Genomic DNA, 72,089 nt, shown 5'->3' on the forward strand with positions numbered 1-72,089 from the left:
ATTTGGCCAGGATTGTTTCGGATCATTGTCCTATTGTTTTGAGGATCTTCAACATGAAGGATAATAAAAATAGATTTATGTGTGTTTGAGGATGTTTGGATTTCGTATCATGCTTCAACTGTAGTGTTGATTAAATCGTGGAACAAAGTAGTGGGAGGTGATGATATGAACGTCTTTAATAGAAAATTTTATAGAGTTTTAAGGGCTTTACATTTCTGGATCAAAGCCAAGCTTAAGAACTTATTAGAATTGAAGGAAACTTTGAAGAGAGAAATTGCTAAGCTTCAATTGGAGGAAGCTAAATGGCATTAATCTGTCCGATAACAACCTTATGTTGCTTAGATCCAAGATCAATGAATTAAATGCCATTTTTGCCTGTTTGAATACTTGGTGGAGACAAAGGGCTAAGATGAAGTGGGTTGAAGAAGGTTATTTAAATTCCAAATTGTTTCATGCTTTTGCTAATGGTAGGAGAAATGGTAATTTTATCAACCAAGTGAAGAATGCTGATGGTATTTTGGAGGAGGATCAATTGGCTATTGAAGATATCTTCTTCAATTTCTTCAACAACAAATGGAGGTATAGGAATATTATTGGTAAAGATGTGTGGCATGCTATTCTTCAATTCTAATATTCGAGTAAGATGTGTGCCAAATGGAAGGAGACTTTTGTTGTTCTCACTCCTAAAGTCAATAATCCCCTAATTCCTTCTAATTTCTAGCCTATCAGTCTTTGTTATCAACTTATAAAATCGTTGCCAAGATTTTATTTAGGGCTGCAAATGAACCGAGCCGAGTCGAGTATGTGAGTGTTTATGTTTGAGTTCGTTTATCATTAGCTTGTTCAGGTTTGGTTCGTGTTTGATTCGAGCTTTATTGTTTGTGTTCATATTTGCTTCGTTTAATTCAATGGTGTTCATGTTTGGTTCATGTTTAATGCTTATCGAGCTTTAAACAAACAAGCCTTAACGAGCTATGTTCATAAACATATTTAACAAACAATCTATTGAACAAACAAACATTAAATTTGTTCATGAACATTTTAAACAAACAATCTAACAAACATGGACAAATGTGAAATGTCTTTTATTTAGAAATTTAAATTTATAATAAAAGCACTTGTCTATTTAAAACGAAAATATGATTAATCTATATGAATATATTCTTAAATGATGTTTACCTATTGCATTTCTCTCCATTCAAGCTTTTATCAAGCTTTTTATTGAGCTTAATGTCGAGCTTGTTCACGAACTTCAAATGATGTTGTTCTAAAATACTCAAAATATTCCAAAAAATCTCCTATAAATATTAAAAAAAAATTTTTTGAGGGTGGGCATTTGCCCACCCTAAGACTAGGGTGGATCCGCCCATGGTCACCAGAATGAAATATTAAAGATGACAAGCAAGCAAATCAAATAAAACTTAAAAAGTATTTTTAAATTATATTTTTCATATTTTATTATCAAGTATCAACATCATCTAATAAAACGATTATTTTTAAAATAGTTTTTTTTAAGGAAAAATAAATAGTAAAAATTAGTATTATTTTTAGGCCTTTGTTATGGTTTATAGTACTCTATAAATATTAATGAATTATTACAAGCCTTTGTGTGCTCTCCGTTACATAACAAGGAGTTTAACATGAATTTTATTATAAGGCATACTTAGAAATTCAAGGACCTACATAAAATTTATCGAGTAACTATTAAGGATGTTCATAACATCAATTCCCACTTCATGATGTGGGATTGGTTGGACCGAAGTATACATGGTGTAACAATAAAGTGGTAGTGCTCGCATTTTGGAGAGTCTTGATAGATGTCTATTGAATTCTAAAGCTTTGGAGATGGTTCATTAGGCTTCAGTCTATCATTTGGTCAAGATTGCTTCGGATCATTGTCCTATTGTTTTGAGGATCTTCAATATGAAGGATAGTAAAAATAGATTTCTGCATTTTGAGGATGTTTGGATTTCATATCCTGCTTCGACTGCAATGGTGATTAAATCGTGGAACAAAGCAGTGGGAGGTGATGCTATGAACGTCCTTAACAGAAAATTTTATAGAGTTTAAGGGCTTAACATTTCTGGAGCAAAGCCAAGCTTAAGAACTTATTAGAATTGAAGGAAACTTTGAAGAGAGAAATTGCTAAGCTTCGATTGGAGGAAGCCAATGGCATTAATCTATCTGATAACAGCCTTTTGTTGCTTAGATCCAAGATCAATGAATTAAATGCCACTCTTGCCTGTTTGAATACTTGGTGGAGACAAAGGGCTAAGGTGAAGTGGGTTGAAGAAGGTGATTTAAATTCCAAATTGTTTCATGCTTTTTCTAATGGTAGGAGAAATGGTAATTTTATTAACCAAGTGAAGAATGCTGATGGTATTTTGGAGGAGGATCAATTGGCTATTGAAGATATCTTCTTTAATTTCTTCAATAACAATGGAGATATAGGAACTGTAATTTGAAAGAATGGCCTTCTTCTTTGCCTTCTTTAAGTAATGAAGATGTTAATCTTTTAAAAATGCTTTTTTTTTTTTTTTTTGAAGAAGTGGAACATGTTGTTAAGAACCTTGGTATGAATATTTCTCCAGGAAGGGATGGTATTACATATTCTTTTATAAAAGCATATTGGAATATTATTGGTAAATATGTGTGGCATGCTATTCTTCAATTCTAATCTTCGGGTAAGATGTGTTCCAAATGAAAGGAGACTTTTGTTGTTCTCATTCCTAAAGTCAATAATCCCCTAATTCCTTCTAATTTCCAGCCTATAAGTCTTTGTTTATCGACTTATAAAATTGTTGCCAAGATTTTATTAAATAGATTGATGAAGGTTATTGATAATTTGATTTCTGATGAACAAGTGACTTTCATTAAAGGCGAGACTTTATCGGATCATATTCTTCTTGCTCAAGAGCTCTTCTATAAATTTAGATATTCAAAGTTTAAAAAGGAATTGGTGGCAATTAAAGTTGATATGGAACAAGTCTATGATAATATGGCTTGGGCTACTCTTAGGCTGGTTTTGGAGTATTTTGGATTTTCTCCTAAGTTCTCTCACCTTTTGATGGAGTGTGTGGAAGATCCAAAGTTTTCGGTTATAATTAATGGAAAGAGTTCAAAATGGATTGAGGCTAAAAGTGATTTTTGACAATGTTGTCTGCTTTCCCCATATTTATTCATATTGTGCTCTCAACTCTTGTCTAATGGTTTTTTTAGAAAGGGAGGAATATGGGAATCAACGTTGTATCTCCTGCTTCGAGAATTTCTCATCTTCTATTTGCTGGTGATATTCTTATGTTTTCGGAAGTCAATATTAAGTATTTAACGAAGATTAAAGTTATTATCTCTAATTATTGTAGTTGGATTGGTCAGAGTGTCAATATCCAGAAATCTTTTATAATTTTTGGTAAATCTGTTAATCATAGTAATAGAAGAGCTATTTCTAATTTGTTTGGCTTTAAGGAGGTGAAAAAGATGTGTTATTTGGGTATTAAATTTTCTTTGAGAAGACTTGCTTCTTCTGATTTCCGTAATTTGTTGGAAAAAGCTATCTGTAAAATGAATGCGTGGAGTAAAAAATTCATATGGTTAGCGGGGAGACTGTTCTTTATTAAATCAGTTGTTATGTCTATTCCTGTTTTTTATATAATGCATTATTTAGTTCCTTTAAGCATCTTAAAAGGTATTGATAAGATGTGTAGGAATTTTCTTTCGAATAAGCATGGTGGTAACCATGGCTTGCATTATGTTGTGTGGAGCGAGCTTTGCAAGACTTTGAGCGCTGGAGGTAGAGGAGTTCATTCGGATGTTTCAATGGCTAGACCATTGAGAGCAAAATTCGTTTGGAATTTGCTTAATAAACTTGATTCTATCCTCAATAAGTCTTTAATTGCAATATATTGATTTGATATTTGGCAAAATAAGTCCAAAAGAAACTGCTTTATCACATGGAAAATTTTAAATAGTGGAGCTAAATCTCTTCGATCTTTGGTTAGGTGGAATATTGCTTAAGGCAATTCTATTAATACCTTAATAGAAAAATGGGTGTTCGACATATCTTTTGACAAAGGGCCAACTTTCATTGTTGTGTTGGATGGAGAATTTCCAAAGCTTGACAAATTTATTGTGGATGGTAATTGGAATATTGTTGAGCTTCCAAATTCTTTGGGAAGCCTTTGGTTGATACTATTATGCAAATCCAACTATATCCAAAGATGTTGAATGATCGACTAGAGCTAAAAAGGATTTTTTTTTTTGGTAAATCTATTGCAGCAATGGCATTGGGTATTGTTGTTGAACAACTACCTGAGGCTAAGTATTGGAGATTAATGAAGAAGTTGAAATTGCCACCTCGTTTGGAAATCTTCTGGTGGAGGTTATGGAACAATGCAATACCCAGATCAGATTTCTTATATGTCAGAAGGCTTTTGGATTACAACTACTGTCTGAGAGGGTGTAATACAACATAGATTCCTGAACATGTTGCGGTTAATTGCTCTAAACTCATTCAAGCTATTGCATTGGTTAATAAATGGGCTTTTCATGTTCCTATGTTCTCTTCAATTCTGGATTGTAAAAATAAATTGAAGATGTTATCTAAAGGAAATCCTTTTATCACAAATCTTTATTATTCCTTGGTCTTCTTCTCTTGGAAAAGTAGGAACAGTGTTATTCACGGTGGAAGGGAAATTGGTTTGGCTTCCATTGTCTCAAATGCAATTAGTTTTGCATCTATTTCTTTGAAGTTTAATCTTTATTAGGATCAATGGGATGTTAACCAGCTTTCTCAACTACTTTTACATTCTTGGCACCCTCCTCCACCCAAATGGATTAAAGTCAATATTGATGCTACTGTATTGCGTTCAAACAAGGCTAGTGTGGGAGGAGTTTTTAGAGACCATAAAGGGAGATTTCTCCTTGCTTTTGGGTTTAAATGTATTCATTGGGACAGTGGATATTTGTAACTAGTTGCTTTCCAGTCTTTAGAGAGAGTAATCCAAAAGTGAATGTTTGAAGCAAGAGGCATCATTATTGAAGGGAATAATATCAATATTATCAAATATTTGCAAGGCTCAGTTGGCAAGGTGGCTCCGAATATTCATATTGGCGAGGTGGAAGACTTGTCCTCTCTTAAAGATTTTGATAATCTTTATTTCATTTTTCAAATAGAAGTTGTAAAATGTTAGCTGATTTTTGTGCTAACTTTGCTTTAGATGGTGATTTTTTTTTTTTTTGGATGAGCTAAGTTGTAATAATGTTCCTCCTTTTTTTTTTTTTTTGTTAAAGGAGGATTGTGATAGGCTTTCTATCACTTAGTAGGTTGTAATAGGTTTGTTTTTTCTTTAATGCTAATTGCAGTTTCTCAAAAAAAGAAAATCAGATCATCATTAAAAAAACAATCACACGGCACCCACTCATTCATGGAGGCCACATCAAAGCCTAATCACAAGCATGACACACCCACACATTCTTGGAATCACATCAACCCCAAATCACTTGGTCACCGACTTTTCTCTCCTTTCTTGCTGCTAATGGCATTTTTGTTATCAAAAGTTTCCACTTGAGACTTTCGACAAAAAAATACTTATGAACTATAGCCAAACAAGTCAGCAATAAAAGCTTATTTCCTTCTGGATGAAATGGAAAAAGCAAGTTGCAGCCTGCAAATTTATTTATGCATGGCTTACTGTTCTCTTGTATCCGCTAATTTTCTGTTCCATAGAGACTATAGACAAACTAAAACAATTTTGTTTAGATTAATTTCACCATTCGTGAAACAACAGCATAAACAAATGCTTCGAATACATAGTGTAATTTATCCAGGTTACAGAGGCATCCTGCTCTTATTGATGATATAATTCAGGCTTCAGCATAATCAATTCAACACTCCCAAAGGAGAATTGATGAACAAGAAGTTCAATTATATATTCATGGAAGAGATGGAAAGAAATAGTCATCAAATAACTAAAATCTAGTTCTGAAAACGGTGATCAATATTTCATACCGGACTTCCATTTTCCATAGGATTCAGGAAATTCTCCACTCGCAATGGCTTCTTGTAGGACTGCAGCAGGAGAGAGGAGCAGACAACGCTAATTGATGAGAAGGCCATGCAAGCCCCAGCAAGCCAAGGTGGCAGGCGAATTCCAGTGAAGGGGAATAAGGCGCCAGCAGCAACAGGCATGGCGAGTATATTGTATCCAAGGGCCCAAACATAGTTCATTCTAATCCTAGAGAGAGTCTTCAAGGAGAGATCAATAGCTGTGACCACATCCTCTAAATTGCTTTTCATAAGAACAACATCAGCAGCTTCAATTGCAACATCAGTTCCAGCTCCAATTGCCATACCAACATCAGCTGCTGCAAGAGCAAGAGAGTCATTGATTCCATCGCCCACCATCGCTACAGTCAATCCTTTCCCCTTGAAACAAAGTAAAACACTTTAAACATTCGTATTTGAAGGATTAATCAATAATAGTCGGGGGCAGAACCTGCCTTAATTTTTAGGGGTGGCAAACTTGTAACTATCAGGGTTGCAAGGGGGAAAGCCCCCTGGCGGAGTTCAACAGGTATGACTAATATGGGGGTTTCCGGGAGCAGCACCCCCCGAATTGTAAGGATATTTTTGAAATTGAAATTAATAAATAAAATGATGGATGCTCTTTATTATTTGTTGGTGGCAATTGCTTAAAGATCATAGTATTTTAAAAATTTTAGGGGGGGGGGGGGGAATTGCTTAAAAATCATTGTAATAAAGACTAAAATACTAAGGGAGTTCTTCCCCTGAATTAATAGTTAGCATTCACCTGCAAATCTTTAATTTTTTCAGCCTTGCCAACTGGGTCAGTCTCAGCAAACACTGTAGTGATGCCAACCTCCCGTGCAATGGCTGTAGCGGTAGCCTGATTGTCGCCAGTTATCATAATGCTTGTTATGCCCATTGAGGCAAGGAAGGAAACCACTTGGCCTGCCTCAGGTTTCAATGGGTCGGACACGGCAAGTGCTCCAGAAACTTCACCATCAACGGCAACCAACACACAGGTTCTTGCTAAATTCTCAGTCTCCGTCAGATATCTTTCTACCTCTCTAGAAATTAGAACGTTGGAAGCAAGCATGAGCCTTTTGTTCCCAACTAGTACTGCTTTTCCGGAAACAATGGCACTGACCCCAGCACCAGGATGCACCTTGAAATCTTTGGCATCCATTACACGGTCGTTGATGGAATTATATTTAGAATTGAGCTTCTTGGCAGAGTCCACCACGGCCTTCGATATAGGGTGCTCGCTATTAGCCTAGTGTTAAGAGAAGTGGTAAGTGTTAGGAATGAGATTGCTTCTACCCAAAAGTAAGTACGCTGAATCACAAAATCATGTAAAAAAGATAAATCAAGAACTACAAAGTAGAACACTAATGTTTACATTGTTCTGGTTAAGTATGAAAAAATATCACTTTATGCTTGAGATCTTAGCAAGGCAAGATGTTATTGTGCTGGGTAGAGCCAACGTCACCAACCTTTGCTAGAATAGGGAGTTCGACTTCAAAGACACTCGAGATGATGATGAAGGAGACAAGAAAGATAAGATGAGTAACTGTTAACTTATATTTTTGTTTTTCATTTTCATTTGTAGAAGTCCAGTGAGTTCATATTCACCGGTGAAATGTACTGGAATATTGCACGAATAAAATTTTGATTTTTCTAAGTTCCTTATATAACGCGTTAATGAATTGTTGACCACAAAATGAACTCCGGAAGCTTAGTCGAAGGTTCACAATGAAAGCATAAATCAAAAGTCGTAATGTTGCACAAAAGTGGCCCGAAACACATTGACCAAAAACCCAAATCATTGAAAAAGCATCTGTTCACAAAACAAACAGTGCTAGTGCATTCGGGGCAACTAAAACAGCTACGATATACACTAGGGGTGTCAAAATATGACCCAACAAACAAGCCCGACGCGAAAAGTATGGGTTCGAATTTTAATAAACAAATCTGGTTCCGCTTGAATTTTTTATGAGTTGACCAATGAACTTGCTTTTGACCCGAAAATGATGCATTTAATATCTTTTTTCATTAATGTTTTTTACTTGTAAGTACAATCTTCTTATTTTTTATGAAATATCTAAGTTATACAGTTAATAAGTTATTTAAAAAAATTTAATTCAAAACAGGTTAATGGGTCGGATTTCGATTATTCGGGTTGCTAACTGGTCGAGTTCGGGTTGTTCATTTTGAACCATTTATTAAACAGGCCGGGTTCTAGTTGATTAGATTTAGGTCGGGTCAATTTCAGGTTGGATCTGAATCTGAACCATCAACCCGTTTTTACATCCCTAATCTACACCTATATTATTCAGGGTCATCGATTAGTGAAAATAAAAATTATGTGCACTCAGATCAAGGTAGAATCAACGTGTGCAAATGATGATGAATTAGAGATCGAATCGATATATGATTAATATAAGTAATTTTTTTAATTAAAAAAAAATAGACTTGCATAATATAAATTTTATATTTAAAATTTAAAAAAAAAAATCTTAAAACTAGATAATCTAACCTTAATTTTTCCTCAATACCTCTAGGTTCAGCAATTGATTTAACCTATTTTGACCCAAATCGAAAAAAGGTAAATGCTTTAACTTTTGTATTTCGAACTCTTTTGTATGTATTTCGAAATGATATGTGTCTATAAAAAAGGTCTACATGTGTTTTGGAGTGAGTTACAGGGATTTGAATGCATATTGGTGAAATCTGAAATTTTTCTTTTGGAGCGCCTAGGTGTTGGGTGTTTTGGCACCTAGGCGATTAACAGTGGCACCTAAATGTTGAACAATTGCACCTTGGTGCTATGCTCTCAGATTTTTGGAATTTGAACTCGCGTCTCGGCAGTCAAACAGTGGCGTCTAGGCGTTGTGTTATTTTTGAACTTATATATAATATTTTTCCATTATTCCATAAACCCAATCATTTTCCAGGCGAAGGACAGAGATAAGGAGAGGGTTATTGAGAGTGAAAGAAGGATTTTTTGGGCCGACTCGGGTATAGCCGTCGGCCCAGTTCTAAAAGTTATTCAGATAAAGGTAAGTCACATTATATCTATCCTAGTTTTCAAAAATACAAGGATTCTCGAATTTTCTAATTAAATTTATATTTTTATTACCAAAAAATAATGATAACTTTTTATGAGTAAAATTTTCATTGCATAACTTTTTATATATTATAAAGAACATTTTGAATATTTTCTAAAAATTTTACACCAACATTTTTGGAATTGTAGTTTTTATTGAATAAAAAATAATTCGGATTCCGAAAAATAGTATCATAATACAATTAAAGTCTTAAAATGATATTTTACATAATCTCTAATAATTTGATTATATTTTGAAACTGTGAATTTTTATTCAGTAGGAATTTCTATTGCCTATTGTTATAGAAAACTATGCATTTCTAACATGAGCTTCATTATGTTTTAAGTGTTACACTGTGCTGAAATATGTATTTATGTGATTGAATTATGTGCTTTATTGGTTGAATTGATAAGTTCTGAAAAATGTTATTGTAAAACAAGCAAGATATTTTAGTGGTTAAAAAGTCATAATCTGGTGCCTACGGATATGTTCTGATGGAAAAATATTATGTTATGATGCCTACGAGCATATTTTATTTCTATAAGCACATTGGGGGTCATAAAAGGCCAGAATCTTTTGAGATTTTGTCTGGGATTGGAAAACTCAGTTTGTGATCTGAATTTTAGTTTATTTGCCTTCTTAGTATTATTACTTCTGTCTTTAGAAAATTGTTATACACTTATTGCCTTGCTCAACATAATGATTTATAATACTGCATTTAAATATTCTAAAAAATATTTAATAAAAGAAATATTTGAAAATTTAGATCTGTGTTTGTTTACTAAGCTATTTTAGTTCATTGTGCTTTTGTATTTTATTTTCAGGGTCTGAGAAAGAGTCTGTTGATTAGCATTTTAGGATCTGATCTGAGTCGGTATAGATACTTCTTCTATTAATTTTTACCTAATCATGGCTAGTTTTATTATTCAGTTCTTTAGCTTTTGTTTATAGCCATATAGTGTGATTGAACATGTCATTTTGATGATGGAATGAAAGAGATATTATGAATAAATTTATTTCAGTACTCTGGATGCTTTAGTAACTCTATAGTATGTTATTTATTTAAAAATTTAAAATAGAAGATGAAATCTAAAAAAATTAAAACTACATTTTAGGATTCGCCTGCCACAATTCAACATAATAGAATCTATCTCATTAGTGGGTCGTGTCGAGTTAGGTTGTGACAAGCTTTTGTGGTATCAAAGCTGTAGTTTTGGAAATGGATTGTAAGACAGATATATAAGAAATTGATCTGTACATCAATTATGGTAGTTTTGTGTCGGTTTAGGTGTTCATTACTGTTTGTTTTCATGAGCATGTATATTCAGTTGTATGATTATAGATCCTCCAGACCCAGATATAATAGATGGATAGAGTGTCAGTCAGGCAGCTCATAATATTACTTCTTCGACTATTAGTTTTTTATAGAGTTTCATAGTTTGTTAATATGATGGCCTAATTGATGGGTGAAGCACATAGCAAAGTTTTTATTATTAGATCTGATGATGTAGATCGATATTTATAGATGTTTCTAAGATTGAAGCCTCCGAGGTTTGAGGGCACTGTTTTGCCTAGGATAGAAGAGGACTGATTAAGGAGGCTGGAGAAGACATTTGATGATATGTAGTGTCCTCCTGAGAGGAAGCTACCATTATATATTTTTCTGTTAGATGGGGAGGCAGAGTGCTGGTGGATGGGATAGTAAGAGGAGAAGCTTCAGACAAGATTAAACACTTTGATTAGTTGGGATGAATTTTGTGATGTGTTTCGAGCTTGGTTTGTACAACCTTTTGTATTTCAGCAGATGCAGAAGATTTTTTTTAGGCTGACTCAAGGGAGCTGGACTATAATGTAGTATGAGGCAGAATTTATCGCTTTGGATAGATATGCTCTGTAGCTGATTGGCACTCTCACGAAGAAATAATATAGATTTATGAGAGGACTGTTGCAGATCTATGGTTTATGATTTTGATAATAGAAAACATTCTTATTTCTCTACGACTGCCTTACGTACTGACATTTTAGGTCCACACGATCAGACTGCAATTTGGAACCAGCTCAAGATTGGGTAGACTAGGTCTGAGTCAGTTTGTACCTTTTTTCCTTTCTTGAGTCTATTGTATTTATTATGGCTCCTTATGCTTTGTAACGTATAAGAGTTTCTGACTGTTCCCTAGAGTTTATTGTTTTTTGTAACATCGTCCTGGACGATATTTATATCGGCCGGGACGATCTGTTGAAAAGCAGAAACCCTAATTAGGGCATCTTTATTAAAGCAGCCGTCATTATGCAAAACACATCGTCCTTGACGATTTTGTATCGGCCAGGATGATAGGCTCAATTCAGAAAGAATCTGCCACCAGATCTACTTAGGAAATATTTATTTTTGGACATTGTCCTGGTGGATCGGCCTGAACTATAAAATATCGGCCAGGATGATCCAGGACAATTTTTCCAAAATTTCTCTGGCAATTTTGGAAAGCAATTAATGGAGATTTCGTCCGGGCCGATTAGACATCGGCCAGCTTTATTTCAGGGCGATATTTAGGATGATTTTCCTCATATTTAAACTAATCGGCCAGGACGATATGCCTATCATCCTGGACGATAATGTCGGCAACTTGCATTAATGATCTTATTGAGCCCTTCTATTTAAGAGATGACAAGGCACTTTGTAAGTGTCTTTGGCAATCATTATAGCTTCGTTCTTGTGGGAGAAACTTAAAGAGAAAGCTTGAAAGGGAGTGAGGAACGGATGAAGTCCGAGAGAGGGAGAAGATCCAATGAGGGGGGACTCAAGGGAGTGTGGAGGGAGATTCCACACGGTAGCTCCGACAGGCTTGCACCTTAATACCATCGGATTCAAGGCTTGTCTCGAGGGAAGTTCACCAAAGAAGAAGATCTCTTTGGTGTCAAAGAACTCGGCGACTCCGCCGCACCGGGGAAGGTGGAAGTGATTTTGTAAGGACTTCTCTGCCTAGCTGTGGGGGTTAAAGGAGAGACACTTGTTTTAGTGCAATACTTGGAGGGTGCCTCCACGGAGTGGACGTAGGTTAAGGTTTGACGGAACCACTATAAATTCGGTGTGTTCTTTCTTATTATTGCTTCCGCATTTAATTTCCGCACTTTATTTTCTTTGTAGTGATTTTGGTTTGTACTTTGCTTAAAGTTTCTTCTTTACCAATTCACCACTCTTTATTTAGCCTTGGGCCAGTTCTATAGGGCTTAACATCCCTAACGAACTTTCTAGTGTCATCTAACGAACTTTCAAGGACCTCGATACAGACTGATATAATCATTAGTTCCATTTCACATTTCTAATTTTCTTGAGAGTGAGCCTGATTGATTGAGAATGATTTGATGGATACTCAGCTGTGGTATACTATTAGTAGGAAGAGATTTGGTGGTGAGACTTTCGGTAGTTAATTTTTTTGGTAAAAAGAAGAGTAGGTCTTGATTGGGAGAGTCCATGGGAGGTGGACAGTCTGTGTCTGTGGTAGCTCCGAGGGCAATGTTGTTTGCTTTAAGAGTTTTGTTGGTGGGATAGTTGTATGCTAACATTATGGAAGACAATATTTTGGTCAATATTACGGGATGATTGAACAATGTTTCTAGTGTAGATAGGGGGGACATAGGATGGTTGAGTGTCCATATGTAGGATTTAACTAATGATTTAAACCTAGATCTTAGAGTTTTGTTAAACCGATAGGGAGACTAAGGACAGACCCACTTCGTACGTTTGTTGATAGTTCTTCTGGTAGAAGCAATGGTTATGGTTCTATGGTAGGGAGGTCATCTAGTAGTGGTCAGAGAGAGCCTAATAGTTCTATTTCTCCAACTCTAATTCAGGCACTTGTGTATAGTTTGACTCAACAAAAGGCTCGAGATGCTCCAAATGAATTATAGATACAACTTACATTTCTTATCATTCATGTCATATTTCATTTAATTTTGGAGCTAGTCATTCATTTATTTTAAAGCATTTCTTCGACTTACTGCACTTGCCTTCAATTTTACTATCTTTTTACTTTGTTTATTACTTTACCAAATGGAGATGGTATGATAGCCAGTAGAGTTTATTTTTGTGATATTAAAATTTCTAATAGAATGTGGAGATTTAGTTTGATTTTACTTTCTATTTCTGAGTATAATATTATTTTAGGCCTGAACTGGTTGAGTTAATTTTAGGCTCAAATTGATTATTTGAAAAAACGCGTCACTTTATTTCTGGGAAATGAGAGTTGTCTATTCGAGGGAGTTAGATGTGTTTTGTTCTATTTGATTTCTACAACGAAAGAATATAAATTGTTAAAAAAGGTTGCATGGTATTTTTGGTATCAGTTTGGGATAGCCGGGTGGATTCTAGTTCTATTACTAATGTTTCAATAGTGTGGGAATTCCCAAGAATCCCCTATCAACAAACTCTTAAAGCATAACCTTCAATTGGTTTCTTTCTCAATGAGTTAATCAGTTTTCCTTCAAACAAAGGCATAGAGTTCTTTATTGATGTATTACCGAGTACGACCCAAATTTCCAAACGTATATAATATCACCTAAGGAGCTTCATGAGTTGAAGGTTCTGCTTTAGGAGTTTGTTGATAGGGGATTCATCCATTCTACTTTGTCTTTGTGGGAAACACTTATCTATTTGTAAAAAAAGGATGGTACGATACACATATGTATTGATTACAAGGTGTTGAACAAAGTCATTCTCAATAATAAGCATCATCTACCATGGATTTATGATCTATTTGATCAGCTTGCTTGATCATTTATATTTTCCAAGATTGATTTGTGATCTATATATTATCAAGTAAAAGTGAGAGAGGTTAATGTGATGATGACAACTTTCATTATGAGATAAAAGTCATGCTTTTTGACAAATGCACTAGTGGTCTTTATGGATTTAATGAATAGAGTATTTAGGGATTATCTGGATTAGTTTATGATAGTGTTCATAGATGATATTTTGATTTATTCTACTTCTAAAAAAGATTATGCCAGACATCTGAGAATTATTTTGGAGACTGAGGCGCCATCAGCTATATACAAAATACTCCAAATGTGAGTTCTTGCCGAGGAGTATTTCTTTTCTGCGGCACGTGGTGAATAGTGCAAGTATTTATGTAGATCTCCAAAAAAATTTAAATAGGTACTGAGTGATCGAGGCCTACTACTATAATTGAGGTACATAGTTTCTTGGGTATAGTTGAATACTATAGAAAATTCGTGAAGAGATTTTCTCAGATTTCTGCACTTCTGACAAGACTAACTTAGAAGTCAATAACTTTAGTCTGGACACCTGAGTGTGAAGCCAATTTTTAGAGATTAAAGAATTATTTGACTTATGTTCCAATTTTGACTCTTCTAGCTGGTACAGAAGGATTTCAAGTGTTCAGTGATACCTCACTTAAAGGTCTATGATGTGTATTGATGCAACACAGTAGAGTTAAAGCTTAAGCTTCTAGACAGTTGAAACCACATGAGAGAAACTATCCGACATATGATCTGGAACTTGTTGTAGTATTTGCTCATAAGATTTGGAGATACTATTTAAACTATATAAGGTATGAGATTTTCACTAATCATTAGAGTTTAAAGTACATATTTACTCAAAAGGCTCTGAATCTAAGGTAAAGGAAATAGCTTGAATTAATTAAAAACTATAATATGACTATTTTGTATCAGTCTGATAAGGCTAATGTGGTAGCAGATGCTTTGAGTAGGAAGTTTTCTAGATTTGCATACATTCAACATGCTTTTGATGAATCCCTAATAGAGGATATAGAGAAATTACAGTTAGAGGTGATTTCTTGTATTAATTGAGATTCTAATATATTGGCTCAGATGATTATTCAGCCTTCTCTACAAGAAAAGAATCAAGAATATTAAAAGTTAGATACATAATATCTGAAGTTGATTGATTTGATCAAAGTTAATAAGAAATCTAAACTACGAGCATCTGATTTTGTTGTTATCTTTTGTAAGAGCAGACTTTGGGTTTCTAATTTTGGAGATTTGTGATCGATTATTCTGCATGAAGTTCACTGTTCAGGATATAATATTCATCTAGGAAGCAATAAAATATAATGATCTAAAAGGTATGTTTTGGCAACCTGGATTAAAAAAGGATATAACATATTTTGTATCAAAACGTGAAGCTTGTTAGTTAGTGAAAGTAGAACATCAGTGATCTAGAAGTTTTATGTAGCCATTACCCATTTCAGAGTGGAGATGGGAAGACATCACTATGTGTAATGGGATTTCCAGGTTAAGACCGGGATATAATGTAGTGCTTGTAGTTGATCATCTAAACAAAGTCTGCTCATTTCAGACTGATTCAACATTCTGATTTTATAGACAAACTTACACAAGTATATGTGCATGAGATTATCTTATTACATGGGATACAAAAAGTTATAGTCTCTAACAGAGATGGCAAGTTCACCTCCAGGCTGTTAAGGGTTATTTAATAAGGTTTTGGTACAAAATTATATTTCAGTATAATATTTTCATCCTCAGACTGATGGACAATCTGATAGGACTATACAAGTACTAGAGGATCTTTTGAAGCTCTGTGTTTTGGATTTTGGTTGCAACTGGGAGAATTACATTCCTCTTATCGAGTTTGCTTACAATAATAGTTTTCAATCAAGCATAAAAATGGCTTCATATGAAGATCTATATGGTAGGAAGTGTCGTACACCATTATCTTAGATAGTGGGTGAAAGATATTTGATCGAGCTAGCTTTGGTTGGTGATGCTACTGAATAGGACATGCAACGATTGCATTTTGATGCTAAGCATTGGGTTGTGGAGTTTCAAGTAAGAGATTTTGTATATATAAATATCAGACTGATGAAAGGCATTAATAGGTTTGGAAGGAAGAAAAATTAAGTCCAAGGTATGTGATAGGAAGTAAAAGAATTTTCAACCAAATCAGCAAATCACAAGAGAAATTGGTAAAACACACCACAAATCTTTTTTTATTGTAAGAAATATGAAAGAAAGAAACAGGATACAATGGATCTTCAACTAGAGAGAATGATATGGCTCTCTCAAATCCCTAGCCGCCGGATAGACCATCATAAACAAACTAAATTCAGTCGAACAAGAAATAACCCTAACCCTAGGGAGAAAAACTAACTTGAAGAAAACAATAATCATATAAATCCTTATACAGTCTCTCATTTGAATATTCCCTCCTAATGATCCCTCAAATCCTCCTCTAACTCCTGTTGGACCCCACCTGGAGAGAGGGTGAGAGCCCCTCGGGGCGAAACTCCCTATTCCGGGCAAAACTCCCTATTATGCATTGTATACAAACAGGCTGATCCCATGTGCTGGACCAACTAGACCGATCTATCAATACCCCCTCCTAAAGACCCACCTTGTCCTCAAGGGGAAAGGATGAAAAGTATTGATGCTTCAATCTCATATGACTCCCATTTAGTGTCATAGTTGGTAGGTTCTTTCACTTTATCAACACTTCCTTGAGCCCTCCTCTCTGTCGTCCCCCTTTCAGCTCCCGGGGTTCCAACATCACCTCAAAGTCCTCGATCAATTTCATAGGTAACTCTGAACTAGCTGCATGATCCTCAATAGCTCTCCTCAATTGTGAAACATGAAACACTAGTTGTATGATAGCGATCGGTGGTAACATCAATCGATAAGTCGCTACCCCAACCCTCTACAGTATCTCATAAGGGTCAAAGTACCTCAGGGCCAACTTCTTGTTCCTCCTTTTAGCCACCATCCTTTGTATATAGGGATGAAGCTTCAAATATACCCTATCCCCCATCTCAAACTGGATGTCCTTTCTATACCCATCTGCTTGCTTCTTCATAATCTGCTGAGCCCTTAACAAGTGCCTTTTTTAATCCCTCTAGCACACTATCCCTCTCCACCAACTAATATTCTACTTAAGAAACTGGTGTGCCACTTTGCCCAAAATGCATCATGTGGGGTGGATCACTTCTGTACAACACTTTAAAAGGAGTCATTTGGGAAGCGAAATGATATGAAGTATTGTACCAGTACTCTGCCCATAACAACTACTTGGCTCACAACTAAGGTGCCTCTAAAGCGAAACATTACAGGTAAGTCCCCAAGCTCCTATTAACCACATCCATCTGCCCATCTGTATGAGGGTGGTAAGCGGTGCTCATGTTCCATATTGTTCCCTGCTGCCTAAACAACTCCCTCCAAAAGTGATTGAGAAACACCTAATTTTGATCGGATACTATAGAATCTATTATTCCATGCAGTCTAACAACCTCTCTTATGAATGTCACTGCAACTATTATTGCCGTGTAGGGATGTCTTAGGGGAATGAAATAAGCATACTTGCTTAATGTATCAACTACCACCATAATCACAATAAAACCCTCAGATTAAGGTAACCCGTCTATAAAGTCCATGGTGGCTTCCTCCCACACCCTATCTGGTAGAGCTAGGGGTTGAAGTAATCCCGTGGAGCCATAGTCATACTTGTTCTGCTGGCATACCTCACTTCTAGCCACCATATCCCCTTCCAATACAACTCTACTGCCAATCTTTGATATATCTCCTGCACACCAGAATGACCCCCAACAACACTCCCATGGAACTCCTGTAACAGGTGTGAAATATGGACCAAGGTCCATGGCAACACAAACCTTTCCTAATACAGTAGTCTATCCTCTCTAGAGAATATCCATGGTCGCTTTTCTCATCCCTCAGTAGATTTGCTTTAATCCTTCCCTGCTCCTCATCTTGCACAGTCTCATCTTTAATAGTCCTCCAATCTAACATCAGTGGTATCGACATGACAAACTCCTGGAGCTACCCCATGTATCTAGATAAGGCATCAGCTAATTTATTCTATAACTCTAGCCTATATTGAATCTCAAAGTTATAACCCAACAACTTTGGCAGCCACCTCTAATGCTTCTCGATCGCTATCCTCTGCTCCAACAAGTAGTTCAAGCTCCTCTGGTCCGTCCTGACAATAAAATGTCGACCCAACAAATAAGGTTACCGCTTTTGAATAGCTAGCACGATGGACATCATCTCCCTCTCATAGATTTACTTCAACCTAGTTCTAGCTATCAACACCTGGCTGAAGTAGGCAATGAGCCTGTGATTCTACATGAGCACTGCCCCCAATCCAAAACTCAATGCATTAGTCTCTACCACAAAAATTTGCCTAAAATTTAGTAGGGCTAGGACTGGTACCTTAGTCATGGCCTTATTCAATCTCTCAAAGGCCAGGATAGTTTCCACTCCCCACAAGAAGCTATCCTTCTTCAGCTGCTTTATCATTGGCTAGACTATGGTGTTGTATCCTCTCATAAATCTCCTGTAGTACCTAGTCAACCCTGGGAAACCCCTTAGCTCCCTCATATTCCTAGATAGAGGCCATTTTAACATTGCCTCAATCTTATCTTGGTCAGAGGCCACCCCATCTTGAGATACCATATGCCCCAAGTACTACACACTAGCCTATGCAAAAAAATATTTCTCAAGGTTGGCCCTCAGTTAATGCTCCTATAATACCTCTAAGACCACCCTAAATTGCTCCAAATGCTCCTCATCCGACCTGTTGTACACCAGGATGTCATCAAAGAACAATAGGACAAATTTCCTAAGGTATGTCGGCACACTCTATTTATGAGGGACTAAAATGTAGTGGGGGCATTGGTGAGGCCAAACGACATCACCAAGAACTCATAGTATCCCTCATGTTTTCTAAACGCCATCTTTGGTACGTCCTCCTCTCTCATCATGATCTGATGGTACTCAGAATTTAAGTCCATCTTTGTGAACACCACTGCTCTACATAGCTTATCCACCAACTCATCTATCACTAGAATAGGAAACTTGTCTGGCACAATCTCTTTATTCAGGGCCCAATAGTCCACACAAAATCTTCAACTTCCATCCTTCTTCTTGACCAATATAACTGGGCTAAAAAAATGGCTCAAGCTCGGCCTGATGATTCGTGCCTCCAACATCTCCCGAATCAGCTTCTCAATCTCATCCTTCTAGATTTCGGGGTAGTGGTAAGGCATATTAAAAGCAACTAGTAATATATGATTTACTGGCATATTACCTTTTTCATACTGAATGCAATTGGCCTACAGTGATGCTATTAGTATTATGTTCTGCATAGTTCCTACATGTAGCAGTATTTTCACAAGTTACAAGATTATCTATTATACATATTTCTTGTTAAATTAATGATTACATGTAGATCTTACATTCACCTGTTGATGAACATATTAATTATTTATTTTCTATACTTGACAATTGTCTTAGAACTGTATATTTTTATGGGCATTGTAACTCACCAAATTGTTATTTTAGTTATTCTACAAGGGCGGGCAATGATAAAGATGAACCCGGGTAGTGATAGGTTTAGTTTTTATTTTTATTTACTTTTGACCGTGTAAGAAAACTTTTGACTGAGGTCAATTGTCTGTTGATAGTTAAATTTTTTTTTTTGTTGTTGCTCTGTAGATGAAAAATTAGAAATGAAATTTTGGACTCTTGCTCTTATGATTGAAGGATTTCATGTCTTTTATGAATATTTTACAACTTGATGAATTATGAGTAGTAATGTAAAGTGATTTACAATTTTTCACTATTGCATCCCACATCAAATGTTTAGAGTGGGGTTAGCCTGGAGTGTGACAAGGCGCCTCAAATAACATCAAGGTACGTTATATAACAAGAAGATCACTCCCTTTTTAAGAGATCATAAGTCACTATCTCTCTATGATACACCGATATATTGTAATAATGAAATATAACATATCAAATATGTATAATTGCTTAACAAAAGTTTGATTCACAATTTACATGTTCAATTAAAAAAATTAAAAAATAACGGATATGCATCTCCAACACACCTATCATTAACAATACAATTTTAATTTTCAAAGCATATTACATAAATAACTAAAATTAAGCCATTTATTCTCTTTTATTTTAAAGTATATTACTTCAACAACAAAATAGGTACTTAAAAATAATTTTATTTTCTTTATTCTACTCTATTTTCTTACTATTATAACATTATTTTTGGGCAAAATAATCAATTTACACAACTTCTATTAAATAATTTATAATATATCGGCAAAATAGCGAACGTAGGTTCAAGGCCTTATGCGCCCAACATTTCTTGCTAGAAATGAGTAATAAATATTTTAACGATTCCCCAAGATCATCAAATTTTTAAGAGAGTCTGAGAGTTCCTCAACAGCTTCTAGGCGCCAACAAATTGGTTGATAAATTATTGCTTGAAGTTTGCAAAGGAAGTGATGCCTATATGAGGAAGATAAGAAAATCATGACACTCGTGCCTCCTTAAAGGTAATAAATGGAGAATGCTTTTTATAGAATTGATCATAAGAACAAGAGAAATCATCAAATCGAGCAAGTGAAGTGGTAAATGGGATCCAAATTTTTTGTTTATAAATACAATATTCACATCTTGACAATGTATTTACATAATCAGGATAAAGAAAGTTTTTTGTCGGTTGAGCCTCACGCTTTGTTGAACAACAAAAGAGAGACACAGTAACAACCCTCAAATTCATGTGACATCGTGTGGGCTCCGAAAATTCGGCCCCGGCCTCCCCTCCGCGCACTGATTTGTGCTTTTTTTTAGCGAGGAGAGTTTTAACGGACTACATTACAGGGTAAATTTTGGAAGGCAGATGGGTTTGTAGATAAGACACTACCCAGAGATTTCGCCCTCATTTGGTAAGGACTTTATGATCTGAGTTCTGGTTTCCTATAGGCTCAACCCCCTATAGTTAATTACCCCTCCCGATCACGAGAGAGAACTTTCGATTAAGGCTACTCGTCAATCAGATACGTAGAGATATGTGTTATCTGTCATATAGTAGCAGCAATGGACATTTGAAATGATTGGAGAATTTGATATTTAAAATAGAAATTTCACCATCTCGCACTTAAAGCAGATGTTGAGGGAATGGATGATGGGCCCGAGCAGGATCCCATGGTTCCGTCGTCCCGGGCCATCGTGGTCCCTGGTCTATTTAGTCAGAGGAGGTAGTCGACCCAACCTGATAGAAGGATCCTTGTCGGTAGCCATGGGTTGCTTCGTCCAAGGGGACCTTGTAGACCTGGATTGAATGTTTGTCTAAGGGGACAAATTTGAATCCACCTTAGCTAACAGAGGGCTTTGTGCCCTATCAATCATATCCTATTGATTCATATCTCAAGGATTTGATGCTAATAAGGAGCGTACTGGCTCTGGCCATAACTGATATTTCGTGGTGCCATTTGGCGGCAAAACCACTCGGTTCAGAGGGCCCCGGGTCGTCATAACCGTTTATCCTGCTGTGCCATTTGGCGGCAAAATTATCGTTTAGAGGACACGTACCACGTCCTTATTGGCAGAAGATTGTTTAAGAATGGATCCTAGTGATATTTTCGACTAGGCATTTCGCTCTTTGTGAGCTGAAGTAAATTTTAATTTGTCCACCTCGACAAACTGTTGCGGAGGGTGAATGGATTTTGCTTTGAGTGATTGATGGATAATTTCAATTTTAAATATTTGAGATTTTGAGATTTGTGGAGTTTGGATTTTGAATAGACTTTTGGAAGACATTTGAAAGTATTCGTAAACCCCTCCGATTGAGATAAGCATTCAACACGGCCATCATTGGGGTGTTTGGGGTCATTTTCCTTTATTGATTGAACCCTGTCAACTCGACCAAACTGTTGCTCAAGGATCGGGTTTCTCATAAGCTTTATGCCTTTATTTATGACTTTTCTTGATTATACGCCTTGAAGGCCTAATATGAATGTATTTAAAATAAATACACCGGTCCCCACAACCGTGTATTTATTTGAAGATTCGAGCCATGTTGACTCCTATTGATCCGCATAGAAGGATCGGGTTTGAACTTAAATTCACTTATTGACCCGCACAACATCCCTAGGCGTCACGTGTGTACCAATAACACGTTCGTCGGGGCTCATGCGAGTGGAGATTGCATTTACTCATTTAGTGTATCTATGTGTATATAATTTATGGTGCACATGCAGGGGTATTTTGAAAGTATTTGTAGACGCCTTCTATCTGCTTGTATGAGTGTTGCAGATCCGGTGGCGTTAAGGCCTTGATATTGATTCCCCCTTTCTCATTCACGGGGGAGATTCTTCTGGACTTTGAAGTTCGTTGCTTTGAAGAGAAATCCTTTTGAGATCGTCAGTGTAGTGGATTTGTTGTCTCTAATGTTCGTAGATATCAGAACTCTTTTTTTCCTGAGTATAGGACCAAGAAGGAATTTTAGAACATCGAGAAGTTTAGTTCTAATTTGTTTAAATATTTCTTCCATTCTGTCAAGAGGTGTCCTCTTTCGTACATCAAAACGCCCTTGTAACCGACGTACTTGGATATCTTAACCACCGTTGTCGTAGGTGATGTCTGTACTTGTGCCCACAGTGGTTCATTGTACTTACAATACACTGTTGTTATCCATAAGTATTCATTTGCAAGGATTCATACTTGTGTCCACAGTGATTCATTGTACTTGCAACACATTGTTGTTATCCACAAGTGTTTGTTTGCAGGGAATTGTTGTATCCACTACGACCTCCTGAAAATATTCGTAGGAGAATCATTATCCTTTCATCACATCCACCTTTTACCAATCTCAGGTGGGTTTGATTGTACTTGTTTGTAGGGGACAAATCTTCCACTATCAAATGCCAGTTTTGCCATCTCAATCTGCAAGCATCTGTAGGAATTGTCATAGGAGTTCGTTACATTCATCTTTCGTGTGCATCAAGATTTCATCTCCTACTTGCAACTTGTTGTTAGCTTAGACGACAATGCACTTAGACCTTGATTTGTTCATTCATCCAAAGCCTAGTTCTATGTATTCCATCGAACCCAAGTTCAAGGTTCTACTCATGCTTTAGTCTTGTGTGTTGTTCTTGAAAGTTCAAGTTCTTTATTGCTCATGTCAAATTTGGATCCAACTTGAGTTCAATTTGAGTTCCTTGCTCTCCACACCTTGTTCCAGTTTTGAGTTCGGAGTTTTCTAAAGTCTTTGCAAGTTCAATTACATGTTCAAATTGATTTTGATTTCAGCCCAAATTTGATTTAATTTATTTGGGTTTGAGCCTTGATTAATCATTTAGATTTTGTTCGTATTCAAGTCCTCAAGTCATATGTTCTTCACACTAGTCCTCTGTATTGTTGCCCAAATGAGATCTTTTTATTGTTCAGGCTTTGTGTTCTTCAGTGAAAATTTTGGCAGCACCCCGACATATCCCCAATTTGGGGGAAATGTAGGGAAGTTGGGCCATCCCACCACACTACTGGAGCTTGTATGGTATGTGTCCTTAGACAACGCGGCCGTATAAATTTTCTTCCCACCAGCAGTACCCGAATGCGTCGCACCGGGCTCCCTCCTACCGTGCTACAAGAGCGCGTATAGGTGATTCTCTGATCTGCCACAAACGCCGAGAATGCGATTTGGAACATCATACCTTTGTGTAGCAGTGTCAGTGGCGATGTTGAGGTCAAGGACCGTCCCCACCACGCTACAAGAGTGTGTATAGGTATAGGGCTTACCCGCCTCGTCGTACCTATCAAACTGGATTCTCCCCCACCGTGCTACAAGAGCGCGTATAGGGGATCCATCGGCGCGTAACGCTCCGAGAGCGGGGTTTAAGTTAGAAATTTATACCTATGGCCCGACGGACTAGAGGTGGAGGGCACGGAAACCGAGGCAGGAGGAGCAAGCATGCTTCTTATAATTAATCATTAATTATAGTTACATTTAATTAATTATGTATATTTATAACTAACTATAATTAATTAAAATAATTAATTATATTTAACTATTATTAATCAGAACTAATTAATATTAATTAACTTTAATTAATTAATATTAATTCTTTGTAATTAACAATAAAAAAGATTATAATTAATTAAGATTAACTTTAATTAAATTAATTATAATAAATTGACATTAATTATAATTATTTTAATTAAAATAAATTATAATTAATTATAATACATATAATTAATTAAAACAACTATAATTAAAATTAATTTTAATTGAAAACTAAATAACTCCTCCGTCCCTCTACCTCTCTGTTCGGCGAAGTTACGGGATTTGGCCAGATTTAGGCTAAATCACGCCAACGGTATTGGTGCGCGCATTAAATCCCGGTGATGGTTAAATCCCGGAATAAGGATTTACGGCTTAATCTCGTATTTACTAAATCCCTTGGTTCGGTAGATTTCGGGGATTTGGCCGAAGAAGAACGTGCAAAGGGAGAAAGTTACCTTCACTGGCAGCGAGCTCCTGTTGTTGTTTTCGATCTAAAATGTCATAACTTTCGGACCTTCACAGCGTGCGGAGCTCCCGTCCGCTTTCGATAAGAGTGTCTTGGTTCCGATCCAACAAGGAGGGAATGCCGCCGGTGGAGCACAGTCGAGCAGCGACGGAGCCGTGGGAGAGCGCAAAACGGAGCAATTTACTCTACAGCGAGCGAGCTCCCATCCCTGTTTTAGATCGGAATGTCGTAACTCCGATCCGACCGCAAGGGAAAGTCGTCGCAGGAGCTGGAGATGCAGCGAGAGAGAGCGAGAGATCGAGAGCGAGAGAGAGCTTTTTTTTTAGTAACCCGGTGGCTTCGTTCTCGCAGTCTTTTAATGATGCGAGGTCATGCGAATGGCGTGGAGAGAAACGACGGGTCATGCGAAGTATGGTGAGCACGATGATGTTCGTGGCCGGACAGGTACGTGCGATCCTCTCTTTTTTTTTTCATTTCAGGTCAACAAATGTGGTAGGTGTCTGGAGCGGGCCACGTTTGTTGCATGCTAATTGACCCTGTGGATCTCTGGATATTTGTTTTAGATGTCACACTAGGGATTTCACTTAGTGGATTTCCAAAAGTTTACTTGGATGTCACACTAAGAGCTTCATTTAGTGGATCTCCAAGAATTTGCTTGGATGTCACACTAAGATTTCTTTCTCTACTACTCTTTTAGATATGTCCATAGATGGTTGATGTATTGACTTTGGTCGAGTAGGGGTCCCCACGGTAGTGATATAGCATTTCGTATTTGGGTCCCTCGAGCATGGCTTTGTAGATGGACAATGGTAGATAATATCACCAGTATTCTTTCTCTTTTAACCACCACTATCACTTTGATTTATAGCCCTTCTATATATGCTCAACATTTTTTAATCATCTGGTTGTGTTTTGGTAAAATTTAAATATTTATTTGGGGATCTCGGCATGCGGCGCGATGTCAACCCAAATAAATATTTAAAACACCCCCAGTCCTTAGAGACATTTGTAGATGTCATCCAGGATACTCATTCTATAGCTTTGGTTTGAGTCCTAAGATCTTGATTTCTTCTGTCCTGTGCTTTGTGCTGTAGACTTGGTGAAGGGTTGTCTGATTTGTCTTTACTGACTTGTCAGAAATTTTGTATTCTTTCTGCCCTTTGCTTCTAGCTTTGGAGGGCTTAATGAAGGGGTAGATGCCGGTTACCTAAACCCTTTAGGTTTGTATTAGCTCAATGGCGAAAAGTCATCGGTCCAGAGCTTTGTGCATAGCGGACTTGTTGATGACAGAATCCACTTAGTTCAGCCTTGGGCTTTTCATGAACTTTGGGATAGTTTTCTTCGGTCTTCTGCTTTGTGCTTTGACGGACTTATTGAAAAAGAATTCCTTCGATCCTTGCTTTGTGCTTTGCAGATTTGTTGAAGGATTTGTAGGTTTTGAATTTTATTGATAGTACCAAACGTAGGTAGTATCTTGATCCTTAACCACGTGAGGAGACTTTAATCTGATCCACTTGAGTTCATCAGATCGGGAGAGCTCAGATTTGACAGCACTTCGTCCTCTGATTGCTGAGATGGGGGTTCCTCTACTACGGCCTTTCTTATGACTTGTTGAGTAGATGGAGCTACCAGCAATCCGGCCATATTTGGGCTTGCTGGATCCAACCTATTACACCCATTCAGGCTTCAGACTTGAGCTATGGGAATTGCGCTTCCCAATTCTTATTTTACTAAAGTTGACAGATTTGGAGTCATCCTTCATGATTGCAGATTCTGGAGTCTACGAACATTTGGTAGTTGCTTGAGACTCATCTTCCCATTGGAACCTTGATTCTCCAATCATTTTGGAGAACTTTACAGACTACGATCACTTGAACTGGTTGAGTCAAATTAGCCTTCGTACTTTCTTTAATCCCTACTGACGGGTTGACGAAGTGGGGGTTCCGCTACAACGGCCTTTCTTATGGCGTGTTGAGTAGACGGAGCTGTCAGCGATCCAGCCATATTTGGGCTTGTTGGATCTGACCTTTTACACCCATTCGAACCTTAAGCTTCAGGCTGTTGAAAGACTTCAAGCTTTTCCGGCTCAATTTGTAGGAGTGTGTAGTTACAAAAGTCTCTTTCTTAACTTTTGAGTCTTGGTTTGTTGGATAAGGTGTTGTCTCAATCTTTTGAGAGATCACCTGCATATATTTTGAAAAAGAAACATCTGTGTTCTTTAGCATAAAGTAACATTTGAATTGATAATTTTAAATATTTATTCGGGGATCTCGGCATGCAGCGCGATGTCGACCTGAATAAATATTTAAAATGCCACCTGTCTCGCAAGGACATTTTAAAGCAGAATAGATTTGGAATTTTGAAATTTTAAATATTTATTTGGGGATCTCGGCATGCAGCTCGATGTCGACCCGAATAAATATTTAAAATACCCTCTGTCTCACAGGGGATTTTGAGATGCATTCTAATAGAACAAGAGAATTTCAAAATATAAAATATATACGCTAATAAACATGTATAAAAATATAACGTATAAAGCATAACATTTCTTTAGAAAATTTTATGTGTAGTATTTCTTCAGGTAGCGGCCATTGATCGACGGCATGGGCCTCTGACCATTCAGATCGATGAGTTGATAGGCTCCCCCTTGAAATGCCTTCTCAATGATGAAAGGTCCTTCCCAGTTGGATATGAATTGACCACCAATTTTTCTATATGGGATGATTGGCCTTCTCTGTACTAGGACCAATTCCCCTTATTGAAATGATCGAGGACTCACCATTCGATCAAAAAATCCTTGCTCGGTAGATCTCTAGGTTCTGCTGAGCTTGCAACTTGAGTTCATCGAGTGCATCAAGCTCGTCCATTCTTAGGCGATCATTTTGTTCTTAGGTTAGCTCATTCTAGATTGCGACTCGAAGAGATGGGAGTTCAACTTCTAATGGTAGTACAGCTTCAACTCCGAACACTAGAGAGTAAGGAGTGGCTTTGGTTAGCGTTTTGTAGGTTGTACGATACGCCCACAACGCTTCTGCCATTCTCTTTTGTTTTTTGTGAGAATCTTCTTTAACAATTTCACCAGCGTTTTGTAGAAGGCTTCTGTCAGGCCATTTCTCTTGGATAGTATATAGACGAGTATCGTCAATCGATCTTATGCCGATCAACGAATTTTTAAATTTTTAAACTTATGAATGCAGTACTGTTGTATGAGATTATGCGGTGTGGTACACCGAATCTGTAAACAACATAGTGGGTGAAGAAGTTGATCACGTGCTCGGACGTAACTTCTTTGAAAGGAGCCGCTTCTGCCCACTTGGAGAAGTAATCCGTTGCTGCCAAGATGAAGCGGTGTCCTGTTGATGACGGCGGATCTATCGGTCCGATAACATCAGTACCCCAGCATTCAAATGGCCAGAATGCTATTGTAGGGTGCAGTGGATTTGGCGGTTGATGTATAACATCACCGTGAATCTGACACTCGTGGCACCTCTTAGTATGATTGATACATCCTTCACCATTGTCAGCCAGTAATAGCACATTCTTTTGATTTTGACTGCCATATTGGGACCTGATTGGTGCGCTCCACAGAGTCCTTCATGAACTTCTGCCACCACTTTATCAGCTTCTCGAGTCCCTAGGCATCTTAGCCACATTTGATCGAAAGCCAGCCAATATAATGTGTTGTTGACAAATGCATATCATAGCGCTCTCTTCCTGACTTGAGCAGCTAACGACTTGTCCGTTGGCAATCTACTTTCTTTAAAGTAGTCTATGAAAAGCTGCCTCCAGTCATCACTTCTTCAAAATCTAGACAATGCCACCATGACTTTGAAGCTTGACTTGCCTTACGTCTTTTCTTAGGAACTTACTGTTCTTCAAGTTGATCTTCAAGATCAACTGGTTGGGAAGGTTGAGGATCAACCGGGGTTGTATCCTGCTGGCTTGAACTTGGAATTCCCTCTGCCTGCGAGAATTGTAATAATGCTGGCTCTAAGATCCGACGATTGTGCACCATAATTATTATAGGCCATTAGTCATCCACATTCTCCGTTTCTTTAGCCAATTTGGCAAGACAATCAGCTTTGCCATTTTGCCCTCAGAGAGCTTGAATTTGTTTGACAACTGAAATTTGCTTCATAAGCTCAAGGACTCGCCGATGATAATAGGCCAACTCGAACTTAATGATTTTGTAAACTCCTAATACTTGATTTACAACAAGTTGAGAATCACCGAAAATTTGGAGGTTTCGGATTCGGACATCGATTGCAATATCCAGTCTTGCTATTATGGCTTCATATTCAGCCTCATTGTTAGTTCGAGATTCAGTCAAGCTGAATGAGAATCTCATTATGCCTCCCTCGGGTGCCACAAAAATGAGTCCAATTCCGGCTTGAACATTTTCAAGATTTGGAGGTCGAGCACGTTTGATTGACGATGCTCCATCAAAGTACATTTCCCATACTCGTAGCATCTCCTCTTCTTTGACATTCATGATCTGCTCGTCAGGTAAATCATCATTGAGCGGTGAATCCACGGGGATAGGGTGTGCAGCAAGAAAATTTGCCAACACCTGCCCTTTCACTGCCTTCTGTTGGACATATGTGATGTCAAATTGTAGGAGTATCACTTCCCACCTAGCTAAACGACCTGTCAATGCTGGCCTTATCATCAAAAACTCCAGCGGATCGATCTTTGATATCAAGGTGATTTTGTGAGATAGTATATAATGGCAGAGATTATGAACTGCAAAGATCAGGGCCAAGCAATGCTTCTCAATTGGAGAGTAGCAAATTTCTGCTCCTATCAACCTTCAGCTGATGTAGTATAACGCATTCTCTTTTCCTTCTTCAATATGCTGGGTCAATATCGCTCCGAGGGACTCTTCTAGTGCTGCCGTGTACAGTATAAGAGGCTTCCCCGGGATTGGCGCTGCGAGAATAGGAGGATTCAACAGAGATATTTTAATGCTGTCAAATGCTTCTTGGCACTCATTATCCCATTTGAAACGGACATCTTTCTTCATCAGCTTTGAAAATGGCTGGCACCTACCCGACAGATTCGATATAAATCGTCGAATGAAAGCCAGTTGACCTTATAAAGAATGGAGTTGTCGAAGGTTCTTTGGATGTGGCATCTCCATGATTGCCTTGATCTTGTTGGGTCGATCTCGATGCTTGATATCGAACAACGTACCCCAGGAATTTCACTGAGGATACCCCAAATGCACACTTAAGAGGGTTCATCTTCGGATCATATTTTCTGATTCTTTCGAACACTATTCTCAAGTCATCAATGTGGTCTTTTCGGTCTGTGCTCTTAATGACCAAGTCATCTACATAGCATTCGACCTTTTTATGAATCAAATCATCAAATATACGAGTCATCACCCGTTGATAAGTGGCACCAGCATTCTTCAGGCCAAAAAGCATGACTGTGTAGCAGAATATGCCTATAGGTGTTCTGAATTATGTATGTTTTTCATCTTCAGGCGCCATTTTTATTTGATTGTAACCTGACGATGCGTCCATGAAGAAGAACATATCGTAGTTGGATGTATTGTCAACTAGAAGCTCTGATACTCGGAGCGGAAAGTCATCTTTTGTGCATGCCTTGTTAAGGTCCCGAAAGTCGATGTAGATACGAATCTGACCATTCTTCTTCTTCACAGGGATAATATTGGCAATCCAGTCTGCATACTTTTCTTCTCAGATGAAGCCTGCTTCTATGAGCTTCTTCGTTTCTGCAATCACCTGCTCTTCAATCTCCAATCTCATTCTCCTTAGAGATTGCTTGATAAGTGCTGCATCAGGCTTGATGGCCAATCTGTGAACTGCTACATTAGGGGATAAGCCCGGCATCTCAGCATATGTCCAGGAAAAATAGTCCCTGAATTCACAGAGGAGCTTCTTCATTTCTTCTATTTGACCTTCTGGCAGAAGAGAGCTAATGAAGGTTGGGCGAGGGTCTTCCTAAGTTCCCAAGTTGACTTCTTTTAGCTCGTCCATAGTAGTGGACTGTCCACCATCTTCCAATTCTTCTGGTACAGGCTTGGCTTCCATGGGTTGATCATCATATGTATCAACTGCATACACCTCATCAGCGCCACCATCATCGGATTCAACTTCCATGCATATGATTGCACGATAAGTCTCTTTCCAGAGGAATTTTGGTTTGATGAATCTGATACCCTTATATGCATCTACATCCTTCCGTCGTAATGGACGTGGATTCCTTCCATACCAAAGGCCCAAGCTTGTACGAAGTTGTCATTTGGTATTAGGAATATTGATTTTCTTTCGTAACATTCTTTGAATACCTTTGGTATTAAACCTAGATAGCCTCGTAGGAAATAATTCTTCAGAATCGAGGAGCATACAACACCAATCATTATTCTCCTCTTCGCGTACTCCCGTGGAATACAATACATTTCCCGATGCAGTCCACTTCTTCAGATGAGGCAGATAAAGAGTGGAGAGTTCTTCAATCTTATGCATCTCACGTGAAATAATTTCCTTGAAGTGTTGTAGGGGGATACGCGTGACTACGAGTACGCTATCTGAGATTGACAGGCTGCTTATTCTTCTGGAGAATACCTCCTGCACTCTATTCATATAGATAGAGTCGTAATCATAATCATTGTTTGAAAATTCAACCTCCCTACTCCATTCGTCTATGGATTGGCATACTTTTCGAGATTTTGTAAGGATGATATCATCTTCATTTGTATCACTCCCTAGGTGAGGTACATATTTATTTTCTTTGGGAACGGTCGGTGCTTTAGGAAGAGTCGGTGTTGCCTTCTTTCTTCCTACACGCTTCTTCTCACCTTCACGTTCAGGTCGCTTTGTAGCATTTGAATTTGATACCCTAGCTTCAAGAGAACTCGAAGGCTTTTTCTTGTTTGGCATAAAGTACCTGGCATCTTCATATATTATTACTTCATGTACTGCAAAGGGTTGAATATCGCCAGAGATCCTAAATTCTTCTCCTTCATTCAGATATTTCATACACTGATGTAATGTTGAAGGGACAACGCCATATTCATGCAGCCAAGGGCGACCCAATAACGTCTTAAAAGAAGTGTCCGCATCAATGACATGGAACTTAGCTTCTGTATGGAGTTCCCCAAATACAAGAGGGAGCATAAATGATCCAAGGGTTTTCTGCCCTTTCTCGTTGAAGCCATGTACCATTAGTTTATCTTGGCCAAGATGTTCCATATCGAGGCACAATGATCTCAATGCTTTAAGGCTCATCTCATGAGATTTACAGAAGATCCGGGATCGATCAAAATCCGACTAATCATCATATCGTCGCTCTTTGCCGTAACATACAAAGGGAAATTGTGATCTGCCGTTCCAAGCATCATATCATCCTCGGAAAAAGTAATGATTGGTTCATTCCGAGCTTGCAAGACCTCCGTCAAGTTGCGTTCAGCAAAATACGCTTCATATCTTTCAGGGTCCTTAAGAGCCTTAATTAAAGTCTCTCGAAGGTCTTTAGACATTAGTAAGGCATCGTATATACTGAGTTGTGCTGGAATCTTTCTCAAGTGGGATAAGATATTATAATCTATCCCCTAGGGTGGAGTATTCTTTTTCTTGGGATTTTTAGGGATAATATCTTCATTAATAATTATCTCTTTTCCCTTATCTTTATTAGGAATCCCCTTTTTTGGTGGAGGTGGCAGTACCTTGCCACTTCTCAATTGCACTTGGGCCATCTCATCTGATTCAGACTTATTTTATGAAGCATTTTCCTCAGATTCAGCCATTACGGTGTCTAGGGATCCACTTGTAGATTCAGAATCGTCCCTCAGCTTCACCTACTCCATTTGTGATGCTATGCTTGGGTCTGAATCTTCATCATTTGGAAAACAAAGATCTTCTTCTGAACTATATGCCATTGATGACACCATTAGACAGAACAAAGGGGCAGCTTCTTTAGCGTACTTCTCCCTATCTGTTATCTTTGATGTCGTAAATATGACTCGGCATGTTTTCATAGGAAAGGATTCAGCCTCAGCTTTTTCCTTTTCATCTATTTTGAGCTCTTTCATGAAATCACCGAGCTTGATAGGCCTCCTAGTGGCCAGGTAATATTCACCCAGAGTATCAATGGCCTTTTGAGTTGTAGTCTTCTTTGCCATAGGCTTCTTCAATTTTGCTTTCTTCTTAGAAGCCTTTGATTTTGCTTTGCCAGGCTTTGATGAGCTAGCTTGACCAGGTTGCTGTTTAGAGGTGGATGCTTGTGACACAGGCAATCATTTTAGATTCAGTACTGGCTCAGTAGGAGACTTCCACTTGACACTAGAAACTCCTTCTAGTTGTTTCAGCATTTTTGTTGTCTTCTTGGAGACTACGATTGCCCATTGTTCTTTTTGAACAAGTTCTTTTGTTTTTGTTTCTTTAGGAGGGAGTACGGAAGAGGACGTGACTACCCGGGTGGATTCCTTTCTGGGACGAACTAACACATTATCTGATAATGTTAATTCTCCCCTCTTGTACATCTTTTTCAACCAATCTTTGAAGACATAACAATCTTCAATTGGATGGCTAACTACCCGATGATATGGGCAGTAGTTTGGGTCGCCACTGTGTTTGGATTCTTCAGGTCTTTTGCATTCTGTCAACTCCAGACTGTTCTTGAGTGCTTGTCGGAACAGTTTAGCGACACTCCCTCTTGAACGAATATTCTTTATTTATTTTCTCCTTGAGGGAGGGGAAAGTTCTATCACCAGTTCTAATTAGATGCCTCTATTACTCTCCTCCACCAGGAAAGGCTTGAGGTTAATCATTTCCTCCAAGAACTAGTTTTAGCTGAGGATTTGGATTGTAAGCCTGTTTGATTTTTCTTCATACTGCATAGGCTGCTTTCCTTTATCCACATTGTATACTGTCTTTTTACCTTTATCAGGTCTAAGACGGAATGCGGAGTAAACATCATTTCTCCTAGCATCAGGCATCTTAGCCTTTTTGGGTCTGTCAGAGAGACTTTCAGATTTTGACAAGTTTAACTTTTCAAACTTTGCCATATATCCAACAGATCTTGGAAGGTCGTGATTGAAGTCATGCATAAAAAGGGTTGCATTTTGTCATCAATGTTTCTCATCAGTAGTTGAACTGCATGTTCTTCCTCCAGTTGCTGCTCGCACTTCAAGCTGAGATTGCGCCAGCGTGTTATGTATTTTGTTACTGACTCATCCTTCCTCCTTTTATTTAGGGCTAGGTCAGTGATAGTAGTCTTCTCCATTACACTGGCAAATCTTTTTATGAACAAGGTCTCCAACTCCGCGAAGGTCTTTAAAGAATCATTCGGCAGCTCGACGTACCATTCGAAAGCAGTTCCACTCAAGCTGCTGACGAATTGATGAAATAATAAAGCATCATTGCCTCCCGTATTCCCACAGGTAGCTTTAAATTGTGCCAGGTGCTATTTGGGATTTTTATTGCCATCAAAGATATTGAACTTGGGCACAGAATATCCCTTTGGGTATGACACCTGATCGTACTCTGCTGGATATTGACGACCTTTCATACCAACTTTTCTGCCTGTTCACCAGCTATAATGGCTTTATTTTTTTCACTGATTAAGCCTTCTAACTGCGCAACAGTTACAGGTTCAGAGATATCTGCCACATTTTCCAGCGTATGCTGGCGGGTTAGATCATCATTCTTATCACCACCTTCAGGTACGCCTTTCACTCCTGAGGCTTGCGCCACTTGGAGATTTTGAGGATTTGCTGGAACATTATCCATAGCTTGATTGATAGGCTGAGCCGGTGTAGGACCCACAGAAGCGGTCTTCTGCAACATCTCCATCATCGCCGTCATCTGAGTCATCATCTCAGTCATTTTGTCATTTATCTGAGAGATCTCTCTATCTTTCTTTCGCATATGTCGCCTCATCTGATTTCACATTTCGGCAAGCGTAATGTCTTCACCAGCAAAGGGATTTTCTCCAATTTCTTCCTCTTCTTCTTCTTCTGAAGAGCGAGCACTTCGGCTGGCAATAGATCGAGCCCTGTGGTGATGACGATAAACATGCGTACGGGACTGTGGTTACTAGTCATCTTCATCACCATCATCATCTTCAACACCGACGTGGCTGACCATATGAACCACCTCGATCTCCATAGTGTCTTCATCATCATATTCTTCATCATCTTTTTCTTCTTGTACCCGAATTTCTGAGCGGCATCGCCACTAAATTTCAGGTTCTTGCCTTGGAATGATTATTTCTTCGATCTGCGAACTACGATCGAAATGAACTTCTTCCTTGGCTACAGTAGGTGAATGACGGGATCCCCTAGAGGATTCTCCAGGATGTCGACCGTCATTATTATTGTCATTGTTATTGAAATTCTTTTGGACCCATCTCAAACGAGTTCTATTAGCAGGGGCGGATCTCCTGGAGACAGCTCCGGATGTTGCGCCTAAACTAGCTTTTCTTTCAATCATCTTTTCTTTTCAAGGCTTCGGCCTCCAAACTTGCTTGCCTTTCCAATGGGACCTTTCGACGACGGATTCTCGAATATATGGTTCAGGTGTCACACCCCGATGTTCACAGTGCGGATCTTGGCATTGGTAATTTCTTCGTTCGGTTATCGTGACAGATGAAAGCCTCTCCCTTGGATGAGTTCTTCGGGCCTCAACAATCAATGGCCCATGGAAATTTTTCTTCATTAGGCCCTTCTCTTTGACTGTCTTTAGTACTCGGTGCACTCGGGCAGACAGGCGTTCAGGCTCTCTTATCTTTTAAGGGGTTGGAGGTTCAGGTCAATGCTCCCATAAGGATTGCTTGAGCTCACCATAAGAGCTGTTTCTTTTTACCAACTTCAGGTTGGAGAACTTATTTTGAGTGGGAATATTGATTTCTGGTTCTTATGTTGGCAAGTTGGAGGGATGGACTGGTACAGGCAACTGTAGAGCTCGTAATTCTGCATTTCTTTTCCTCCTTTGCCTTCTATTGAGATTTCCTCAAGATGAGGAAGCTTCAGTGTCGTATCTCCCAGGTGCGACAGGCTCTCTGGGCAAAATAGTGGTGTTGGCAGTCACCATATAAATTTTTCTTCCATCAACAACCCTTTTTGCAGTAAGGACCTCAGATTGGGACAGCCTTTCGAAGACATAAACTCTTCCTTGAGTAGCAGTCCTTGCAAAACAGGACCTTCCAGAAGGTTCTTCAGAGTTTACGCCGTACACAGGGACGGCTACAGCCCTTGCCGTAACTGCTGAGAATTCGAGCCCACCAAAGTGGATGGTGGCTCCAGTATTTCCAGTCTCTATGACAGCATTCGCCGGTTGTATCCTGGCTCCTCATCCCAGTTGGACGATCATCGGGGTGTCCTGCATTTCCATTCTGCACAAATGAAAGGCAGGGGTTAATGATCAAAATTGATACATCACCCCACACTTTCATAAAATAGAAATAACGCAGAACAAATGATAGAACTAGCAGAGTTAGAATGGAATTAAAACCCTGCTGATTGAATTTCCAACAAATCTTATTTAAAAGATTAATTTTAAGGAAATTTGAAATTTTAGTCCATAAGGATTTGCTTGCTACTGTAGCCCATGAATGATTAGCCAGAGATAGAAAGAGAAACCATTCCTCAGTGGAGTCGCCAGAAATCTGTGGGCTCCAAAAATTCGGCCCCGGCCCCCCCACCGCGCACTGATTTGTGCTTTTTTTTAGCGAGGGGAGTTTTAACAGACTAAGTTCCAGGGTAAATTTTGGAAGGCAGATGGGTTTGTAGATAAGACACTATCCAGAGATTTCGCCCTCATTTGGTAAGAACTTTATGATCTGAGTTCTGGTTTCCTATAGACACAAGCCCCTATAGTTAATTACCCCTCCCGATCACGAGAGAGAACTTTCGATTAAGGCTAGCCATCAATCAGATACATAGAGATACGTGTTATCTGGCATATAGTAGCAGCAATGGACATTTGAAATGATTGGAGAATTTGATATTTAAAATAGAAATTGTACCATCTCGCACTTAAAGCGGATGGTCGGGGAAAGGATGATGGGCCCGATTAGGATCCCATGGTTCTGTCGTCCCGGGCTATCGTGGTCCCTGGTCTACTTAGTCAGAGGAGGTAGTCGACCCAACCTGACAGAATGATCCTTGTCGGCAGCCATGGGTTGCTTCGTCCAAGGGGACCTTGTAGAACTAGGTTGAATGTTTGTCTAAGGGAACAAATTTGAATCCACCTTAGCTAATAGAGGGCTTTGTGCCCTATCGATCATATCCTATTGATTCATATCTCAATGATTTAATGTCATAAGGAGCGTATTGGCTCTGGCCATAATCAAAATTTCGTGGTGCCATTTGGCGGCAAAACCACTCGGTTCAGAGGGCCCCGGGTCGTCATAACCGTTTATCCTGCGGTGCCATTTGGCTGCAAAACTGCCGGTTAGAGGACACATACCACGTCCTTATTGGCAGGAAATTGTTTGAGAATGGATCCTAGTCATATTTTCGATTAGGCATTTCGCTCTTTGTGAGCTAAAGTAAATTTTAATTTTTCCACCTCGACAAACTGTTACGGAGGGTAAATGGATTTTGCTTTAAGTTATTGATGGATAATTTCAATTTTAAATATTTGAGATTTTGAGATTTGTGGAGTTTGAATTTTAAATGGACTTTTGGAAGACATTTGAAAGTATTCGTGAACCACTCCAGTTGAGATTAGCAGTCAACACGGCCATCATTGGGGTGTTTGGGGTCATTTTTCTTTATTGATTGAACCCTGTCAACTCGACCAAGCTGTTGCTCGAGGATCGGGTTTCTCGTAGGCTTTATGCCTTTGTTTATGACTTTTCTTTATTATAGACCTTGAAAGCCTAATATGAATATATTTAAAACAAATACACCGGTCCCTACAACCGTAAATTTATTTGAAGCTTCGAGCCCTGTCGACTCCTATTGATCGGGTTCGAACTTGAATTCACTTATTGATCCGCGCAGCATCCCTATGCGTCACGTGTGTACCAATAACACACTCGTCGGGGCCCATGCGGGTGGAGATTGCATTTACTCCTTTAGTGTACCTATGTGTATGCAATTTATGGTGCACGTGCAGGGGTATTTTGAAAGTATTTGTAGACGCCTTTTGTGTGCTTGTATGAGTGTTGCAGATCTGGTGGTGTTGAGGCCTTGATATTGACTCCCCCTTTCTCATTCACCGGGGAGATTCTTCTGGAATTTGAAGTCTGTTGCTTTGAAGATAACTCCTTTTGAGGTCGTCGGTGTAGTGGACTTGTTGTCTCTGATGTTCGTAGATATCAGAACTATTTTCTTCCTGAGTATAGGATCAAGAAGGAATTTTACAACATCGGGAAGTTTAGTTCTAATTTGTTATCCACAAGTATTCATTTGCTGGGATCCATACTTGTGTCCACAGCGGTTCATTGTACTTACAATGCATTGTTATTATCCACAAGTGTTCGTTTGCAGGGAATAGTTGTATCCACTACGACCTCCTGAAAATATTCGTAGGAGAATCATTGTCCTTGCATCACATCCACCTTTCACCAATCTCAGGTGGGTTTGATTGTACTTGTTTGTAGGGGACGAATCTTCCACTATCAAATGCCAGTTTTGCCATCTCAATCTGCAGGCATTTGTAGGAATTGTCGTAGGAGTTCGTTGCATTCATCTTTCGTGTGCATCGAGATTTCATCTCCTACTTGCAACTTGTTGTTAGCTTGGACGACTGTGCACTTAGACCTTGATTTGTTCATTCATCCAAAGCCCAGTTCTATGTATTCCATCGAACCCAAGTTCAAGGTTCAACTCATGCTTGAGTCTTGTGTGTTGTTCTTGAAAGTTCAAGTTCTTTATTGCTCATGTCAAATTTGGATCCAACTTGAGTTTAATTTGAGTTCCTTGCTCTCCACACCTTGTTCCAGTTTTGAGTTCGGAGTCTTCTAAAGTCTTTGCAAGTTCAATTACATGTTCAAATCGATTTTGATTTCAACCCCAATTTGATTTTATTTATTTGGGTTTGAGCCTTGATTAATCATTTAGATTTTGTTCGTATTCAAGTCCGAAAGTCATCTGTTCTTCACACAAGTCCTCTATATTATTGCCCAAATGAGATCTTCTTATTGTTCAGGCTTTATGTACTTCAGTGAAAATTTCGGCATCACCCCGGCATATCCCCTGTTTGGGGGAAATGTAGGGAAGCTGGGCCTTCCCACCACGCTACTCGAGCATGTATGGTAGGTGTCCTTAGACACCGCGGCCGTATAAATTTTCTTCCCACCACGCTACAAAAGCGTGTATGGGGCCTTCAGCAGTACCCGTACCAGAACACCAGTGGCTCTCCCCACCATGCTACAAGAGCGTGTATAGGCTTACCCTTCTCACCATATGCGTCGCACCGGGCTCCGTCCTACCGTGCTACAAGAGCGCGTATAGGTGGTTCTCCGGTCCGCCGCTAACGCCGAGAATGGGATTTGGAACATTATACCTTTACGTAGCAGTGTCGGCGGCGATGTCGAGGTCGAGGACCGTCCCTACCGCGCTATTGGAGAGTGTATAGGGCTTACCCGCCTCGTCGTACCTGTCGCACCGGATTCTCCCCCATCGTGCTACAAGAGCGCGTATAAGGGATCCACCAGGCAGGATTTAAGTTAGAAATTTATACCTTACGGCCCGGCGGACTAGCGGTGGAGGGAACGGAAACCGAGTCAGGAGGAGCAAGCATACTTCTTATAATTAATCATTAATTATAGTTACATTTAATTAATTAAGTTTATTTATAGCTAACTATAATTAAATAAATTAATTAATTATAATTATTATAATTAATTAAAATAATTAATTATATTTAACTTTTATTAATCAGAACTAATTAATATTAATTAATTAATAATAATTAATTGTAATTAACAATAAAAAAGATTATAATTAATTAAGATTAACTTTAATTAAATTAATTATAATAAATTGACATTAATTATAATTATTTTAATTAAAATAAATTATAATTAATTATAATACATATAATTAATTATAATACATATAATTAATTAAAACAACTATAATTAAAAAAAAAACAACTATAATTAAAATTAATTTTAATTGAAAACTAAATAACTCCTCCCTCCCTCTACCTCTCTGTTCGGCGAAGTTACGGGATTTGGCCGGATTTAGGCTAAATCCAGCCAACGGTTTTGGTGCGCGCGTTAAATCCCGGAGATGGTTAAATCCCAGATTAAGGATTTACGGCTTAATCCCGTATTTACTAAATCCCTTGGTTCGGCAGATTTCAGGGATTTGGCCAAAAAAGAACGCAACGAGCTCCTGTTGTTGTTTCCGATCTAAAATGTCGTAACTTCCGGACTTTCACAGCGTGCGGAGCTCCCGTCCGGTTCCGATCAAAGTGTCTTGGTTCTGATCCGACAAGGAGGGAACGCCGCTGGTGGAGCACAGTCGAGCAGCGACAGAGCCGTGGGAGAGCGCGAAACGGAGAAAGTTACTCTACAGCGAGCGTGCTCCCGTGCCTGCTCCCGATCGGAATGTTGTAACTCCGATCTGACCGCAAGTGAAAGTCATCGCAGGAGCCGGAGATGGTGCGAGAGAGGGCGAGAGATCGAGAGCGAGAGAGCTTCTTTTTTTTTTTTTAGTAACCCGATGGCTTCGTTCTCGCAGTCTTTTAACGACGCGAGGTCATGCAAATGGCGTGGAGAGAAACGACGGGTAGTGTGAAGTATGGCGAGCACGATGACGTTCGTGGCCGGACAGGTACGTGCGATCCTCTCTCTTTTTTTTTATTTCATTTCAAATCATCACATCGACACCTAATGACCATGATGTAATTCTCATTCACAAGGTGAAGGAGGAAGAGGAGTGGCTAGTTCCATTCCTAAATATGTTATGGATCATCTTTGTCAAACAATCATTCATATGTTGTCTTCATGCTATGCAAAGACCTCCTACAATCAATGAGAAGATACATATTCTAGTTCTAATTTTTGACACAAGCCATGCTTACTACACTAAAGAGGATGTTGGATCTAAATTTGTCCATGAAACATAAGCAAGATGTTATGAGATAAATAATTCATAACCATGTTATAGAAGAATGAGAAAGAAGCTATCTTAGAAAGTCTCTTATAGAACTACTGTATTAGAAAATGATAAAACTTCTTTGAACTACGAAGGACAAGTCAAACCGAGTTAAGGCAACAGTGAAAGAATAAGCGATTTTCTGTATGAGATATTTCTTTAGATTTTATGATTTCGTATGCTTGAAGTCGACTACCAACCAACTATTTATAAGCAAAGATCAAGGTTGATGCTAGAGAGCCAACTTCTTAATTCAACTCTTGGAAATTTCTGAGGTGGATTTTGTGTAATTTGTTGTGTAGAAAGCAAGTAATGCGGGAAATTAGAGGAAACTTCAAGCAAATATACAAGTTGTAGTTTGTGGATGAATCACCTTTGCTAGTTCTCTAATTTAAAACTCTAGGCGTGAACACTAAATTAGTGCTTCAAGAGACTAGGAAGGTATGTGATTTCATGAATCTTTCGGCTAAGTTCAACAGCTGAGTATTGAGGATTGAATTAGGGTTTCAAGCCGATTTGCAGTTGATAATAAGGGAATTCCATATTGTAGGTATAATAAGGGAATTCCATATTGTAGGTATTTCAAGCTAATTTGCAGTCAATTGCATTTATAACTTGATAATGGTTTGCAAAATAATTTGATCAATCTGAACCACCAAAAAAAACTCATAAATTCAGTATTGGCAGTTACCTCTGCAGCAGCAGCCAAATCACATACTTCCTGCAAGGAAGAGCCGGAAAATAGCATTCTATCAACCACTGCAGGTTTTCCAACAGTCAGTGTTCCTGTCTTATCAAATACAATAGTTTTCACCTGTTAAAAAAAAAAACATGGAGAGATGCCCTTTAAATCGAAGGTCTATCACCCTCCTTTGTCCTAGACTTTTTGATATTTACTAAATGATAAATACTTACCTTGTGTGCTTTCTCCAGAGCACTTCCACCCTTTATCAGGACACCTTGAGAGGCTCCTTTGCCAGTGGCAACCATCACAGCAGTTGGAGTTGCCAGACCGAGAGCACATGGACAAGCAACCACAAGGACTGAAATTCCAAACTGGAGTGCCAATTCAAACTCATCCATGCCACTTGGAATCCAAGTCCTTGGATAAAGATGAGCTGCTCCAGGAATGAACCAGCCAAGCCAAGCAAGCAATGCCACCACAACAACCTGAAGAGAATTTTTGTTTAAAGATAGATTGCCATCTGCATCTTCCATTTTCAATGATAATGTATAATACAGTCGAAGCTTAAAAAATAAAAATAAATAAATAAAAGATAACATTATATGGAGCATCTTGCAGTGGCATGCAAGAAGCATTATCCAATCTCAAGGTGAAGTTTATGTAGGGTTTTGAGGATGCAAATAGAATTTCTATTAACTAAGTTCCAAATAAAGAACTAAAAGGTAAATTGAGATGCAGCACATTTTGATCTATTGGTTGAGAGCTTTAACTACCAACCAAGAGGCCTTAGGTTCGAGTCTTGTGTACGTGATGTGTGTAGGAATTTGCCTTAATTGGCCTAAATGTGTAAAAAAAAGGTAAATTGAGTTGAGACCCGATAAATAATATTTCACCAATTAGTCATTGAACCAAATCAAATTTGATTGAGTTTCTGAATCATATCCCTATGCAAAATAATTAGCTTCTCATTAGATCTAGGGTGGGAATGTTGCTTAAGCAAAAACTTAATTAAAACAAAGAACATCATTTCTTCACCTACATTATAAACAATAATTAAAAAACCCATGAACCAGCAGTTATTTTGGGGCTGTTTGGCAACAAATGGGACTTAACTCAAGTGAGATTTAGTACATCCGGTAAATCCAAATTACTAAATCCTATGGGTGTTTAAATCCTAAAAATTGTTTAGCAAAATGGATTTTAAATCCTAATAAATCTTGTAAAACTGTTTGGCAATACAACTCAAGATTTAAAGTGATTAGTTCATTAAAAACTCAAATTTAATGTGTTTTAAATTTAATATGCATTTAAAATACAAGTTAATTATTAATTTCAATTTTAAATATCATTAATAAGTTGCAATTATAAATTATATAATTGGAAGTGAGCTTTAATAACTTAACTAATGATTTGATTATTATTTAAAGTACTAATGACTTAATTACTTATTTAGGTGTTATTTTAATAAATATTTGATTATTAATTATATTAACAATTATCTAATTAATTATTTAATTATTATTTGAAATAACAAATTATTTAATTACTACTTATACTACTCATTTTATAATTAATTTTTAAAATATTATTTAATAAGTTTTTTATTATTAACTTAGACTACTAATGATCTAATTAATCATTTAATTATTTAATTACTATTTACACTATTAATTTTAATTATTTATTTATAATTTAAATTATACTAATTAAACTAATTAGATAATTAAGAACTTTTTTTTTGGTATATAATTAAGAACTATTTGCAGAGGCATCCGATGTCTTTAGGTCTGCGTAGGGTTTACTTTCCCTCTTCTCCATTTTTTCTTGTTGTTCTACTTCGACTTACACACAGTCACGACAGCTCGTCATTATGAATGAGTTGATAAAAGACTTCTTATCCTCTTTCAACGACATTCCTTCTGTCAAATTGTAAGTGACAATAGTTTGTCATTCTTCACATTAGATCAAAAGTACAGTGGCTCGCTCATTGCCTAGATAACCATCTTTCTCACCTTTCGCACACATCTTCGGCCAAATCCCATAAATTCACTGAACTCACGGATTTAGCAAATCTGGGATTTATGGAAAAAAATAAGAAAATGGATAATTTATTTGACTGTGAGATTTAAGATGTCCTCAAATCCTATTTGGCAGAATTTAGCATAAATCCAGTTTAAATCCTGTATAAATCTTGTATCCAAACAGCCCCAAAGTGATCTTTACTCATTTCACCTTTGATAAATGAAAAAGACAAATGAATTTTAAGGAAAAAAAAGGAAAATGTTATGCAATTTGTTTTCTATTCAAAAACTGCTAATCATACTAGTGCATATTTATCGGATAATATGCCTCGCATAACTTAAACCAATAATTTATAAATAAATATGAAGATTAAACAAATAGTACATACTGTGGGAACAAAGACTCTGGAAATTTTGTCCGCTAGTTTCTGGACAGGTGCCTTAGAAAGCTGAGCCGCTTCCACCAGCTGAACCATCTGAGATAAAGCAGTCTCTGATCCCACATGTGTGGCCTTCACAACTATGCATCCATTCTCATTCACAGTTCCACCAATAACCTGCATAAAGTATAGACATTAAATATTAGTTTGCAGCAGAAGAAGGCTAGTACTTAGCCAACCTGAGAAAATGTTAAAATGAAACCTTGTCTCCGGAGCCTTTAGCAATAGGCCTTGCCTCTCCAGTCATCATGCTCTCATTCACATAACTCTGACCACTTATAACAATTCCATCAACTGGTACTTTGGCTCCTGGAACGATCTTAATCACATCATTTCGTTGAAGTAATTGAGTACTAATCTCAGTCTCTGCAATGACATTGTCTCCTTCATCAAAGATCAATAAGGAGGCTGTTTCTGGAGCAAGGTCTGCAAGCTTTGCTAAAGCTTCTGATGTTTTCCCCTTTGCAATTACCTCCAAATACTTACCCAGAAGAATAAAAGAGATTAACATGGCGCTAGTTTCAAAAAAATCCTGCCCTTCAAATGATCTCGATGTTAATGATTTTAACACAACATAAAGAGAGTAAAAGTAAGCAGTATTTGTTCCCATCGCTACCAGAACGTCCATGTTAGAGGAACCTTGTCGCAATGCATGATAAGATCCAATGTAGAATCTAAATTCATATCAAAAAGGAAAAATAAAAAACTTGGTCAAGGCAATGAATCATTTTTCAAAAAACTCAGAAAATATGATTTCTATGCTACGTAAAGCAGGCTCAGCATTAAAAAAGCAAGCAAGTTAGGGCTTAAGAAAAAAGTACCTCCAGCCAATTATAAACTGTACTGGAGAACAAAAAAGCCATCTCAGTAGCATTCCAATGGTTAGATCATTGAATATCTTTGTATATAGCCAGTCCCCATAAGGAGGAAGCATAGGGAGCACCATAGAGAACAGGAATACAGGAACGGAAAACAGACAACTCCAAAGAAACTGGTTCCTATAGACCCGAACCTGATGCTGCCTCTCCATTTCTCGAGGTCTTGGAGCCGAATACAAGCTCACAAGGAAAAGACCAGGGCTTTGGCCAGCTTCTTCAATGCAATGAATAATTGATCTAGGACCAGTAAGGTCAGGATCATATGTAACCGTTACTTTCTGTCCTACTGGATCCAATTCTACATGATTTACACCTTCCATAGCTTCGAGAGATGATTGAACAAGTACAGCATCATTTTGAGAATGAATGCCTACAACTTTTAGATACACTTTGTTTACATCATCCCCAGAGCTGATGAGGTTTGCTCCAAAACCTGTATCTTCAATAGCTTCTATTAGGCGATCAGGATTGGTAATGTCGGGATCAAAGTGAACCTTTGCTTCTTCAAGTGCAAGGCCAACAACAGCTTTTTTTACTCCATCAACCATAAGCAAAGATCGTTCAACAGATTCAGAGCAGCTGGTGCATGCCATTCCTTTAATTCGAATGCAGCATACTGAAATACTCTTATCTTGAAATTCATCAACATTGTAGCCCATATCTTCTATGGCTTCCTTGATCATTTTAGCCTAAACAAAAGGCACAGATAAACGATTTACAAAGTCTCATAGCCAGAAAGATAATAATAGTTACAGCAGTACAATATAAAAACATAGTAAAACTCCCACCACACCCCCAACAAACCCATTCCCCCAGCCCTCAACAAACTCATTTCTTTCTTGATACAACATTTCCTTCTTTTCTGTCGGGTTGGTTTCCTTAAGCAGGCTAATGAATTGATTAAAACATTCACGGGGGACATTATATTCTGCCTTGATGTTTAACATCTTAACAACAACGGATAATTTTGAGTGACAGGTACACCCCTTCATATTGGTTGTTAAGAAGCATGTAACAAATTATAAAAATTTTGTCTCTTTATTAGATGACTCTTCTATATATTGTTCAAATTATGCTTCAGTTGTATCATGAACTAATTCCTCAAGATCATGCCAGATATTTTATTACTCAGCTATATTAAAACTTGTAGACGGACCGCATCGAGAATCGAAATGTAGCTCATACTCACTATAAGAAGTCCAATATCAATATTCTGCCATGAACCCTCTATGGTATAGATCAACAGTTGCATCATCTGGGCTTAGGTGCACTTGATTTTTATATTAAGAATATGGGTATAAAAAGTTTTCATTTGAGATGAAGCTGGGAAGTTGAGAAGCTGTCTGAATGAAAAAATTCACACATTTAATGAACTCATATGTTAATGTCCTTCGTCCTTGCGTCAATCGGTTATACATCAAACTTCTTTGATTTTTTATATCCATAATATAGCCAACATATAATATTAATATATTAGATATTGTTATAACATTTATTGAAGAAAAATAAATGGATTTTAATTTCAAATAAGTCCCCTGTTAATAAAAAATCTAGCAACCTCCCAGCATCTCCCCCATTTAGAGGAAATACAAAGAGTCTTAACATGTCCGGAAGGCCGTCGTTTTATGTGACCAACCATCTAAGGCGACTCTCTAATTTTATCTTTCACTGGAGATACTCCAACCTTTTCACATATATGCTCATTTTCTATCATGTCTATAAAGGTAAATCTACTCATCCACCAGATCATCCTCATCTCTGCAACACTTAACTTAATATTATGCTTCTCTTTTAATGGTCAATATTCTGCATCATAAAGCATTACAGGTCTCATCACCATCTTATATAATTTTCCCTTACGTTTGAAGAGGACTTTTCTATCACACAACAAGCTTGATGCATTCCTCCACTTCAACCATCCAACTAGAATTCTACTGATAATATCCCCATCTATTTCACCATCAATAGATCCAAGATATTTAAAACGTGTACTTTTATTAATGACTTGATCACCCAAAGTCACAATCCCTCAACTAGGTCTATTACTACTAAAATTATACTCCATGTATTAAGTTTTAGATCTACTCAACCGAAAACCTTTAAACTCTAAGGTTGACCTCCATAATTCAAGTTTTCCTTCAATTCCCACTCTAGTCTTATCAATAAAAAGAATATCATCAGCAAAAAGCATATAACAAGGTACATTCCCTTGCAAATGTCTAGTGAGAACATCCATGACTAAAGTAAAAAGATATTAATCTCAACTAAAAATATACACATCAACTATCTCTAGACTCATTAACAAGAAGAATTTCATCAATAAAATGCATAAACCATGCTATAATTTCTTGCAAATGCCTACCGAGGATATCCATGACAAAAGAAAAAACTTACAGGGGAATACAAATAAGGCGATGAATGTCAGCAACAGAGGCGGCAAACTTTTGCAAGGACAGCGGCGAACGTGAGTAAGGTTAGCGGGGAACATCGGCAACAGACCGGTCTAAATGGAGACGGCATTCAGTATAGGTCTCAGACGCAAGCAGAGCGAACCAAAACGAAGATGAAACAAAATGAGAAGAAAGACGACGGAGCGGGCGAAATAAGGCTTTCTCTGTTGGCTATTCCGACGGATTTTTCACTAGTAACATTACCCGCGCATATTACACAGGAAAATTATTGTCGAGTTTAAGTAAGCCGGCGCAATTAACGTTGGTGATTCTGTGGGAAATTTCGGCAGAAATTGCATCGGAATATAAAATATACCGGCAGAATGTACGTCGGTACCTTTACGGCGAAAAGTACACCGGTAATTTCATCGTAAATTTATAGTCGTATATTCCGTTGGTTAGTCTGCTGCTTATTCCGGTGCATGTATGTCCGCCGAAAATTTTGACGATAATGGAAGATTTTCCTGCAGTGTGTGACGGCTATACAGGTTAAATCTCAACTATGGAGGGAAAGGAGCATGTATACGAGGCATTATGGAAAATCCTTAGGTGCTTTCTATCCTCAATGTTCACTATTTTCTTTGTGACGCTGCGTAGTCTGCAGTTTGGTCTTTGCTACATCGAGGCACTAAATTAAATGAAATTTTCCATAAGCTTTGGCAATGTAATGTCCTTATCCAGCGCTAAGGCATTGAAGATGCTACGACACTGATAGTTTGGGTGTTGCGGTGCTAGTTCTAAACTTTATAAATTTTGCTCCATTTCCTGAGACATTCTTGTACAATATGAACTAAAATACACATCTTTAGTATAATTAACATAATAAAAATACTACAACCTTTTTACTTAACAACACCATACTTGCAGATGATATTAATCCATAAAAAGAATAGTGGATATCATATTGTCGAGTTCTTTAGCTTTAATCCACTTCATGTAATAATCGACAATGACTAAGAGGAACTTCCTCTGCCTTGAGGAAGGTGAGAATGGTCCTCTCATGTCCATTCCTCAAACTACGAAGGGCTATGGGTTACATGTTGTGAGACTATTATAATTGCATATGATCAAACTTTTGGCATTAAGGGCAACTTCTTGAGAATTCTTCAGCATCTTTCCTCAGAGTCAGCGAGAAATAATGCTACCTCATAATTTTTTGGGCTAGTGTCCTCCTTTTAAAGTGATTACCACACTCACCTAAGTGGATTTTCCTAAGTATTATTTCCTTCACATCCTCTCTAACATACCTCAAGTTAAGTGAGGTTATCGATCTTCTGAATAACTACCTCCTATGATTAGACAATTAGTAGCCTTGTTTTTGAATCATCGCTGGTTATCAACATCTAGCACCATCACTCATGTCTTCAACTAATCTTGAATAGGGTATATTCACTCATGTATTCAACTATTTTTGAATAAGGTATATCCAACTCACTAGTGACTAGCCTCCATCCGCAGAACTTTTCTTCTTCAATTGTGGGCCTTATTATTTTTACCACAGGTCATCGATCAAGGTTCACCTGCTTGGAGAAAAGGTCAGCAACTTCATTGTATTCTAAGAGGATCTGGGTTATCTTCAAGTATTTTAGTCTGCTAACCTCTGAATTCACTTTCAATAAATATTTTTGGAGCAGCTTGGCTCTAACTTTGTACTCATCATTTATCTAGTTTACTATCAGTTACAAGTCAAAGTACACCACCAGTTGAGTTGCTCCTAAACCTGCGGTGAGTTGTTGGTAAGTGAGTAAGGCTCCATATTTAGCTTCATATTTGTTACTATGAATTATATGCTGGCTATATGTGTGATGGTGGTTCCAATGGGACTTCTTCGAATTATGCATGCACCAACTTCCCATCACACAAGTCTCTATTGATTTGCAAACATTTATAGTGACCTGAAATCTATATAAGAATGGAGAGAAAGTAGGAATACTAGAGAAAAACTAGAGAGAAGATATAAAAAGAGTACTTAAAATTTAAAATCTCAATCAGCATAGAAATCTCAAGAGATCAAAAAAGTGCCAAAATGCTCCTAATCACCTATTATTTATAAGGTTTTAAGGGCTACAAAGAAATGTCTACAACCCAAAAAGTAAAAAAGTTGCAATGTTACACAAACTACCCTAGACACATGTCACCTCCTGATTACCTAAGAGAAAGTGATGGCTACAAAGTTCTGATGATCTATTTCTAGGTGAGCTTAGTACTGTCGAGTTGGTAGTGAGAGCAAGCTTGGTACAACCTAGTGAGAGTGGGTGAGTCTACGAGTGGGTTCCGAAGTAGCGTGCTTGATAACTGAGCGATGTCTGGGAGCCATATGGCGACCTGTGCTAAGTCTTGGAAAGCCTAGATTAGAAGGCCAATGATATGAGGTTGTGGAAAAGCTGAACTCAATGGTCAGTCAGTCAGCTATGAAAAGATGTAGTGAGGGCTCTCTAAGTAGGTGCTTTCCTGCAATTGGACTTAGATGTGTGGGAATAAAGGCACCCTCACCAGAAGGGAAAGTAGTTGTGGTAGCTACCTTCGATCCGCAAGGCGAGTGGCTAATTGCTTGATTGATGTACTCTCCATTGCCACAGAGAGGAGAGACCTCCCTTTGTTGACTCGACCGAGTGGGGCTTGATATTCGCTTGTCAAGTTTCTCCTTAGGGCCCATTAGATGCAAGTCCTCTCCTTGTAATCCAGTGACTATCTATTAAATACTTGTGAAGGCATATGTGAGTATACAATGTTGATGCATAACTATCTTTTAGCTTCTCTTAGCCAAGTACTCTCACATTGATCAAGGAAAAAGAAAATATCGATATATGAATGACACTTCAGCTGTGATATAAACAGAAAACTTTCTAGTGACAAATAAATATGTAAATCATCATTTGTGTGATAAAGTAATGCAATCATATTAACACAAGAGTATGACTAATACTGAGCAATCTAAGAGTAAAGCTTAATAGTAGAACTCATTAATAAAACATAAGTTGATTTATTGTGAATAAGAGCCTTTAAAGTATTAATAAAAGTTCTTTATTATTCATAAAATGATGTTGGAGGACTCGGATGACTAAATGTTTTCAGCAACATACAATGAAAGGAAACATTTTCACCCATTTGGTAAGACTTGCAGACAGTAAAATGAACGAGTAGACTCGTAAATCCAGAGAAAGAAAAAATCAGCTACAAACTAGTATAGATTACAAAATAACATAGTGAGACAATGCACTTGGCAAGATAATAAGTATAAGAAAGACCAAAGAAGCTCAATCCCAATTGACAAATTTTCTTAAATTTAAATTTGGACAAGGAAAGAAAATAATTCCACCGAAATTGTCGATAGAAAAAGTTGAAAAAAAAAAGTTCAATGAAAGGCATTAATGTTTAATATACCCAAAATAAAATTTGTACTAAAAAGAGATTGGAAGAGGATTTAATTATGAAGAAAGAAATATACACAATATATGAGGGAATTTACTCATCTAAAATTTTGAGGATTCACTCGCCATTAAATTCTAGGAACTCAAGTACATGGCTATATCATCATCATCACTTTTGGAAAAAACTCAACACCAAGTTTGATATTTAGTGAAGCACTTTCCTGACTTGATAGATTGGCACTTGTCAATGGTCTATATGCGAGCTAAGATAGGAAAAATTGTGCTAATAGCAATTTCATTCAGCCCCAAAAAAAGTGAAATTGAAAAGATGAATCAACAGAGATTTCATCACTAAGAGAAAAAAGTATATATATATATATATAAGATAACAAGGGTGCTCACTCACTCAAAACTATGTAAACTCACAAAACATTATATTGGAAAATCACTTATCCAAGTAAGAGGAATCTCACTTTTCACTCATAATATAAGCTCCTTCTCCAAACCCATTTATTCAAAGGCCTTTTATAGCTTTGAACATGAAATTACTCGGGTGGGTAGTGCTTAGGAATAAATGAAGTGATTGGTGCAACGATAGTCGATGATTGGGATAGCCAAGGGCTATCTCAAAAAATCATTTTATTAATTTTGATCAAGGCAACACTAGGATGCACAGGTAAGACATAGGACACATTAATTATTGAAAATATTAGATATGGATACGTCTTTGGTACGGCATTATAATTTTTATATCTTAAAAATAGCACAAAGAAATTAAATATGCTTAAGAATAATAAAGAAATGATAAGTCATTGAACTCTAACATTAACTTTAGTAAAGCTGAATTGTCTATAAATAATTATCTCGCTTATGATATCAGAAAACTAAGCATAAATTTTCTAGTACAACAGCAAGATTCAATATTCAATGATTAACTATTCACTAAAAAAAATAGGATTAGCTTCTTCATCATGTATTTGTCTTTGATCTTAAATTCATCATAATTAAATATTTTATATATAATGAAACAATGTTAGATGACAGTACTATCGATAAGGCATCAGCCATTGAAGCTGAAACGATGTTGGATGTTCTCGTAGAGGTGTCATGATGTCATGCCAGTACAATAACACAAGGGTGTGATTGTTTGTAGGAGATTGAACTTCATCGTTGACCCAACTTTGAGTGTATCAAACCATCAAAGTAAACATCTATCCATGCTTAGTGAAATGTTCAAGGGATGCAGCATACAAGGCGACTATAACATAAATAAAATTTTTAATAGAATATTATTTAAGATAAACATGTCTAATTTTCTTTAAATATTATTTTAGGCAGACACACCTTTGTTATGTCTGATGCATGTTGGACACTAAATACCTTCATAGAGAAGAGTGTCGATGCATTGTAGATGCACCAGTATTGATGTGATGTCTTGCATACACTTCTTTTCATAAGTAATGTGATACTAACAAAATAGAAATGGTAATCTTTTTGCTAATTTCATTTTTTCTTCAAAAATTAATCATGCCTACCATTAAAACTTGTTTAAGACTTAGTTATAGCTAAATAATTGATAACATCAATATTAGCTCCAAAAAAGAATTTTTCCTTCGAAAAAATAAAGTGGGCTATTAAGCTTACTTATAGCTTTAGTGAATATAAGTAAGCTAGGTTCGCCCTCATAGAGCCATTAGACAAAATATACTTTAAAATAAGCTCTCTCACTTGAGAAAGAGCAATGCCAAATCAAGTATTACAATCCTTTCAATGCAAGCATGTTTTTAAATAAGAAAGATGAACATCAAACACTATAGTTAGACTTACATTGACAATTTCAGGCCTGTACGCGATCTCAACATGGCCCTGAATTGGTGAAACCATGACACTTTCAACGCCCTCCTTAGCTCCCACTACCAATTCAATTGAAGCTGTACATGAAGCACAAGATATGCCTCCAATTTTGAACTTGATCTTTCTGGTTTTGAAGTCATCTCTCCGAGGAGCTTGAGCCATATTGATAGTCACATTCTCTGAAGATTGCAAAAGTGGGTCTAGGAGACTGCCTTTTCCATTCAAATCCATCTCTTACATCCACCTTTTCAGGCAAAAAAGGATGAAATTAAATCATTTGTCCCCAATAAAAATCAAATCGAAAGTACCAAACGGATACTAAACACTGGAAAAATGAAGGCAAAAACAGCTGACTGCTTATATGCTAAGATAAAAGATAATAATTCGAAAAATGAAAAGTAAAAAAAAAACAGTGCAAAATATAGAATAGTTACTGAATTGGACAATAATCAGGCCAATAGATAGAAATTTATATCGAATTTATTGAAATTTGCAGGCCTGTCCTTACTCACAAGCAATTTTAACATAGTAAATGAATATAAGCCCAAGGCAAAACGAACTAGAAGAAGAAGCAGAAATTCTAATAACAAGTAAAGATAAAGTTTAGGGTTTGCAATTAGACAACTGCGCAAATCCTAAATGAATCAGACAAAAAAAAGAAGACATGATCAAAAGTAACCAGAATCCTCAAGCATACCGATACTTCACAATTCTAAGCCGGCTGCGGTTGAGAAGCTAGGATTCTGGATGGTTGATTGGTTTGGTACCACAAGCAGGAGTTCCAAGGAGAGAGAAGAAAGGAGTGAGAAGAGGACGATGATGAGGACACGGTTGCCTTTGTTTGTGCGCGGGGGCACCAATAAACCGAGCTTTTTTAAGTGCGCGCCCGCTTTTCTTATCTTTTAATATTATTTTTTAAATTTGAACGTCTAACGTCTCCTGTACGGAGTTGGGACTGAATCAGTGCGGGAATCATCAGCTACCATTGGATGAACTAGGAACGTTCCGATGAAGACGCTTGTATGCGGGTAATCGCACGTGCGATTCTTCACGTATCAGAGATTGACAAGGAGTCGACCGAGTCGAGCATTGAAACAAACCGAAGGGGCGGCCGGTTTTTTTATTCTCTCTCTTTGAATAGTGAATAGCATATTTTAAATTTTTTTATATTATTTTTTAAAATTTAATATATTTATTGAGAGCCTTTTCAAAATAATCTTTATTTTGTAATTTTATTTTATTACTATTTTTGTATAAAATAAAATTATTTAGTATCTCAAGGAATTGAATTGTAGGGTAAATATGTGCTGACAAGTCCTAAGAACAAGGGACAACATCCAAGTGCAATAGTCAACTTGTCAAGAATAATCATCTTGTCCCCAAGACTAAATCATTGAGTCCTCAAGAGCAAGGGCCAAGTTCCTTGAATGATGATAGCTACAAAAAAAGGATGAATCTACCAAGTGAAGTTGTAGCCATAAGTTTCAGACGTGTGTACTTTTCATAGCTTGATCAGGAATGTCTACAATAAAAACAACAACAAGCCTTTATCCCATTATGTGTAGTCATCTACACGAATCCTTTTTTTCCATTATGTCCTATTAAGAGTCAAATTCTCATTTAAATCTAATAAAGAAAGATCATTTCTAATATTTTCTAACCAAATCTTTTTAGACATCTAGATTTAATAACATAAGCTAAAACTAATACATCTACTCTCCTAAAATGATCATCGTGTGAAACCCCTTAAGTTAAAGAAGCTAAAATCTTAAATAATGAGACATCTTTTGGTATAATGGTTGAAATTTTATTAAAAAACTTCGCAGTTAAGCATGCTCATCCCAAAGCAATTATAGGATGGGTGACCTACTAGGAAGTTACACCGACAAGATAGAACTGTGAGGCTCTTAGACCAAAGCGAACAATATCTCGATAGTTAAGATTTTGGGTTGTCATAAATGGCATCAGAGCAATAAAGTAGTCAGAATATGAGAACATATTAAGTATTACGCTATGGGAGCCACCTCTTGAACCCATATGGGACAAAATGCTACATAATAGGAGCCACCACTTAAACTTGTAGGGGCCACCTATAGAATCCTATCTAACTAGTAGATGATTCTGGGATAATGATGCAGATAAAGACATCAGTTACTTAAGTGAGGGAGATTGTGAAACCCCTTAAGTAAAAAAGGCTAAACACTTAAACATCGAGGCACCTTTAGGTGTAATTGTTGGAATTTCATTAAGAAACATTATACTTAAGCGTGCTCATCCGGAAGCAATTCTGGGATGGGTGACCTACTGTTAGGTTACACCAACATGATAAAATTGTGATGCTCTTAGACCAAAGCGGATAATATCTCAATAGTTAAGAGTTTGGACTATCACACATCGGAAGGCTACCATTTTACATGACCAAACTATCTAAGGCGACTCTCTCTAATCTTATTTATCACTGGAGCTACTCCAACCTTTTCACTAATATGCCTGTTTTGTATCTTATCACTAAGAGTAAATCCAATCATCCACCTGAGCATCCTCATCTCAACAACGCTTAACTTAATATTATGCTTCTCTTTTAATGGACATCATTTTGCATCATAAAGCGTTGCAAGTCATAGCACCATCTTATAAATTTTTTCCATAAACTTGAGTGGTACTTTTCTATCACACAACAAACTCGAAGCATTCCTCCACTTCAATCATCCAACTTGAATTCTGTTAATAATATCCCCAGCTATTTCACCATCACTCTTAACAATATACCCAATATATCTAAAATGAGCACACTTATTAATGACTTGATCGCTCAAATTTAAAAATTGACCAATAGATATATTAATACTAAAATTACACTCCATGTATTTGGCTTTAGATCTACTCAAGCGAAAACCTTTAGACTATAAGGTTGACCTCCATAATTCGAGTTTCCCTTCAACTCCCTCTCAAGTCTTATCAACAAGAAGAATATCATAGCCAAAAAAAGCATACACCAGGGTACATCCTCTTGCAAATTTCTAGTAAGAACATCCATGACTAAAGAAAAAAAGATAAGGTCTTAAGGTTGATCCTTGATGTAATCCAACTTAAAAAGGAAAATACTCAGTCAAACCACCTTATGTTTGAACACAAGTAACAACTCATGCATACATATCCTTAATAACTTGAATATAAGCATTATTAATCCCTTTCTTTTCTAAAACTCTCCATAGCAGTTATCTTAGAACTTTGTCATATGTTTTCTTTAAATCAATAAATATCATATGGAAGGAAAATTGCATTGGTCATAGAAAGATAATAAGTGTGAGAGGGCTCAATTCAGGCAAGTGGTCCTCAAGGCATGGATAGGTCTGAGTGCGACCTTTATAGGTCAAAAATGACTGCATCCTTGATTTATTCTCTTATGCTAAGTTTGTACACAATAATCTTTATATGAGAAATGGTTCTTTTCACCACAAGTTGTCGCTTCACCCATTTTGGTGAGTAACACTTTGATCAATTGATGTCCCTAATCAAGTCCCATGATAGGAACTTGTTAGATACCTATGAATTACCTACAAAGGTATATATGAATATGTGTTTAATTCACTGGTTCTCTTGCTCATTTAAAAAAGATGAGTTGCAAAAAAAAAAAAAAGCATAAGGAGTATTTAATATTGTACGGGATAATATAAATCGTAAGAGTTACATCTCTGTCATTATTGTTTCCTCGAGCGTAGAGCACCATTTTTTAGATGCTTTATTATGACTATGATTTGATGTTATGCACTATCTTTAGCTATAAATAGCAACTACATAAGCATGTGTTACTAACTCGCTCAAGATGGACAATCTAGGTCATTCAAAGCTTGTTGAAATGACTGATAAGTAACTGAAGAAGCTACTTCTCCATAAATACAAGCTAGCATAGTGTAAGGATAAAAAGTCTAGCTCACTAGTAAGCAAGAAGAAGATGGTGATTATTAAGGCAAGCATGATCTTCAGAGCTGAACAAGCTGATAATGACTTCACTAAGGGAGACTAAAAAACATTTATTTGAGCAAGGTGATGGTGGTAAAAGAGAGCTTGGAGAGGTTGATCATCTCATCAAGCTATGTTAATGTCACACTCTTTATAAGGCTCATGAGACGAGTCTCATCTTCATAAAAATATGAAGTCCAATGGCCCCTAGAATCAAATCTAAAAGAATTATTAATTTTATCTTTTATAGTTTATAATAACGACCATCATAACTATTTAATTTTTTTTATCAGTAATAAAATCATAGCAACGGAGATCATCCTACGTGTCAAAATATTAATACACATCTGTATTCATACTCCAAAACTCACGTACAATAGCCAAGAGTTACATAATTATAATATAGAATTTATATGCCCATGACTACAACAGAATAACTAAACAAAACTAGAAAAAATAACAAAAAAAAATTTGAAGTTCATATAACTGATCAATTTCACACTCCCGATCTTTCTGCCCTGACCTGTGTCGACCTTCACGCATATGTCAAAATAGCATGAGCGAAGGCGAAGATCAAAAAACACAACTTTTGGTAAGCGCGACGCTTCACGTAAATGCTCAAATGATCTCTGCTAGTTGAATATATCACGTTGATGCAATCAGAGCACCGAATTTAGCTAAGGGAGGACCCCTCACAGTTGAATTGAACAAAGGTTATCAAAATAGGCAAATTACAAGCACAATGACGCACTACGTTTCCCGAATGACATATGTTTGCAAAATGGACTTTGTCGTTGTGCCCAGAATATCAACAATACCCAAAAATGTCTGTAATATTATATGGTTCATTCGAGCGAGCAAAAATGTGAATTCTGCATGAGTTTCGAGGAGACCATGATATAAATTTTGAGGCGATAATGGCATGAACAATGAGAAATGGCTTGAATAATGAATTCATTTTATTGGCTATTTAAATTAGTTTTAACATATATATTTAAACCCTAGCCCAACTCCTCTAACAACTTGACATCACACACTTTCCAGCACCTTCAACCCTTGACTAATAGACAACTTCCTATCCCTTTCTTGCTCTCTCCCTGCCCCTTTCTCTCTACATATATATTATAAAAATGAGGAAAAATTAGAAAACAAGAAAGAGAGATTTTCACAAAAAAAGGAGAGGGATTTGTGTGCTTTCGTTGCTCTAAGAAACGTCATCATCACCTCTATCGCACAAGCTATAATTTCCCTTCCCTAAACTAAAAAAACAAAAAAATCCCTAAATCTTGCTTTATGTATTTACAGCGCAACAAGTGAACCAACTATATATGATTTTCTTAACATGATGGGAGGGAGCTTGATGTGATGCTTGCGACGAGGCGGGTGAGCCTTGTGCAAGCTTTTCTTAGCATAGCGGAGTAAAACTTAAATACATGTATGCGCTTTTTGACGGGCAGGAAAAACTTGCAAAGTTTCATGCAGGTACCCTTTCAACCCATGCGTCTTTCTTGGCATAGTGGTAGTAGATCACACTCGCGGCGGCGCCCGACACTGATCATGCACTTCTTTCTAGATGTGATGGGCAAGCTTAGACTCCCCAAAATTCCTCTAAACGAGGTAGACACCGTGAGTCTGATAAAATTTGGACCGATAATGAACATGACTTAAGCAAAATCACAGAGAACATAACATAAACTAATTAGCAAGAAATTTGTTGTGGACAAAATTACAAACATTACTTTCTTGCAAGCAAATATCAACAAAATTTATGAAGAATATGGCAATTTTCTTGCAAGAAATAACATAAATTTTTAACAAACATTAAAGAGTTATCATGTTGGCCGAAATGCAAACATCAATAAGCGAATTCATTATGCATACCACAAATTACCTTCAAGGATAGTAAAGGACTTGCGATTTTCAACATGATTCTTCTGCAAGAAATGAAATCGAAGGAAATGTATAAGTTGATTGCAAGCAAAAATACAAAGTATTTAACAAATATTGTAAATCACCTGTGGACGATAATAGTGGATATGTAACACTCATATCAGTTATACAAACAAACGTAGTAATCCCCTGTGAGCAAGAGTGGTAGATGTGCATTGGATGAGAAGATTTGCCAAATAAGATATGTTTGAGGAATTTGAAATGAACGCGGTTCAAATACAGTCAATGGTACTTAGTTGTAAACAAACTCATTAATTTGTCCGCAAGTAATGATAGTGGACATGCAATAATTACAAAGATGCCCTTATAGCCAATATCAATCAAGTATCTAGCAAACACATAAGCCCTCTGCAAGTGAAAGGAGTTGATATGTAACAAATGCAATGATTTACTCTAGATAAACGCAGTTCACATGCAATCAATAGCACTTAATTGCAAACAAACATGTTATCCTATTTGCGAGCAATGATAGTGGGTAAGTGGTGAATGTGATGAATTCCCTACCAATAAGAGTAAAAGAGTTGCTATGCATACAACACATACTCTATAAGCAAGGACAACAGGTCTTCAATAAATATGACCTCTTACGAGCCACTATAGGAGATTCTTCATGCATACAACATCTTGCCTATGAGCTAAATAAGTGGGATTATGGCATAGCATACAAACTTATAACATGTACAACAGTTCCACTTGCAAATAACACTAGAAGATTTGTGTTGCACATAACAGCCTGCCTACAAAAACCAACAAGTGACCCATAGCAAAACGCTATGATTCACCTACAAGTAGAGCATGGAATTTATAGTGAAAATGGTGGATCACTGGTAAACATAAGCTCAAAATCTCTAACGATAGATTGTCTCATCAAATAGATTAGTTCACTAATAAACAAAATGTGAAAGACTTGTGATGTGTTATATAGCTCACTTATAAGCAGAAGAATGCTCCTACGAGTTATGTTGAAGAAAATGATAGTTCACAAAAGATGAAATGAACTAGATAGCACCGCCTATACATGAAAAATGGAACCCAACACACCTCTATATAACGTTATCGAATCTACAACTCATACAAGCAGATAGAAAGTATTTGCAAACTCCTAAATGAAATCTTACACCCTTTTCAACTATGGTCATTTGTGCAACTGGTTATATTTAAACATTTCAAGAACACCCCTCCTCATGCATTGAAATGCGCACTAATGCATTCATAATATGCATATGCATTATACAAGTGCTTAGGAAACCATATAAGAATGTAGTATAGATATACCAGGAGTGTAGGTTATCCAAAGTACGAATACAACATGAAGAAGTAATAAGTTGCATAAAGACGTGTTATGCATGTATCTACTCAATATGTGAACTCATTGTGAGCACATATCCTGCAAAATGCAGAATATATTATGTAAGCATATCATCCAACATGCAAAATGTAATGCGCGTAGTAACACACCACACTGGTATGCAAACACATCATACACTACATAAAAGCGTTTGAAACAACACACAAATATATTATGCAAACATACAGGCAATACAAGAATGCATCAACACATGAAAATGCATCATAGGCTATGTTAGTGCACTGTGCCACCACACAACATGTCATGCAAATACATTAAATAGTGTGTAGATGCATATGTTAGCATACATGTACACAACATGCAAACATACAAATACATATGATGGTATGTCAGCATGCAGATACATGCCTGGGCGTGTATATGAACATGCAGATATGTCATATATACACCTTGCTTTGCATACAAATAGCTACCATATAAATGTATTATGCAAAATGCATTCGAAAGCATACACCTGCATGTGACCCGACGAGTGTGATGTATATACACATGTGACATCTTAGGATGTTGTGTGGGTCAAAAATGAACCTGGCTTCTCAAGTTTGATCCCCCTCTTTGAACGGATCGGAGTTGACACAACTTAAACTACTAAATAAATGCATCGTCGTAGTATCGATCAAGGTATTTGATTTTATAAGTTCATATTAGACCTTCAAGGTCTATTATAAGAAATGTTCATTGCTAAAAGCATAAAACTCTTTATTCTCAATATTCATATGATAACTCACACCATCAATAGTTGAACCCAATCCTCTATGAGCAGGCTATTAGAGTTGATACAATTCAATTGATAGATATGCGACATATTTAAAAAATCTTGATGATGGTCATGTTTAATATTTATCTTAACTAAAGGGGACTCTACACTTTCAAATGCCTCCAAATGCCTATGAAATATAAATATTTTCAAATGACTACAATGTGATCCTGATAATGGCCATATTGAATGTAAATCTCAATCGAATGGGTTAATTCTCAAAGACCTATCAAAGATCTAAAGCACCATGTATATTAATAATATTAATATTTAAAATTAAATTTTAATCATCAAATAAATTAAAATAAAATTTATCCACTCTCCATAACAGTTTGTTGAGGTGAACAAGTTTAAAAATTACTTCAACTCACAAAGAGTTAAATATCTAGTCAAGAATATCACTAATATTCATTCTCAAATCATCTCTTAATAATAAAGATATGACACGTGTCCTCTGACATATAGTTTCACCATCAAATGACACCATATGTAAACGGCTATGATCGGGACCCTCTAACAAGATGGTTTTGATGTCAAATGGTACCACTAAATTACGTTCATATTCAGAGCAAGCATGTCCCCTAATGACTTTAAATCCTTAAGTAATGAATCAATAGGGTATAATCGATAGGGAACAAATCCCTTTGTTAGCTAAGGTGGACTCAAAATATGTCCCCATAGGAAAATATTCATCCCAAGTTTATAAGATATCCTTAAATGAAGCAACACATGGATGGTGATAAGAATACTTTAGTCAGGTTGGGTCATCTATATCCTATGACTAAGTAAACTAGGGATCATAATGACCCAAGTAATGGAACTATGGGACGTTGATCAATTTTATCGTCATACCCCCATTATCCACTTTATGTGTACAGTGATAAAATTTTAAATTTCAATATCAAGTTCTATTGCTACTATATGCCAAATAATATGTATCTGTACAACGATTAGCCTTAATTAAAAGTTCTCTCTTATTATCGGTAGGGAAAATTAACTATAGGGGCTTGTTTCTATAGGAAACTTGAACTCAAATCATAATGTTCTCGCAAAATAAGGGTAAAATATATGGGTAATATCTTATCTAAAATTTAATCAACCTTCTAAAAATTTACCTCAAAACCTAAAATTGTTAAAACTCTCCTCATAAATACAAAAAAGAAAGGGGCCACAGAGAGGCTGGGGCAAGAATATTTGGTGCCCACAACCTGAAATTATTTAAGTCATGTATAATGAACTAAAATATACAGTAGCTCGCTAAATCCTACAACTCAACTCAAAGCATGATAAAAAAGAATTACGTATGTCATTACTCATTTTATAATAGTAGAAGTCAGTATGATCATGACTCTGTGCAAAAATAATAAATCACATACTATAAAATTGGTAAAATAGTATAACACTATGGTACAAAAAACCAGCAAAACAATACATTAAAGAAACAATGAAACCTATAAACCATTAAACAAAAAAGCCAATACGTTTGTCAAGTCGATAATTCAGTTGTCGTAGCAGTAATATGAAACCAATAAAAAATAATATAAATTAATAAGACTGAAATGTCTATAAAAGTTATAAAGTAGCGATAAAGTAGTCAGAATCATATATGTGTAGTAAAATCATATAAGAATATACACATGATGTTTGGTTCTTCTATATCAGTATCAATACGTATCATATATCACATGCTCCAAAAAGAAAATAAGTGCTCAACTCAATAATAATAAATCAATAAACAGTGAAACCATAAAAATAATAATGAATAAATAGTGATATCAGTAATAGTATCAATATCAATATCAGTAATATCAGTAACAATATCAGTATCAGTAACAATATAGTATTCATAAAACTAGTGACAGTAATAATAAACAGTACAATAACAATAAAATGGTAATCAGTAGAACATTAAAATATTATAGTGACATATATTCTAATAATCACACTATACAAGTAATAAATTCTTGGTTTCCCAATGTTTTTTTAGGAGTTTGCAATCAATAATCAGTAATTATTAGCTCAGTAAATAGAGTCATCACTCTTTTGTCCGTCATCATAATAATAACTTCTTATAACACCCAATCAGTGAATCAATAAAGGAGAACACCAAATTATAGTATTTAAATGAAAGCTCATTGGTTCACCATTATGTACAGGTCAATCAGTCTTCAACAAGCGTCAGGAAAACCAATATTTACTTGTCTTTATGCATACTAATATCATAGTTGTTGCATCCAGGAGTATTCGCAGTGGTAGAGAAATATATAGTTTAACATCTTAACATTGTACGAAGATCAATAACACAATCAAATAAGAGAGAGAGCTAGAGGGTGTTGCGTTCATAAGAGACCCCAGAGTTTTTACATGGAAACCCTGAAAAGGGGGAAAAACCATGGGTCCTAGCCCAGTTTTAATAAATCCACTAGTATTTGCAGTCGATTACAAATAAGACCCTTCCTTGGGAGAAGGCCTTGGCTTGATGGTACATATGTACATCATATAGAGCACATTACATGGTGGGAGTTACAATATAGACATCTTTTTTAGTCGGCATGGCCATAGTCGATAGGATAGAGGTCGGAAAGACCATTGTCTGGTGATGGAGGTCAAAAGGACCATAGTACGTGATGGAGGTCAGAAGGACCGTAGTCGTCATGAGATAGAGGACCGTAGTCGGCATGAGACAGAGATCCGAAAGACTGTATTTGGCAGGAGACCGGGGTTAGAAAGACCATTGTCAAGAGATGGAGATTGGAAGGACCATAGTAGGCGATGGAGGTCGAAAGGATCGTAGTCGATAGGAGACAGAGGTCTGAAAGACTATAGTTGGCAGGAAATTGGGGTCAGAAAGACCGTAATTATAGGGCAATACTCCGGTAGAACTATGAGCATTATGTGGTGGCCTAACAGAAGTCCGAGCCTCAAGTGGTGGTCCGACAGAAGTTCGGACCTCAGGTGGTGGTCTAGTAGAAGATGAGGCCTCGCGTGGTAGTCTGGCAGAACTTTGGGCATCATGTGGTGGCTCGGTAGAACTCTGGGCATCAGATAGTAGTACAGCAGAAGTCCAGACCTTAGGTGGTGGTCCGGGAGAAGTCCCGGCCTCAAGTGGTAGTTCAACAGAAGTTTGGAACTCATGTGGTGGTCCGGCATAACTCCGGGCATCAGGAGGTGGTCCGATAGAAGCCAGTGCATCAAGTGGTGGTTCAGCGGAGCTCAGTGCCTAAAGTAGTCATCCGACGGAGCTTATAGCCTTATGTAGTGATCCGGCGGAGCAACGACGTCAGGTGGTGGTCCGGCGGAGGTGAGGGCCTCAAGTGGTGGTCCGACGGAGGTGAGGGCCTCAAGTGGTGGTCCGACGAAGCTTAAGGCCTTAAGTGGTGGTCCGGAAGAGTAACGACGTCAGGCGGTGGTCTGGCGAAAGTGAGGGCCTCAAGTGGTGGTCCGACGGAGCTTAGGCGGTTGTCGAGGAGGAGATTCTTCCTTCTCTTTTTTCTTCTCTTCTTGCTCTCATCCCTCTTTCAAGAGAAATGAGGGGTTTATTTATAGACTTCTGGAGGAGGAATTATTACATCCTCCGACCGGATGCAGAGGAACATCCGGTTGTAGGCAAAAATGGGCCTATACCGAGGTGTACCGAGTTTTTTGAAAAAACTGGGTACACCTCGATATAGGGGCATTTTTGCCTACAACCGAATGTTTCTTGCATTCGGTCAACCGGACCAAATAAAATTCCCTTCTGGAGTGGCATGACCCATAAATAGGTAAGAGATCAAAGGTAAATTGGGAGTGGTTGGATGGATGGTTGATGTTGAATCCCTTGACCTTGGATTGTTTGATGGACATTTGATTATCTTAGTGATGTCGGATTTTGGTGATCTTAGGCTCGTTAGATTTGTCTCGTCAAGCTGCTAGATTCTCTTATAAGCATGTCACGTTTGGAAACCGTTTGGTAAACCAAATTGTGGTTCAAACCTTCTAACCGCTCTTCGGACCCTTGTTTTGGACTCATTTGGTCTCGGATTGAGTTGAATTTGGTGTTGTTGGGTTCGTATTTCTGAGACTTTCCGTTTGACTATAAGTTTGCAAAAATCGGAGTTCGGACGGTCCCAATTTTAATTTTGGAAGTTTCAACTTGATTTTGCATTGAGATTCGTGCCCACTCAAAATAATTTTTTGATGACGTATCAATAGTGTTATAATAGCAATAACAACCAGCTATTACTCAATCACATGCTCATATTCATTCAAAAAGTTTATATTAATAATATGCATATATTAAAATACCCTAATATCTATTATGCGCAAAATGTGCAAAACAGAATTACTTTCATTTTACTCGGTGTAATTATAAAATCATCCATTCAAAATATCTATAATAAATAGTAATATAATATATAAAAAGTTGCATGATCTGTTCACTAAATTTGGAAAAAATACAAAATTCAATTTAAAAAAAAAAATCAGATGATCAAAATCAAAATCTTTGAAAATGGAGATAGGATAATAGTCACCTACCACAATATGAGTACTTTTCATAAAAGAGGCAAAGCGGATCGATGACCAAAATCTGAATTTCTCTTTACTCTCTCATTTTTCTCTCCTCTTCTCCTTCCATGGCAGTCAACGCTGGTGTCATAATTGTTGAATGAGTAAAGATAAAATGAATATATATATGAATTTTAGTGTGTAGCGTCAAAGCGCCACCACCAAATTCCACAGGTTGAATCCAAAATTACTATAAAACAAATGCTTCAATGCAACAGTGGTGATTTCTAGCATCGTTGTGCTCTCAAGCTTAGTGCTGCATCGCTACCAATCACAACTCCACTACACTCCAGTTCAAACAGAAATTTAAAATTTTCATTTTAATTTATTTTAAAAAATTGTGTTGTTACATGAAGTGCCTATAACAATGAGTGAGTACCCTAAAGCGACAGCTCCTGCTATAAAAAACTACCTCAACTCGGTCTTTAGTCGAGCCTATTAGTAGTTGTGACCAAGTTTAGGATGAGGTAGATGAACCGTGCGTGACTGTTAAAGGTAAGAGGAGTTCGTTCCTAGTTTTAAAGTCATGTCTCAAGGCCGAGTGTTACCAGCCAAGTAAGCAAAGGATCCATTTGACCTTAGATGAGTTATTAGGAAATCCCTCAAATAAGTTCAAGACAATGGCATTAGCTCAATGGATGTTTGGCTTATACACTGGGACTATAGATTTGTATGAAAGATTGTCAAAGATTTCTTTAAGTCTTTTGAATAAAGATTTTTTTTTTCCTAATCATTCCCTCTATACCACAAGAGCTAATTCACTAGTGGTGAGCACTGCATGCTAGTGCTTTTAACTTTCTCTAGAAGCCCACTTTGTAGCTAAGACTATTAAGATCTTGGAAGGTAAAAATGTTAATGAAGTTGCACCATCATCCTTAATTAAAGAACTTCATATAGACCCACCCATGATGTTCATGATGACTCCAAATACCGCTCCCTCAACTGGTAATGTAGCTGCAAAAGCACTCGCCCAATGTTGCTTAGGCTACGTGTCCTTGCATAGCAAGTTCACTTGGTAAAAAAGATACTCGTTATCATCCACAATGAGCCCGAGAAAAGTCCCAGAGCCTTGGTGAGCGTAGCGAGTAATGAGGTCTCCTAGCTATGTAAAGAGGTGTTAGAGTTGAGGGTGGCAATAGTGGCAACTCATCTACTCCTTGAGTCGATGCAATGAAGTAGGCTCCTAGTCAGGAATGGGGCAGTTCTTCCTATGCTACTTAGCAAAGAGAGGGGTTGTGATTCCCTTGAAGAGTTGCATTTTGTATTGATAAAATAAAAAATTATAAGAGAACGTAAACTATCAATGTGAGTTTATATCAATATCATCTTTTAACAAGGACAAAAAGGAAGAAGGACGGTATTCACTATTAATTTCTCTCAAAAAAATTAGAATTCAAAGAAACTTTTGCACAAAAATCGGCCACTTCGTTGGCTTGTCTAAGAGTGAAAGAAAAAAGATCGATGAAAATCAGTCAAAAAAGATATCTGTTCCAGATTAGCAAAGGTGGTTAAGCCAAGGCTTAGCCGTTAAAAAGTGCTGAAACCATTTGATAAGATTGGCATTGTCCCCTTCAATCATGATTCTCTTGTAAGTCAACTATCTCTAGCTCTAATGCTTCCCTGAGGCCAATATAAGTTCACCATTTGAGTCCCTTATAGCAGCTCCTAATCAAGCTTGTCGAGAGGGTACGTAGTAAAGCTCCATCAAAATTCATCTTGATCCCAATTGGAGAGGAGGGGGGGTCCAACGAATTGATTCAGTCAATCTAAAGGGTTGAATGACGTCCCATTGCTCCAGAATAGGCTGCCAAAGGCGGTGCTTTGCATTTCTGGCCTTACAGTTTTGATAAATGGATCCATAGAGGGCATGGATTGAGATTAGATGAGTTCCATTCTTGCTACTGCAGTATCGAGCAAAATCAGCCATGCATCTTACTCTAAGGACGGTAATCCTCCATCTGCTTAACGTCTGTCAGCACTATAATTGTTCGGCTAAGAGTGGAGTGCGAGAGATGGATTTGAACCTGTTGGATCTCCGGATTTTGCTTAATAGTTGGGATAATTTGAGTCAAGGAATCACCAAAGTATCTGTTCAGGAGCTGGGCATCCCAAATGCCGCTGGTCAGAAGCAGGTCAGCAACACATTTAACTTCCAGATTAGTATAATTGGCGAATGTGAGCCATCTGGCAATGGGGATTTCGAAGATCTAAGCATGGTTAAGCACCGAGATGGACAGCCCATAGGCTAACTTCCATCTGATCATATTATGGATAAAGGTAGCCCCATCACAAAGCAGCTTCCAAACAGTTGAGGCTCCTCGCTTGTGATTATCAGACCAAAGGTTTTCCCCATACTTTACACGAAGAGTCTGGTGGAGGATTGAATTCATTTTAGACAGGAAATACCAGCCAAGTCTCGCACATAGAGGAAGGCGGCGATTTGTTTAACTATGAAACTCAAGGACACCAACTCTGGAGGGACGGCACAGCTCAGACCAAGCTATATAATGAATTCCAGCTTGTCCAGGCTGTTTTAGCCGGCAAATTATTGGGTCAGGTGACCGAAACCATCTCTCCGTTTGGTCGCCAATAAAAATGCGCCATCTGTTAGGCTTTTTTTTAATTTAATATTAACGATTTATTTCTTTTCATAGTTAGCGACCCGACCCGATAACGCTTTTCATTTGAATTTCGGCAAATAAAGAATGGAAACGCCGCGCGACATCTTCACTGTTACTCCAGCTCCAGCTCTGGTAAGCGCTCTCGGATTCCTCCATTTCCTTCGGTTCTGCATTAGCTTATTCCTGCCGGAGGTAGACGACGAACCTGTAGAAGATCATCAATCAGGAAGAGGTATGGTTGCGCCTAACTTGCGCTTGACTTGCGCTTTCGTTGCGTTTAAGTTATATGTTAAGAGCCACCAATGGCGGTTTCCCAAGGCACAAACCTTATGCTGGAATTTTTATTGCCTTAGGTTACCTGACGTATAGATACATCAGGTAGCCCATAATAAATCGTCATGTGCTCTTACTCTTTACCGTGCGGCCCGACAACCCGACCCGGAATGAATATGTTCGGTATTTGCTCGGTATTGCTAGGTACTACTCGGTATTTGCTCAGTATTTGCGGCGTTTCGTCGCTTGAGTTCGGGACGAAGCTTCAGATGCGAGTCTCGCCAGGCAGCGTGAGAAGCCGGTGGCGTCGAGGACGACAGAGGTATTTGCTCGGTATTTTCATCAACATTTGAGGATTTGACAGATAAGGAATACCCTTTTGTATTTATGCTGGCTAGCGCAAGGTATTTGGTCACCTTACTCGCCGACTGCGTCATCGCCGGAGTTGTTGCAAGGGGAAGAAGCGTTCAAGAAATTCAAAGATAGGAGCATGTCGGATTTGAGTTGTTGCAGGCGAGGAGCATGAGGGATTTGAGGCGGCGGCGGTCCACTCGGCGTAGGGGCAGGAGAGGAGTTTGGAGTTGGCGTCGTTGATGAAAATACCGAGCAAATACCGAGTAGTACCTAGCAATACCGAGAAAATACTGAGTAGTACCTAGCAATACCGAGAAAATACCGAGCAATACGCGAACATAGTAATCCCGGATTCGTTCCGGGTTGGGTCGTCGGGCCGCGCGGTAAAGAGTAAGAGCACGTGGCGATATATTATAGGCTACCTGATGTATCTCTACGTCAGGTAACCTGAGGCAATAAAAATTCCTTCTGCTGGGCTCGGAGCAGCAGGTCGGAGAAGTCAGCATTTCGAAGTTTTCTCATTGCGATGCGAAATCCGACGTAGATCATCTCCTCCACACATTTGAAGCCAGTGGAACTAAAGATTTTTGCTTGTAAACCTTTTGTCCAATCCGGTTGCAATTGACATTGAGGACATTGTTAACTTTAAGCAGCTTATTTTGATCTAATGGGTGATAGTTTTAGCTACTAATTAAAAAATTTTAAATTAGAAGATTATGTAAGTGATGTATGTATGAATTTATTTTTTATTGACTCAAAAATCCATTCTCCCAACCCACAAAAAAAAAAACTGTTATCTTTGCTACCACATTGTATGAGGCATATGCAAAGAGTAATATATCATTAGTATATAATAAATGCAAAATAGAAGTCTTATATTTGCTAATATAGATCCCAATGTGAGGCTCATAATAATTGACAATTTTGGATAATAATTTATAACATAAAATGAACAAATATGGAGAAAGAAGACATCCCGAAAAAACCCATAGTCAATGTCGATACATCTAGTCTGCACCTCATTGATCGAAAGAGAGAACTTTCTCTTTATTGCACAGCTGAGAATCCACCTGATGAATGAGGGAGGGAATTCCATTTTTGACATGACAAAATGAAGAGTTTGCTAACTCAAACAATCATATGCTTGTTCCAGACTATTTTGATAGCCATAAATCCAGAGGCACAAATAGAAGTTTTAACTTATTGATGATCTCCTCAGCATAAAGTCAGTGTTAAGATATCGATCTACCTGGGATGAAGCTCCTTAGTTTTGAGAAATGAGAAAGGGGAGGACTCCTTTCAACTGACCAACAGGACATTTGGCTACAACAATATAAATTGTTTGAGTCAAGCTAATGAGTCAGTATTTGAAAGGGCGGTTAACATTTGGGAAGCAACACCACTACAATCTCCTTCTAATCCACTAGCATCTGACTCAAAGAGAAGAAATCTATCATGAATCCACAAAACTAGACTTTAATGATGGCTTATAAGTTTTTTAAGAACGTTAAAGTGATTCCATCTAGCCAAGGAGATCGATGAGCACTCATTGAAGAGATGGTAGTCCAAATCTAATCTTCAATGACCTTAACCATCATCCCATTCGTAATTTCAGCTAGAACTATTAGCAACAACTTTGCGAAAGTGCAATTTGGTAGAATGATCTTCCTTCCCCGCCATTTTTTCAAGAAAAATGACCTAAAAACATTATGTATATCCTGAGGCTTATTCAAAAGCTAGACTTTGGAATCTCCCTTTTTGAGCCATCACACTTTTGCATGTTGGTGCCACCAAGACATGATCCAGATTAGTTAAAAAGAGATCCAAAAAACCGATCAGGTGTGAGGCCTTCATCATAGTAATCTACCACTTGATGTTTACCAAGTTCAAGTTCCAAAGTACTTTTGAGTTGATCCAATTCTTTAATTTTGTTCTTACTTGCGTAAAAGAGCCTAATGGGTGCATTGGCATTTTTAATTTAGTTACTTATCTTTAGACCTCTAATCCTTCTTATTCCAATTAGCCATAACCAATCTTCAAATAATGGGATATGATAAACATGTGTGTCTTCAAACTTAATCCATTTGATTTAGGGGTCACAAGGGGATAGCTATTCCTTAGGAGTGGTGGATAGTGATAAGTAGCTAGTTTTACGAGGTACGTAATATAGGTTTGTGGGACCCGATGCAACATCATTGAGTTAATAAGTTAACTATCCAAATCAACCCAGATTTTGCCATTGCCATATTTGTTGTTATTCCAAGTGAATAATGGTCCCATAAACCCCATATCTTGAAAGTCTTTAATAGTCATGAACTCAAGCATATCCTGAACTCATAGGAGTATTGAAAGTACTTGTAGGAAAAATAAACAATACCATGTGAATGATCCAATTTTTTATAATCAAATATTATATAGACAATAATATACTAGCTAAATAAATAGAAATGATATTAGATATTAAATTCAAAAAAAAAATAGGGTTTAAAAAATTTATCATTTTTCATAACTAAATCTGGCATAGATAATACAATATTATCTCAAAAGATAGAAATGATATTCTACAATGGTATTTAAAAATAAAAATAGAGTTTTAAGATATATCCATGTTCCCAAAGATACTTTCCTACCTTAGGTGAGTAAGATAGGGGTTTTTTTTATACATGTTCCACATAACGATAACCCGTATGATTAATTACATCCTAAGAGAGGTGAGTCCTCTAATAGTACTCTCAATTAAAATAGTGGTAAAATATTTTTTACGATTTAAAAGTTGAAGACAAGGATTAGAATTTTGGAAATTTTTAAAAGAGAATAGTTTAAAGCTAGCTGAGCAATTTTTTCTAGAGATCAATAGAAGAAGAGTTGGGAGCACTAGATTTTGAGAGGCTAAAAATTACTTCATTCTATTATATATTGGGAATTAATTTTTTTAGAGTTAAACTTTTATTATTTAATTTGATATTTTATTAAAATATTAGGATTTATATTCATTATTAACAAGATTAGGAGAATAATCAAGATGGTGAGGGTTTATGATATGAAAATCAACCTCATATCATTAAACTAAGGTGAATCACTATAGGATAGTAACTCAAATCTAGTCAAACAAAATAAAAACGTGAGGTAGGACTTATATCTTTAAACTTATAAAAGGTTTTAAGAAGGCTTGACCCTTCTGAACTTACATCTTGCCTAGAGTAGAATGTAAGATAAACACATCTACTTAATTTAATGACCATGTTATCCAGTCTCATGCACATGTAAGATAGGGTAGGTTGTTATTTAATTAGAAATTTGAGACTGGCATTTAGAGAATTTATATTCCCCTAACATATAAAGGGTGAATGCTTGTTTATATTATTTGTGTACTTATAACTCATACTTTTCTTATCTTTATTTCTTGCATGTGCTTTTGCCTAGATATTTTCCTAAGCTCTTAAGAAATAATTTTTTTATTCATAACCAATAAAAAAATTTAGGATGACAAAGAAAGATAACCAGCTTAGGAAGTACACTAGAGCTCATCTGGGGTCACATAAATTATACTCTTCATTCTTTCCTTCTTAGGCACTTCCCCACAATTTGATAGAAATAGACCACCCGACCTATGAGGGAGCAATTCTAACTTGGAGGAGTTAAGCTCTTTTAGGATAAAATATATTTTAAGCCTTTTAAAAAGTTCACATGCTAATTATTTCATAAAAGTTAACTAACAAGCATTGTATTATAAATAAATTTTAAAAAATAAAATTAATTGCATTTATTTCTAGATGCATAATTACTTTGCATAAGTTCAGTGCCACTTAGAAGCTTCTCTGGATGTTAGCCCTATATTTCAAAAACTTAAATAACAATGGCGTACCCATCTTGTATTTGTATAAGACTAGAATCATGATTTTGAAGAGATTAGGTGGAGTTTTAGTTGGCATTTCCACTCCATGCGAGAATGGAAGTCCAGAAGTGTCGCTTTCTAAAACTCTTTTCTAGAGATAAAGATATAAGTACCAACTCAT

The 72,089-nt window shown here is 37.3% G+C and overlaps 1 protein-coding gene across 1 annotated transcript; it reads right to left on the bottom strand.

Annotated features, from left to right (window-relative positions):
* Nucleotides 1–5,737: 5,737 nt before the first annotated feature.
* On the bottom strand, nucleotides 5,738–53,071 carry LOC110096919 (copper-transporting ATPase HMA4). Its single transcript, XM_020823070.2, has 9 exons — nucleotides 52,939–53,071; nucleotides 52,215–52,485; nucleotides 44,510–45,255; nucleotides 43,891–44,362; nucleotides 43,638–43,805; nucleotides 41,458–41,712; nucleotides 41,234–41,356; nucleotides 6,810–7,295; nucleotides 5,738–6,424 (listed from the first exon to the last, which is right to left on the bottom strand). The coding sequence occupies exons 2-9, from the start codon at nucleotides 52,470–52,472 to the stop codon at nucleotides 6,002–6,004; spliced, it is 2,931 nt and encodes a 976-aa protein (XP_020678729.1). The 5' UTR covers nucleotides 52,473–52,485; nucleotides 52,939–53,071; the 3' UTR covers nucleotides 5,738–6,001.
* Between the last annotated feature and the right edge of the window lie 19,018 nt (nucleotides 53,072–72,089).

The sequence above is a fragment of the Dendrobium catenatum genome, unplaced genomic scaffold, assembly GCF_001605985.2.
Source record: "Dendrobium catenatum unplaced genomic scaffold, ASM160598v2 fragScaff_scaffold_153, whole genome shotgun sequence".
Classification (NCBI taxonomy): domain Eukaryota; kingdom Viridiplantae; phylum Streptophyta; class Magnoliopsida; order Asparagales; family Orchidaceae; genus Dendrobium; species Dendrobium catenatum.

Bases quoted from the DNA above. Each gene is read 5' to 3' on its own strand.
- LOC110096919 (XM_020823070.2), bottom strand. From the start codon at position 52,472: ATGGATTTGAATGGAAAAGGCAGTCTCCTAGACCCACTTTTGCAATCT. The intron at 43,806-43,890 runs GTTTCATTTTAA...TACTTTATGCAG, and splicing joins CTAAAGGCTCCGGAGACAAG to GTTATTGGTGGAACTGTGAA. The intron at 41,357-41,457 runs GTAAGTATTTAT...TTTTTTTAACAG, and splicing joins CTCTGGAGAAAGCACACAAG to GTGAAAACTATTGTATTTGA.